Raw genomic sequence first — 72,089 nt, forward strand, 5'->3', positions numbered from 1 at the left:
TCTCGTTGAGGTGGAAGTTGGCGCTTTTGGAAGACAAAGGATGCATGAATGATATGGTCTGAGAAAGTTGGCATTTTGTTAGAGCAGTGGTGGTCAGTTGCGTTTGGAAATGCCATTACAATATGGTTTTTCAAAAATCTTGTGTGTTGGTTGACTGGCATAAAGAGTTGGAAATTGCTTTGAGGATATGCTTTAGGAGCGTCAATTGCAAAAAAGAAATCTTTAGGAGTGTTAGTCTTAAAATGGAAGATGTCTGACTTCTCTGTAGCTGTCTCTTATTTAATGAAACAGCTGTGTAAGGTGAGCTCACCAAAATTGTAGTATCACCCTTTACAATGTACGGATAGTTGCAAATCACCTGATATCCCGCCACCTTCAAATCATCGATAAGAATACTACCTGTTTTAAGTACTTGTAAGGCCACAAAGACCGGTTTCTTCTTCATCACTATCCTCTTAACTGTATCTTTTTTCCAGGCAACTATGGGAACTCTTTGTCACATTCATATAAAGTATCTGAATCTTGATCCATCCCTTCCACCAACGGAGCAAAAAGATTAACGAAGCTTCCTCTCCTTGCTTGCCCTTAGCTGCTTGCGATGATTCCCGCTTTTTAGACTCCTGAACAGGTTGATCAACTTCTAAGTAGACAACTCTTTCTTAACATTGTCTTTCAACAAGGAGAATGCATCCTTCCCTTTGTTCCCAAAAACTTTATCACTCTTAGGACTTTCTTTGGCATCCTTTTGCATCGAACCCTGCTCATGCAAGGCCTTTTGCATTTCAGCACTTTGTATTTCTTGTGCAATAACCTTCCTAGTGATGACAAAACTCTTCGAGACTTGTCATAAATCTTTTGCCCCTCCTGCATGCAAGCATCTTCAAGACCTGGTAAATGCTCAAATACATCGCATGTCACATAAGGCATTCCCTGGCAAAATGACAAGACGATGTGCATAAGTAGCAAGCATTTAGGGAAGTTTATGAACTTAACCTCAATGAAAGCACTCCACCCATTCGAAAGCATAAGCTCCAAAGCTTCGTGAGAGCAAATACACGAGGAGGAATGTAGAGCACCCTTCCAAGGAGGGGTGCAATTTTCTCCACCTCGAACAGTAATAGATATGTTATTCTCATTTTGATAGGGGAGAAATATATAAAGGCTTTAATAAAATGGGATGATAGTGGGAGAGGTGAAATTTGCGGGCAATGGAGGAGAAGCCATCTTGTGTTTGTGTGCCTGCATATCCACGCAATGCAGGCCTTCTTCTTCCTTGTTTCTCGTTTTAGCGTCCCTCCTCCTCCTCCATAGCCTCGCACCACCATTTTCTTCCACCTGCATTCCTTCCCTCCCTTCCCCTCCCTCCCAATTTGCCGCCTTCGCTTTTCCCTCATGCCCCTCTCCCCTCTTGCCTCCCCCTCCTCCTTTCAACTCCCGTCGTTTTCCAATTCAAATTCCCCGAGTTTTGCTCTTGGATCCTCAGTTCCCAGCTTTCTGTTTACATCGCCTGCGGTCGATCTGAGCGCAAGCCTGCAGATCGCGCCTTGAATTTTCAGTAGATCTGCTTTTTGGAGTCAGATCTTGGTGGTTTCGTTGTCTCATCTGAATCGCCTTTTTGAAGACAGTCCAACGGTACTGTGCAACGGTTTCAGTAATGGACTCCGATCAGGGGAAGCTTTTCATCGGTGGCATTTCGTGGGAGACAACCGAGGAGAAACTGAAGGACTATTTCAAAGCTTATGGCGAGGTGGTAGAGGCGGTGATCATGAAAGACAGGGCCACTGGCCGGGCTCGTGGCTTCGGATTTGTCGTCTTTGCCGACCCAGTGGTTGCTGACAGGGTTGTCCAAGAAAAACACAGCATCGACGGAAGAATGGTAAGTCCATTTCCTCGTCATCCTACAAGCGCGAATGCTACCATTTTGCACTAATCGTTCAGATTATATAGTTATGACTACAGCAGTGTCCTCAACCCTTCTAGGTGGAAGCTAAAAAGGCCGTTCCGAGGGATGAACAACAGAATGTACCCCGCAACAACAATGGGGGGCTAGTGCCAGGAAACCAGGCTAGGACGAAGAAGATTTTTGTGGGTGGGTTAGCATCGACCGTTACCGAAAGTGATTTCAGGAAATATTTTGCTCAGTTTGGTACAATTACCGACGTGGTTGTGATGTATGACCACAGTACCCAAAGGCCACGTGGCTTTGGCTTTATTACTTATGACTCTGAAGATGCAGTGGACAAAGTTCTGCAAATGTCATTTCACGAATTAAACGATAAAATGGTGGAGGTGAAACGTGCCATCCCCAAAGAACTGTCCTCGGGCCCTACACGAAACAATGGGAGTGGCATGGGTGCAGGAGCTGGCAGGGGGAGCACTTACGGAGGGGGGTATGGCCAGGGTTTCATTTCAAGCCCAGTAGGACCCTTCGTAACGCGCGTGGATAGCAGATATGGCCCCTCCCCAGGCGGTAGGGGTGGCTACCCACCTTATGGAGCAGCAGGGTATGGAAGCGGTGGGAGCTACAGTACAACAATGAACGGAGGATATGGCGCTAGTGCTTATGGAGGAAGTGGGAATTTTGGTGGGGGTGCCTATGGAGGCGCTCCTAGTGGAAGTGGTGCTTATGGGGGCAGTGGAGGTGGTTATGGGAGTAGCGCTGCAGGTAGTGCGTATGGTAGCACACCTGGGAGAAGTGTATGGGGCAGTGGAGGAGCTAGCTATGGTAGCGCAGGTAGCTCAGCAGGTTATGGGGGCAGTGGGGGATCAGGCATGAGTGGTTATGGTGGAGTCGGAACATGGGGTTCTACGCAAGCTCCTGGCAGTGGTGCCGGGTATGGTAGTAGCAGCTATGGCTATGGCAGTGGCGATGGTGCATATGGCTCCAATAGTGGATACGCTGGGCGAGGTAGTGGTTATGGGAGCTCTACAGGTGGCTATGGATCAGGGGGTTCAGGTTTAGGAAGTGGTTCTTATAGCAGTGGCTATGGAGCTATGTATAATAGTTCAGGATATGGCGATTCCACATGGAGATCCCCTGGACTGGATACTTTTAACTCAGCTAGTGCAGGATCTGGAGGACTAGGAACTGGAGCGTATGGTTTAGGTGGCAGTGGTAGCGGGGAAGCACCAACAGGCTCAGGAGGATATGGTGGAGGATATGTTATGGGACGCCAATCTCAACGAGGTAGATTTCCTGCTTGAAGCTCATGTTTGTTCCATTCAAGGACTGCATCTGTGTAAATCTGCAGGCTAGGAGTATCGACCAACAAGAATGGTCTGTCTGCTTGGTTTAACTTCTGGCTTCTGTTCCAAAACTAGCCAGCCTCGTGCAAATTTAATTGAGAACAGTGAAATCCATGTTTGGGTTTAGATAATTTTGATGGTGCTTGTGAGATTTTTTTTTGGTCTGAAGTGGGTGCATATTGTGCAATGCTCATGTAAATTTGGAGGGCTGGGTAATCAGCTAAGTTTTATTTTTAATTGCAGCTCCTGTCGATGCAGTTCTGCTCGCTGATCAGTTCTGAGGTTTGTGAAAGGTCTCCCTCATATGCACACACATACTGTGCAATGTTCGCATGCAAGGATATGGCATGAGTTAGTTAATAGCAGGCATGGCTCGGTGGATTTTTGGCATGGGCAATGGTTGTTGCAAAGTGCATCTTCTTGCATTCAAAAAGAAGAAATATTTTTATGAATGGATTGCATAGACACCTTGACCCATCTTTATCTGAACCGATGGATTGCGGCATTGTAAATCTGTCAGCTGGGCTATTATCACATTTGGAAAGTGGACATCTGCAAAGGTGCTTGCTGACATTGCATTTTTGCTGAAACGGGGTTGGGTTTAATCCCCCCGCCCCCCCCTCCCCCCCCCCCCGCTTGCGCACCTGCCTTCCCCCTTGCCACCCACGGCCCTCCTTTCTTCTTCATCCTTGGTGCCTTCTGTAGATGTTAAGAGTTTAAGAACTACACGAAGAAGTTATTTTAAGCATGAGAAAATGCAGTAACTTTATCCCATTGAAAAGGACTTGATGATGTCACCACACTATATCAAAATCACTTCAACTTCCCACAAGGAAGATTCTCGTGGGTCGAGAACTGCACAGAGGTTGTGCTGCTGAATTTTTAAGTGAATCTGAGCCTTTTATTAATGAAATTTTTTAATAAATACAATAGGTGAATGTTTGCACCATTTTTAATCTGTGAAAACTGAATTGTATCAGTTGGTTCAACTCCAGCTAGAATTTCATAAGGTACAGCCATCCTTAGTCTGTATATGCTAGCCAGTTATTATAAGGGCCTTGTCATTGATTATACTTGGTAAGGCACATGCTCAGTGGGCTGAATTTGGTTTACTCAACATGGTGCTCGTTTTTGTATTCGGCAGTTTTGCTAGGTGTTGGTTACTAGTCTGCGCTACAAGTCATCTAGGTACCATTGCAAAGAAATTGTTTTTCCGCCATATATATGATGATTTAGTGCAAGGAAATCTTGTGTTGCTCTAAAGTTTTGCCCACCTTGTACTGGGACTGTATGCCTAGATGGTAGACGTGTACAGTGGGAACAAAGAATGTCCACTAAAAGGTTCTCATTGCAGGTCTGCAAAAACTGGCTCAGAATTACAGCTTCGAATGACTGGCTAGAACGCCAGAGAGTGTCTTGGCTTCAGTTGAGGTGACGTAGGACTCTATCCATTCTGATTTTCCGAAGGCTTAATTGAGACTATAAAGTACTATTTGACCAAATGACCTTTCGTACGGTTCATTGCTGTCCAAGCACCTCAGTACCATCCATATCCAGAGTTTTAGCAACCTTCCTTCTCATGGGTGTTGGGTCCACTCACTACTTGTATGATGGTAAAGCTCTGAAATAGACCACTAGGTATTGTAATGGCTAGATTTAGCTGGTTAGCAATGATTTATTTGCTTTGTTAGTCACATCAATGCACTGGAATCATTCATTCTGTGCCTCTAGCTGCAAAATGTGTTACGTGTTTACGTCTGCTTGCAACTTGCAAAACAATTGTCTTCATGTTTTTTTACATTTTACCTGAGAGAGAGAGAGAGAGAGAGAGAGAGAGAGAGAGAGAGAGAAGCGTCTACAGAATCCAAGCTCTGTACATATCTTTCTCTGTGTGTGTGTGTGCGCGCGCGTGCGTGCTTTGATTTGTCTGCTGTCTCCTTGTGTATGGAAGTCTTCCCAAGAAGAGCAGAGAATTCGATCAAAGATGAACATCAATAGATGCTGCACCAATTGATCTGTTTTGCAGGCCCTTGATATGGCACATTTGACCTAGCAATAGCTAGGCTTTTGAGACACCGTCTAGGGCCCGTGTAGGTCTGACAGGGCCAAATCATGTTGGTCGGAAGGTGGTTGGCCAGCCCTTGTGCTGGTTGACTGTCTTCCTCACCGGGGGGGAGGGGGCGGGGGGGGAGCAGGGGGGAGGGGCAACTCTCCCCAATCCATTTATCAGCCTCCTCTGCTCATCAAATCAAATCCTTTTTAAGGAAGCCTAATCGTGCAGGGAATAGCAGTAGCATACCTGCATTTTGCATCGGCGCTTGGCTGAGATTTGGGCAGCATTTTGTACCTGCATAGCCCACCCAACAGGCAGATGAATATCCCTCCTAATTGATCTTAGCCAGCTGTCATAAAAGGGGCTTAGAAATGAGGCATTGAGTACACCTATTCTAATACTTTTTTTGCTCACTTTGATGCTTAGATAGAATTATGTTGTTAGCGAAACAAGATTCTTTAGTCACTATCCTTTGTTGGGGATCTACTTGACTTGATATTGGTCACTTAGGTGTGTCTTGGGGTACAATTGGCTAAGAACTCGATGATGTGGCAGCTGATTGGGATGCAGATGTGGTAGTGTTGATTGGTCAAGCTGGTCAATGATGAATTTGACTTTGACTTCCAAGGTTTCCGGATTGCTAACGTGGCACAGGTGATGTGGCAGATGACGTGGCAACGCTAATGTGGCAATTGACTTGTCAATGATGATGTGGCAATCGATGATGACGTGGCTCTTGCTGATTGGACTGCTGATGTGGTAGTGAGTGGTGATGTGGCCTGAGGAGCTGGCAGGATGATGTGGCCAGATGATGTGTCAAGATGGGGTGATGTGGCAGTGGAGATAAGATTTGCCACGTGGCCAATTACTCACCAAGCCCAAGGTGAGGTGACTTTGAGAATAGGCTCCTGCCACGTGTTGCATATTGGGGATAACAGAATCTATGAAGATTATGTCAGAATCACGTAGATTCCATCAGAATCTGGAGTGCCTCGTCGATGGTGAGGCTGGTTGGTCTGAAGTCCTGGCGGATCGTTGATGGCGCTGCTGGAAGCCGTTTGCTTGAACTCTTGGGCAGAGCTGTGGACGTCCCATGCTATGGTGGAGCTTTGGATCAAAGACTCAATTAGAGCCTTGTAAGGAGGTCGTCGTTACAGTTGAAGGTCATCGCCGGTTGCCTCAGAAGCTTTCGTTGATGTAGAAAGAGGCGCTGGAGAGGCAATGGCCTGAGAGCCTTGTATAGAAGCGTTGGCCTGTGACCCGTTGGAGTCGTTGGCGAGCCGGCTTGTCGTGTAGGTTGTGTGCACTCGTGAGCTTGGAGAGCGTGTCATTTTGAGAAGCCGCAGGTGAGGCTCATGATGGAGGTTATTGCATGCAAGGCTTTGTTGACCGCAGCGCTGGTGCTACTGGAGCTTGGTGATGGAGAGGCTTTGAATTGCGTATGTAGAAGGCGCTGCTAGAATATGGAGCGTGGAGCGCCACTGTGTTATGCATATGGAGGTGGGTTAGCCTTTTGAGAGGTGGGTTAGCCTTTTGAAACACAGTTCATTGCAGAGGACGAGTTATTTATTGCTGGCCAAGTCGTTGATGCACAGCTGCTCCTAGTCGGCTGAGCAAGCATGCTTGCCTTGTAGTTGTAGAACTACCTTTGCACCAAGATAGAAGCCTTTGTACCTTTGCACCAGAGAGCTTGGAGACGGAGAATGAGTCGCGGCCCTTGGAGACTTGGGAGCTTATTGCATGGCTTGTAGATGCTTCATCTCAATAGGACAGTAGTAGAGAAGCTCTCTCTCTACCGAAGGAGAAGGAGAATATATCTCTCAATGAAGAACTCTCCCTCTCAGCAGATCCAAAGGAGGTCTCTCACAAATCTCTCTTTGAAAGACTCTCACCTATCTCTCTCACTCTCACAGCAAGAAACACTGTTGCTATGCGCTTAGGTGACAACATGAGGGAAAAGACCCAAGGATGGAAGATCACATTAGCCTCCTCAAAAGTATCCTAGACCTTGAAGGCAAATCATTCAAGTGAAGTCAAGGAGACAACCCTACCCACCAAGGGTTTGAATATAGAGTAACTAGCTACTCTTTTATTAAAGCATTTAAGCTAACAATTAGAAGGAGGAATGGCTAAGGAAGCCCCTAGTTTTCCCCACCTATTCCCAAGGTGTGACAATGTATGGTGTGGGCTCTGTATTGGGAACCATACCACCAATGAGTGCCTTCATCTTCGGGCAAGACCAACACTCTATTGTGCCCATCGTGCATGATGGGAGAATCATGATACATCCTAGTGTCACTATCCTAGGGTCATCCCCCAACCAATGTACTAGCAAGGGGGATATTTTTTTTCGAGCTTTTTCATTTTTTTGCGAGATTTTCTAAGTTGTGAATGGAAAAGAACACTAAAAGCATACACCTTTGTGAGCTTAAGGGTTTTCTCACTATATTTATTTGGGCCTCAAAGTAAGAATTTTGTGTAGTGAAAAAAAAAGAAATGAAATTGGGGGACCCACAAAGCTCCTTCTACCAAATTCCCTTTGAAACAACTTCCTATAGCTCACTGAATTTTTTCTATCCATATGATTGATCCATTTTGTACACAAAATGATCAAGGAACGACTATTGGCATAGCCGTTGCCCAAGCTCTAGGGCTCCTTTTTTTGGTCTTTGTTTAGGACAATCTTCCTCTTCACGTGAAGCTAATAAGGATGCCCTCAGTTTAGTATTATTGATTATGCTCTTGTTGAAATTATTGATTATTAATAACTACTAAGTATATATATTCAAACTATTGATATAAAATCATGGTTGGAAAAACATTATGTTCATTTGTAGCATGATAAGTTCAAGCTCTTATGAAACAAAGAATTTTCAACAGTTTTTTTTAAAATATTTAGAATTTTGACACTATAACATAATAAATAGCTTTGTTCATATCACTCCGATCGTTTTGACTACAAACATGACCATGTTTGGAGTCATGTTGACCAAGTTATGGCCAAAATAAGACTGGTTGTCGAAGCCCCCCAAGCACTTGGCCATACCTTGGTCAATATGACTCCAAACATGGTCATGTTTGTAGTCAAAACGATTGGAGTGATATGAAAAAAATCTATTTCTTGTGTTAGAGTGTCAAAATTCTATATAATTAAATAGTTTTGGTTTAACTTTTCTATTGAACACGTACAATTGGTAGTTTTTAACTAGAACTAGGAGGCCTTATTGGCATAAAAATTAGCTTCTTGTCCATAGAGACCCCAAAGAGTATCTTCATAATTGTCTTGTGAAATGATTTAGAGAGCTTCAAAGATTAATGCATGTTTAGAATACTCTGAACATGCAACCACACAAGAATCTACCATTTGAAACCCTTACCCTCTTTTCTTGAGCTCTCACACTCCTCTCAATCCATGTCCTAGAACCTTGCCAACTTACCTTACTTCTCATGTGATCAAGGCTTGTGTTATAAGTGTTTCTCAAGATATGTGACTCTTATATCATGTGAAGTACCCCAAGAGTTGTGTTATATAATGTTCTAAAAAATGACAAAAAAAATCAAGTCCCCCAAGCTCAACAGCCCAAGGAAAGCTCGCAAAAAAATGAAAAATCTCGCAATCAAAGCTCACAAAAAATAAAGACCCTACTAGCAAGACCACCTCTTACCTTACCTGCACCACAAAATCCATTCAACTAGGAACAATGAGCAATACAAGGATCCACACCTACCATCCCAGCGAAAATTAGAGCTCAAAATCGCTCGTTACCCCCACCCATACTGGGACTTCAACCCCCACCACCCCCACCATGAATCACTCCCATGAACCAAGAGTCTTAGCAAAGGAATTGAAAGAACCAAATCATGCCCCTAGTGGCAGTACTCATTCTCAATCTAGTAATATACCGAGTCATTCCAACTATATAATCATGCCCCTAGTGGCAGTACTCATTTTGCAGGACAAACAATATATCACCATTTACTTTTTAGGAGAACAAGTCAGAGAGGTTCTCATGTGTTATGGACAGGTAGCAGGACAAAAGGTCGCTATCCTTTTTGATGGTGGCAGTTCAGAGGATCTGCTGGATGAATGCATTCCACCAAGCTCCATCTTCCAACAAAACAGTCAGCAGAGGTGCTCAAGCTTCATGTGTTTGGGCATGCTCAGCTAATCAGAGCAACTGATTAGCACCAGAGTAGTATAGGATGTGGAGCTCCGCATCAGTGGGCAATGAATATCATGTTAGGTGCACCATGGCTTGCTGACCTCACAGCAATAGTCAGTTAGCGAGACTACATCATTACAGTGCAGGATGTAGATGGAAAGTCCTAATGTTTCAAATGGTGTTCGAGCTGACCGGCAGAAAGATAGTAGCTGGTCTATTGATGACCCAGCATGAGTTTGTAAACTATCTCTCCATAGATCCATCTACCTCTGTTCTCTGTAGGCCTGTGCTAGGTCTTTTATGGCCATTCGAAGTCATGTGATTTCTCAACAGTGGCCAACTAGTCATTTTCTTTGGCCAACATAATCTACGGTATAAATTTCAGTGTTTTCCAATGAATTATCACATTAGGTTCTCAAAGCTAAAATCGATCAGCCTTCTAGCTTCCGCAGGCTGCTGTGCCTTGGTTAACTGCTGACTTGTTTGATTCTTTTTGCTTGTCTCATATAGGAAATACAATTGTCCCATTGAAGCTCGAGTTAGTGAAGTTAAAAACCTGCTATACAATTCAAATCTCTATGTGTTGACGAAACAATCCAGTCATAATCTACGATAAGGTCTCTCATGGAATTAGGACTCCAAAACTTAAGTCCATGGCTGCAGATCTGGAAGCTACTTTTGTGTTAATTAGAAGCCATTCAACTGGGTCATTGAGCAATATGTATACCCCTTCGTTGATTAGATCTTCTTCTGGATCAAGTAACACATTTGAAGTGAGATACAGTGATAGGTAGGATCCTGGCAATTTAACTTCTGCATTTAGATGACTTGTGTTCAAGGTTGGTGATTTATGCAAGGGTCGTTGTTGTTCTTACATTGCGTGTGAGAGGAGGATAGAGATTCCCCATGTCGTATCAGAGCCGTGGGACAGCAGTAGTTGAGAATGAGGTTGTTGTTGCCAAGAAGGAAGAGGATGCAAAAGGCCAGCTTCAAGTGGAACGTGAGGGACTTAAAGATTCTGATGGATATGAGGATCCAGAGATCTGCAGGTTGATATTTGGGTGAGAACTTCAGTAGGTACTTGGTTTGTTGTCATAACAAACAAAACGGTGGACCAGGTTTGTTTTCGTTCTATGCATTAATGTTGATTTTAGGTGCATGCTTTGATCACAATGTTTGTCCTGGTGGAGGGTGAAAGTTGATACGGACAGAGGGAGAATCCTCAAGGCGAGAACATTCGGTTGTGTGTGCATATCTTCTGAAGATACTGGTGTCATATGCTGACAGATGCAGATGATAGGGAGGAGTTTCCAATGTGAATCAAGGGCATGATGCTAAAAAGGGAACATGAGGGATTAGAGTTTTCCCTTGGCAGGCTTGGGATTTAGATGTGAGTGGAGTCTGTGAGAGCTTCGTTCCAAAGGTAGTTTGAAGCAGAACCATAGCTTTTGGGAGGAAGCCAATTGCTGAGTATCTGTGTGGAGCAGCCATATGGTTCTAACTGTACGAGTTGTAAGGATTGAGGTTGCAGATGATGCAGCTTGAGATGGAATGGATTGAACTAGACCCATGATGCTTGGTCTTGCAAGATCTGGTCTGTCCCAAGTTTTTGAGGGGATGACTGCATAGACCTATTGGTGCCGTGGCATCTTGAAGATTTTGGCTTGGATTGGCAGTACGACTGGCATGTGTTGTGGTTATTCCAATGTTCCACCTTGGTTTTGGTTGTTCATGTACGATGCGGAACAAAGACCTGGAGGTATAGGAAATGCGAGAACTAGGACTTGATGATGACAATGTTTCTCACTTGTTCTTGAGAAATAAAGGAAGAAAGAAAAATAAAGAAAGCTGAATAAAAGTCTTTGAAACACTTTCGCCCCCCTAGGTCCCCGGAAGAGAAGGAAATGAAAGGGGCTGCCAAGGAGTCTATGAGACTGAAAAAATCAGATACAATGAGCTGAATAAGTGGAGTCTTGAAGTGGGCATCTATATACAGAGCAATGTTGGAAAAGTCACCTCCCCATCCGTAAGCCCCCATACGAGGAGGGCATGGGGGAGGTGTACTTAGGGTTCAGGCTGCCACATGGGTCAACATATTGGCTGCCATGTGGGCAGCATACAAGAAAGAAACGGAAGGATATGGGGCTGCCAGTCATGTGGGGAGCACACCCAAGGAACATACCTGGCACCCAAGGAACATACCTGGCTGCTTGAAGCTGATTGGCACGCAGACGGAGCAGCAGTATAGCATGAGACTCTGCAGGAAAATGCCGTGATGACATGTGGCACAAGTACGGACCTGCTGCAGAGGTAGGATGGAACCTTGGCAGAGTTTCTAGGGGCTGGAGATGGCCAGAACAGAGGCAAGGGTGCATGCAGCAGGATTGCGCCTATGTTGGGCAGGTCTTGGGCCTGCAATAGCCCCTGATTTGGGGCGGATTATAGCTTGGGACACTGGCTGCTTGCAACGTGGCTAAGTGCTGACATAGAAGACTAGTTGGGCTGGTGAAAGCCGGTCGGTTGGGGCAGACTAGCCAGTCGGCCAGTAGGGGCTGACTGGGTCGGCCATTTTGAGGCTGTTGGGTCGGTCATTTTGGGGCCCTTTAGGGCCTATAAAAGGAGCCCCCCTCAAGGGGGCATTACTCATCCATTGTGGCAGCCTTCAAGGAGCAGACTGACTTAATCCTTTGTAGATTACATAGGGTGCAAATGCGACCCTCTCTAGGTCCACCACTCTCAGTGTCATGAAGCATAGAATTGCCCAGTTGATATCCTTAAAGAATAGGGGAGGCGGATTCTTGTATAGCTCAGTGTGTCGATGAAGCCCTCCTTTGATATCCATAAGCTGTGATCTCTGTAGAAGCTGAGCTTCACAGGAAGCTACATAGGGGCTAAGTAGGTCCTTAATGTGTGTAGCTGTACGAGATCCTCCAGGGTAAGTGAGTGGAATAGAAGGGGCCTCAAGGGTATCCTGAAAGGGGGGTATCTGCCCATATGGAGCCCCTGACTTGGAAATGATCTGCATGTACATGAGTACCAATGCCTCTGATAATTGATTGCCCTCAAGTGCTAAAGTCATGGATGAGGATAAAGCCAACCATGATAACATGTGTCGAGGTATGTGATCGCTTCGAATGTTGCCTCAAGCTGTTAGAAAAGTCACTACCCCACCTGTGAGCCCCCGTTTTGAGGGGGCAAGGGGGCAGGAAAGTGTAGGGGGAAAGGGGCTAAGGCTAAGTAGCTGAATGGAGGATTGCGGGAGCAAAAGGATTGCGCCAGCATGGTACGGAGGCACGTGGAACAGTACCAAGACCTGCCAGCAGCAGCAAAAGGCCACTAGAAGGGGCCTTATACAGGCTGGAACTGGCTCCCAGAGCTTGGTACCAGCAGATAGATGTTTTCTTCCAGAAGATCGGGCTTTAGCAGAGTCCATCAGAGGCAAATCTTTATCTCGACGCAAAGGGGGATTTGCGGCTGGTATTGATTCTATATGTGGATGACGTCATCATTACTGGGGATCATACGAAGAGGATTGCTCAGGTCAAGAGACTTCTTATGGAGGAGTTCGAGATGACCTAGGCATACTTCACTACTTTCTTGGGATTGAGGTGAAGCAGGGAAAGAGCAGTATCTTTATTTCACAGGAGAAATATTGCAGGAAACTGCGCAAACGCTTTGAGATGGAAAATTGCAAAGCAGTAGTGACTTCCAGGGAAACTGGTCTGAAGCTGAGTGTGCATGATCCATCTCAGCCGGTTGATCATCATTATATTGACGCTTGGTGGGGAGTTTGCTTTACCTCACCAATACCCGACTAATATTTCCTACGCAGTTGGATTGCTCTGTCGGTTCTCTGCCACACCCAAGAAGGCTCATTGGGACGCAGGTATGAGGGTGCTAAGGTACTTGAAGGGTCCCTGTGCCTACGGCATCAGTTATACCAAAGGCATTGAGTCGGCACCAGTTATACCAAAGGCATTGAGTTGGGAGGTTTATGTGATAGTGATTGGGCAGGTGACATTGATACCCGGAGATTGACCTTTGGATATTGTTTCTTACTCGCATCAGGAGCTGTGTCATGGCTGAGTAAGAAACAGCCTACTGTCGCCCTTTCATCTACAGAGATGGAGTATAGGGCTGCTTGTACAGCGGCATGTGAAGCGTTGTGGCTCAGGTGGATCTTGGAGGACATGAATGTGGCTCAAGAAGATGCGACTGTGGTTATGTGCGACAACCAGAGTTGCATAGCGATCGCCAACAACCCCGTGTTTCACGCACAGACGAAGCACATTGAGGTCCACTACCACTTTACAAGAACTCATCGACGAAGAAGTCATAGAGTTGATATAGTGCCCGAACAACGACGACATCTCAGATGTGTTCACGAAGGCGCTTCCTAGGGAATAGATGGAACACCTCTTTCGATGCATGGGGATCGGCCCACAATTGTGTCATTGAGAGGGGGTGTTAGAAAAGTCACTGCCCCACGTGTGAGCCCTTGTTCTGAGGGGACAAGGGGGCAGGAGACTGTAGGGGGAAGGGGCTAAAGCTAAGTAGCTGCATGGAGGACTGCGCCAGCATGGTACGGAGGCACGTGGAGCAGTACCAGGACCTGCCAACGGCAGCAAAAGGCCACCAGAGGGGGCCTATTTATAGGCCAGACCAGCCAGGGGCCTATTTATAGGCCAGACCAGCCAGGTCTGTTCGGCCCAGGTTCAGCCCCAAAGAGGGCCCTGACCAGGTCGGTTTTTAACAGACTGGACCAACTGGAAAAGTCGGGCTGACTGTCCTCTTATATAAACCCCCTCCCTCTCCACACTTTTCTCATCACCTGCACTTACAGCCTTGCACATAGGCAAGCGCACAGAGGGAGAGAAGTGGCTCAGCATTTGACAGCATCCTGTGGCTGTTTGTACCTGCTCACCCGTTGAGTTTTGGCTATCTCTTTCTCCGTCTCTCTGAGTGTTGTATGAGCTAGATCGGGAGTGAGGTGTGAGTGATTCTATCCTCTATTTCCAACACAAGCTGTACTGAAGGTGTCCCAAACTCAGCTAGAACGATCTGACGTGGGACCTATAGCTTACTATGACTCAGTTCCAGTCTACCTGTAATAGATTGGCCCCCAGCAAGGACTGCCATATATGTCCGTTGGGCAGACCAAGGAGTTGAAAAGAAGAGACTTGGTCCGGGGATCTTGGAAATGAGAGTGGCAGCGCTGCCTCTCAAGTCTAGGTGCGGCGTATCCCCTGCTCAATCAGGCCTATATTCTGATCACATCGTGAAAATTGAGCCAGAGAAAAGAACCCCCAAATATGTGTAGGATGGGATGACCTCCACCGGTAATTTGTCCAATATGAACTGCTCTCTGTGCATGGCTGCCCGAGATGGAGAGCTAGTGCATGGGAGCTGATGGAGCATCTCTTTGATAGAGTGGCTATTGGCCCACAATGGCTTGTTGAGAGGGTTGTTGGAATGTAGAGGTCAACTCCCCACGTGAGCCCCCACATGAGGATGACAAGTGAGAGGGAGAGCTGTAGGAGGAGGGATTGAGAGAGGCCGCCATGTGTGCAGCAAGCTGGCTGCCACTACATGGGAAACACATGACAACGTTTTTGGCCCTGCAAGGGTCCTAAGGAACGACTTGGTTAGTGAGTTGCTAATCAGGGCCATAGTTTTGAAGTTAGTTCATTTGGTCAATTTGACCTTGCAAATTATGGTTAGTATGAGGCTTAAATGTGGGTTAGTAGAAGTTTAAGGGCTTCTAAAGTGTTTAGGGTTTAAGGTTTTTGTTTGCTTGTGGAGGTCCTAAATGTTTTTTTGTCTTTTATCCTAAAGCTTTTGTCTTTTGTTAGGTATCTCTCTCTAAAGATGGAGGCTCTCTTTGTCTCTTGTATGACACCACATTTATATTACTTTTTGCCAAAATAGACACTCGTCCCCACTTTTATTTAATGGCCGATCCAACACACACTTTTTTTTTGTGAGAAGAAATCTTTTATTTCAGACTCGTTTGACCGATCCAACACACACACACACACACACGCACACACACACACACACACACACGTTTTCACCTCTTTTCTCTTCTCTCGTTTCACCTTTTCACCTCTTTTCCCTCCTTTCCCGATATTCCTTCACCTTCACTTGCTTTTTCTCTTTTCCTTTCCTTCCAATTTACACCTATTGTTTCCTTTCACAAGTTATTCAAAATATTTATCGAGCTACTTACACTTGGACTTTAATGACACTCCAAAAGGCAGGGCCATAGTGGGATCCCCACCTTGTTTAATTGATTTAAGGACAGCCGCATGGGCCACCCAGCCAGCAATATGGCTAGTTGTGTTTACAGACCTGGTTGGCATCTTCCAGTAGCTGGTCTGCAGTCTAAGGTTAGGTCAGCAGTATTAGGACTGAGTTGGCCCTGTTGTGGTCGGCTACCTACAGGCCAGTCGGCCTATTTTGTAGGGTATGTCCCCTATAAAAGGCGGCCATATGGAGGACTCCCAAGTTCATTCAGCCAGCAGTTTTTCAGTGTTCTAGTGCAGCACAGTGTGCAACCAGTAGGAGAGCAACTGTGGGCTCATAGACATGGAGCATATTGTGCAGTACGAGCTCATCTTTGAGTAGCTATTGAGCTGACGAAGAGGCATGCAGCAGGAAGGAGGTTTCTACAACAGTAGATGGAGCAGACAGTGCCTATAGTGGTGTGATACTTGGCCTTGCAGCAAGTAGTGGTTGGTAGGTTTTGTACTTGATTCATTCATCTAGATAATGTTTTTGGCTGTACTACTGTGTATGTATTCTTTCCACATCTGAAGCATTTCTTTATCAACTTTGTTGGAAAGAGCGGATAGAATCACTCACACCTCACTCCCGATCTAGCTCATACAACACTCAGAGAGACGGAGAAAGAGATAGCCAAAACTCAGATATATTCTTCCACAATCGTGGGCAGACAAAAGCTCACCGGGTGAGCATGTACAAACAGCCAAAGGTTGCTGTCAAGTGCTGAGCCACTTCTCTCCCTCTGCACGCTTGCCTGTGTGCAAGGCAGTCTGTGCAGGTGATGAGAAATGAGGGGGGGAGAGGGGGCTTTATATAGGCCAAGCTTGGGGCTGTAAAAACCGACCAGCAGGGGGTCGTCCCCCTGCTTGCAGCACCGACCTGTAGGCTAGCCTCCACCGACCTGGTTGGTTGGCTTGGCCCAGCCCTACAAAAGGGCCCATTGCCCAGCACATGGGTTGCTGCTGCTGTGCCGTTTCCTGCTCCATGAGCTGCATAGAAGGGCCGTGCCCCTCTCCTTTGCTGCGCGGGTTTCCAGCCTGGTAGGTCCTCTATCCCCTACCCCCCTACAGTCCCGTGCCCCTTGTCCCCTCAAAACGGGGGCTCACAGGTGGGGCAGTGACTTTTCGATCAAACTTGTGTGCACACAAGTGAAGCGAGATAAGGCAGTGTGTAGCTACTCTGCAATTCAACTTTTCCATTAGATGAATTGTATTCAAGGTTGGTGGTTGATGCAATCCCATTGTTGTTCTTACATGGTGCCTGAATTGAGAATTAGTAGAGACCCCATGTGGTATTAGAGCCAGTGGGTCAGTATTTTTGTGTTATCAATATAATATCAGAGAGATTGTTTTGAGCTAGTGATAATGATTGGCTTCTCTAACACCTTCACATTTGAATGCTTTTTTGGCTTATCCAATGTAGGGCTGATGCTCTCTCACCTGAAATAGTCGTTCCAATGTAGGGCTCATCCTCTCTCTCACCTGATATAGCCTTCCCATCTAATCTCCAATTGACATGTCTGTTTTATCCAACTCATCAATAGTTGGATCCTAACCTAGTATTCTCTATGATAAATCGGCTACAAGATTGTATACCTTTGCCTATACTTTCATGTAAAAGCAGTCTATATTCCATAGTGCATCCAATGTAGGGTTGATTCTCACACACAGTCTAGCGTTCCAATTGACATGTCTGTTTATTATCAACAGTTGGATGATCCTCATCTAGTAGTCTTTATGATATATCAGTTACGAGATTGTAGAACTTCGCCTATTAAAAAAAGATTAATTATAGATAAGAGCAGTCTATATTCCATAGGTATAAGTCTCAACCCAATGTCTGTATCCGTTAATCTTCGTACACCCATTTTTTCCAATAGTACCATGTAAATCTTTTCATTCCTGAGGTAAAAGTGGCCACATTTGCATTGACATCTAGTCAGTCATTTAATGGGAGATCCAGAATTTAAACCTGCATGTTTTTTTCGGAGCATTCCAATTTTCTTGATTATTTCCAATTGGGACATTGTTGGTCCCCTACCACAATCTGATGTGTTTTTTGTTTTCTCACTGAAATTTCACACGATGGTGTGACGCATAGAAAATTCCAAGGGCGTCTGCAGATATTGTGGTAACATTTTGATGGAGAGGAAGCTGAGCCAGAAGAATATGGTTGCTAGACAAGATTGCTTTCGGGTCCAAGATAGAGCATTATCCTACATTGAAGAGGGACTGGAATTGTGTATTGGAGCTTGCTTATGCAATTCAGCAAGTCTCAATTGACTAAAAAATTGGAAGATCAGCTCCAGCAAAGGGGAGAGCAGAATGGGCACTAGCTCATTGCAGTTGTTTGGGCTACTCGCTGTTACAGTTTGTTCTTTATATTAGGCATGACGTTCTCTATACTAGGCATGATGCTCAGCCAGTGTCTGGTTTTATTGTTACTGTTCTCGACAGGAGTGGCCGGTTGTAGTGGCTTTCACAACAGCTTGATACCAGGTGTTAATAAGGTTTCTGTTGGACATATTGTATAGAGATGATATAATATCAACATCCATTTTCCTTCTGAAAAGAAAAAAGTAAAAAAGATGGAGGAACTCATTGTTGGACGTGGTTGTCCTGATGTTCTGCTTTCTGACCAAGGCTCAACTTCAAGTCTAAGGTGTTCAGATTAATAGGCAGCTGTTTGGGAGTTTCATTGATCTCTATCATCCAAAGGCAAAATGGGTAGACAAAAGGTTCGAATCAGACCATCAAACTGTTGGGATATGAGGGTCAACAGCCCTCTTGTGGCCTCCAAATGAGGAGGACTAAAGGGCATTGACACTTGGGATTATTGTGGATAGGAGTAGAGTCTGCCATGTAGGTTGGGTGCCCCAGCAAAGGGGGTGATTGGAGGCTCTCTAAGCCCATGGAGGGCCAGGATAGATCTGTCCTAGGACAGGACTGCTACTAGGGGGACGGGTGTGTACAGGGAGCAGGTTAGCAACTACAGGTACGGCAGATAGTTGGGGTCTGCCTAGCATATGGGGTTGGCCTAGATCTAGAAAGGAGTTTGCCCAGATCCAGGTTGGTCGGTCAGTCGGTCTAGAAGACTGGTTGGCGAGCCTAGAGGCCAAGTGTAGTCGGCCTGGATTCATAAAGGAGTCACGACACATTAGGAAGGGGTCAGTCTAGAAGACTGGTTGGCCAGACTTTAGTCCAAGTCGGTCTGTTCATGAAGGCTGGAAGCCCTCCCCTACATAAAGGGTCCATTGGGCTTGTACCCATCAACACACCTTCCTACTACTACACATTTGTGTGGTTTGGGTATGGTGAGCCTCCTGCACCTTGGCAATCTTGCCCTTCATCGACTTCAGAATTTGCTCATAACTCTCAGAGGTCTGATCTGCTCCATAAACCTTCTCTGAACTTCTAATGAGGAGAGACTGCAATTTCTTACCAATGCTGCTTCTGCTACATTGGATGAATTCATATTTTTTTCTCAGAATCCCCTGGACTGATGGAAGAGGCTGCTTCAATTTGGTTTGTTTCTCATTGACATAACACTTCACTATGTTGAGTAAAAGATGATTATTGCTCGAAGAATTTAGTTGCATATCGAAGGTGGCGAATAGAGCTCTCCAAAAGTCATTGGTAAAGTCGGAATCTTGATTTGACACTATAACTTAGGAAATACCACACATAGGATACCAATATTTCTGATGAGAAAGTAAGCTGTCTTTTTCATTGATAGGGGGTCTTTCATGGAATTGACATGACAAACTTGCTGAGTTAGTCATGACGTTCATTCAAACACATGGTGTTCTTGGTCCTGAATATAGGTGGCAACCCAGTGATTGAAGTCCATACTGGCTGGTTGGGAATAGAGCAAACCTAGCAAGTTCCCTCGAAGTACCTTGACTTGATACATATGACAATGAGAAGCATACTGATGCAGCTCGAAAGATACGGCAAGAAAAACTTTCTGACTTCTCCAAAGTGCCCTTGAAGTATGGAAGCCTTTGCATTCTTTCTCAGCTCCGCCCAGCATTAGATTTGACAGTTGACAGATATGGAGGCCTTTAGGAGCTCATACGTTGCGACCCCCCCTGCGAACCTTCAGCCAGCGTGCGTCAATGCTTATCTCTCTCTTGCAGAAAGGACCGGTGGTTGCATCTCTTTTGGTGCAGCACCTGGCTGCTCCCATGACGAGTAGACAACCTTCTCCATCAGTTGGGATAGCCCCGCACAAACTCACTCTGGATAGCGACCTCTTGGGAACTGAGTATCACTCCGTACTTCGTCGTCCTTGCTGAACATTGGCAGCCAGCTGTAACCTCGACCGGCTTCTTTTTGCACGTACCTTCCTTGAGTTTTCTTCACACCGGCCAGCCTATCCCTTAAGAGTTTTTTGGGGGTTATTCTCACAAGGATGACCTCTCTCTTTGCCAAATTTGGAGGCTGTTTAGGGTTTAGGCCGTTCCAGAAAGAGCTTGTAGGCCTCGAACTCTTTGGTTTTGGCTGGCCCCGGGCTGTCCCTTCCCTTCCCTTCAATTCTTGTCTCCTGCCATTCTTTGTCATCTTCTCTTACTTGGGGGTGCAACATTTTTGCTTATTTCTGGTGATTGAGACTATTGGTGGCGACCCTTGGTTTGGCTAGAGGGGCTCCATGGCAGCACCCTCGACTCCCCTAGCCGTCAAAGTCCTCCTATCACTAGCTGACAAGCAACATGTGCAGCGAGCAATGGAATCACTGCAAGACAGGGCAGTTGTGGGCAGGATAGTCGGCCTCACTCCCTCGAGGAGACAGATTAGAGACTGGATCTAGGCGAGCTTAACACTAGATGGAGACCACATCCAGTAGATCACCATCTACAGACGTGGCATGTTCCTCCTTTAGCTAAGTTCCCAGGATACCACTCTGGCTCTCGTGGAGCGGAGCCCTATTCTCGTGGGTCCTTATCTGGTGTACCTTTTCCCTTGGTTCCACGGCTTTACAGTGGAGGACATGGACTTGACTCACCATGTTTGCCACTTCCTGGGGCTCCCGAGGGAATATAGGGCCATCATTCCCTCCATGGGATGGGCATTGAGTACAGTACTAGGGTGTCCTTCAGAGTCGACATCGTCTGTTGTGGCAGATGATGGAGTTCCTTGTCTCTACTTGACTGTAGAGAGCTTGGAATCCCTTCCAAAGGTGATTCTCTTGGAGACGCTTGAGGGAGGTACATCTCTTCAAAGACCAGAAGTCTCTGGACTACCAAGCCAGTGTGTGAGGTGCAAACATATGGGGCACTTAGCCCATAATTGTACGAGAGGCTTGAGCTGGAGGGCTCCTCCCCTCTCACATGATAGACATGGACAACGGAGAGATGCTCGAGAGGATAGGACTCAGCTGCCCCGCAGTAGTAGCAGTGGGAGTCCCAAACCCCATGGGTTTAACCCTTTGAGGAAAGGTGGGTTTAACCCTTTGAGGGTAGGTGGACCAGGGTTGGGACGAAAAAACCTAGTAAGTGAGCCATGAAGAACCAAAGACAACGCGCCAATCGTAAGAGGTGTGCACAAGTAGCCGCCTACTATCAGGGAGATCAAGGTGGTGGCCCCCAGTCAGGTTCCAGCAGGCCTCTCGGAGGCGAGGTTCCGTGTTTGTAGGTTTCCCCGCAGCAGCACAGCAGACTCCAGAGGATTTTGGAGCCTTTGACGACCTCTGTCCCTGAGATCCGCCCCTCCTTGACCCTAGAGGAGCCCCCCCAAAGGCCCCAGGCGCCTCAGCCATAGTTTGGTCCATACGCGTATGGTTGACTGGGCCATACGCGTAAGTGAGCCATGAAGAACCAAAGACAACGCGCCAATTGCAAGAGGTGTGCACAAGTAGCCGCCTACTATCAGGGAGATCAAGGTGGTGGCCCCCAGTCAGGTTCTAGCAGGCCTCTCGGAGGCGAGGTTCCGTGTTTGTAGGTTTCCCCGCAGCAGCACAACAGACTCCAGAGGCTTTTGGAGCCTTTGACGACCTCTGTCCCTCAGATCCGCCCCTCCTTGACCGTAGAGGAGCCCCCCCAAAGGCCCCCGGCGCCTCAGCCATAGTTCGGTCCATACGCGTATGGTTGACTGGGCCATACATGTATGAAATAATTATCCCGTACGTGTATGGTACAGCCAATCATACTTGTTTTTTTTTTTTTTTTTTGGGGAAAATGGGGTTCCCAGACCTATATGAAAATATTTTATAATCAGTTTTCTGACTTTTAAATTAATACAAGTTTGAAGTTTGAAGCTGCAAGTTTTGTAGCTCTTTGTCAATTAAATGCGTATAATGCATATTTTGTTGGTTCTTTTGGGGTAAAATTAGGGTCACGTATGATTCAGACCTAGCGGCTGATCCATACTGCAATCACCGTACCTGTATGTAGTATGCGTATGGTAACGTATGGAAAAAACTATGGACTCAACTGGAATGACCCTCTACTTTGACATCGACTGACATTCCTTCGCCTCGCCCCTTTTCCTGTCCGGACCCTCCCCCGCCTCTACCAAACCCGTCTCCTCCTCTCCCCCCTCTCCCCTCTGTCCCATCCCCCCTTGCAGTAGCATGCTCGCCCGGTGCTTCTTCCTCACATGCCCCTTTCAGATCCGGCAAGCAAGGGTGCTCTAGAGCAAGGGCAAGGCTGAGCCTGCTCCGTCTCCACGACAATAGGTTAGTTCCCCTGGCATGTAGGACACTGCTTCCTTGCAGATTTCGGGGGAAGGGGAAGCATCTGCTTAGCCTCTAGGTCATCGCTTGTGAGTCAAGCTTCCTTTGCGGAGAGAGTTCAGGAGGTTGGGACACTGGAACTATCTAGAAACCCTAGATTCGTATCCCATACCTCTGGAACAGACTATCCTGAACTTGCAGCCTCGAAAAGGGGATATTAGTGTGGTAGTATCCCGCACCCACTGGCGAGGGTCCTCTAGTTTGCCTCCAGGTGTGGAGAAGTGGACTCCGTCACTCTTTGATGCGATGATGGAGCATCTGGTGTATCAAATGATGGACGAGTGGATGGGCTGTAGGGGATGGATCTATGGCTCGCCCATGGTGCTTCAGCACACGTTCAACTTGGCTTCTCTCCTGTGAAGCCGGGATCAGGCCTGACAGTAGGAGTGATTCGGTTGCCACATGAGGTTGCACTCACTTAGACTCATTACTGGATGCTCAAGTAGCGTGTTGATTTGTTTGGAGTAGACGTTTCTTTCATGATGTACTGGGCACGGAAGGTAGGATTGAGCCAGTTGGCGACTCTGGTATGACGGCGCACGGACCCAAATTACTCTCCCTCCAAACCCCCTCGAAGTCATTGAGGTCTGGTTTATTGGAGTAGTTTCCCACATATAGGCGAGCCTTGTTCTGTACCACCCCATTCTCATGAGCTGGACTATAGTGAGTTGGAACGTGTATAGATTCTACGTAGGGGACAGGGTGCTACTCATAGGCGGCTCTATCGGTATCTTAGTAGGCACCACAATGTTGGATCACTCCCCAACGGTACTTCATTTGGAGCAGCCTTACTGTGGACTCCCCCACAAGGGGATCCACATACTGGACGATCTCCTACAGGAGGTGGAGGTACAATAGGCTATAGCGAGATTTGAAGGCAGCCCGAGGAGGGACCAAGAGAGGGTTGGGCGATGTGGGTGGCAGAGGTGATTTAGTGGAGCAGCCAAGAGCTCCAATCCTAGGCCCTTAGACTCTTCAGGAGCAGGAGAGAGCACTTCGTCATGACCGAGCATCCATAGAGAGATTCAGGGAGTAGGATCCATGGCTTAGTGGCTTAGAGATCACTTGGAGTGTGCACGGTTGGAGCTATAGGATATGGAGGTCTGTAGAGTTGAGTTCTTGTACCACTCTTCTCGGGCCAGATGGGTTTAGCGGTGACACAGGATGACTAGGCAGTTCTTTCAGACCACAGGACCACGGTCACAAGGATCCAGCTCCAACGACTTCAATACTTGTAGGGATAGATGCACACGGATCTGCAGGAGATCCTTAAGCTAACCACAGACTTCTACCTTTAGCTCTTTCAGTAGGAGGAGCAATCGCCTAAGACTCTCCTAGCTCATGAGGGAGTGTGGGAGCAGGTTCCTTCAGTAGTCACGCAGAGCTTGAGTAGATGATTAGAGGCACCTTTCATCAATGAGGAGATTTGGGAGGCCTTGCAGGCCCTACTGACCCAGAAGTGCCCCGGAGAGGACAGTCTGAGGTGCTTTTGGGAACACATCTTTATCTCACTTAGGTAGCCTGCCAGCACGTCTTCGATTCAAGCTCCCTTCCACGTTCTTTGAGCGGCACAAGCTTAACCAGACCATGCTTCCAAGCTGAGGGAAGATGTTGATGCTGCCAGGCGACATTAATGAACTTAGAGGTTGAATCTGCTTGATCCCGAAGGGAGGGGGTGGATCAGATTTGCTTGATCCTGAAGGAGACCGATCACCTTGCTCAACACGGCATACAAGATCTTGGCTAAGGTCTTGAGTCTATGTTTGAGACCCCACTTACCAGGCATCATCCACGAGAGTGTTGCCTATGGCAAGCAATGGAAGCTCAAAAATGGAGGTGAGAAGGAGAAAAACGAGATGTTGTAATAAATTGCTGCAAAACTGAGAGTGGAGGTTCAAGATAAATGCCCTAACTGGACTAAGTGTCGTGATTGACCTAGGTGGTACATGTACTAATTGTACCAATAGTCCTTACTGACTATAACTAGGCCTACAAGGCACATACCAAGGAATGAGTGGCACCTATGGTTAGCCCATAGAATGGCCTATGAACCCCCCTCCATGGTATGGGCTGAAGTATCTTGGACATGGCTCAGGATATCTGAATATCTAATGTCATGGTTGCACATGTTCATCCTGTAGGGATATAGCAACCTATGATTATACAGAAAGAAAGAAAAAAAGAAAGAAAGAAAGAAAGAAAGTCAGTCTATTAATGTCCACCGGAGACCAAAAGGTCTATGGGACAGCAAGAAACCCTCTAGTACATCTGCTTTAGGGAGGGCACATGGCAGCTCCCAAGGAGTGCAAAAAGCAACCCCTATTATTTAGAGTACGTACATGATATTTTGGAAGAGTAAACAGCCATACATCAGTTTAAGATTGAGAGTCTTTTGGTTTTGATTTAAACTCTCTGATTAGTGCTACTCCTTCATGGTAAACTGCCCATTTTCCATCCTTTTTGGCAGCCTTGACTTTAGCTAATTTAGTTGCCTTAATCTTGAGTTGAGTTTGTGTAAGCTCCTCTACTATCCATACTTTGGTGCCCTTCAGCTTGTGAGATTGTCAAAGAAGCTTGATCCGCATATCTTTTGACTTCAGTGTAAGGATTGCATGACCTCTATAGTGCAAAATACAAGCTGGCCTGGAGTCATCATCATCCTACTCATCATCATTCACCCATTCAATGTTGGGCAAGCTTGATTTGATCTTTGTCAAAATTTCACTATATGTGTCCTCTTTGTACCAATCTTATGGGAGTCTCCCTATTCTAATCTTCAGCGCATTATTACATCTAGCTTCGTGTTCTTTAATCTGTGCTTGAATACCTGACTTACTTGCTTTGTTGTCCACTTCCACAATCACTTCCTTCTTAGGAGTATGTACTTCAGTGTGAACAAGATCTTTGACTGTAGAGACTAACTGCGGGGTAGGGGGGGAATCCTTACAAGATTTTACAGCCTCATCAATTACTGCCTGCTTACCAAGCCCTTCCAAGATGTGAAGTCAGGCCTTTACTTCTGCCAGCTCCAATCGTAGCTCTCTCATTGCCTGCTGCAGATAAAAAATCTGATCTTGTTGCCCGAGGATGGGTCGTTTTGAGCCTTCTTGTTGGTAATTTCGTGCATCTGGAGAGGCTGTCATGGCTGCAACTGTAGAGTACTGAGTCCTAATGCATGTTGAAGGAGTTGAGGGAGTTGAGAGGGACTTGGAGGAGAGGGTAGGCGAGTCCATAATTAGCTGTATGTTGAACCCCCTGGCTTAACCTAACCCCTAGGTTGGGTTGGGGGTTTAGCCCAACTCGGGGTTAGGGAGGACTAGGACTATGTACGGATGGGAGGTATGGAGAGATGGAGAGGTGTTGATGGAGAGGGTACGGAGGTGGTACGGCCGACAAAGGACGGATGTACGGACGGAGGGGGTTGTACGGACGGAGAGCTATGCGAGAGGTTGTATGGAGGTACAGACGGAGAGAAAGAGAGGCTGAGCAGAGGGGCTAGCGGGAGAGGTTGAGAGAGAGAGAGAGAGAGAGAGAGAGAGAGAGAGAGAGAGAGAGATGTCTGTGAGGGAAAGAGTGAGGGAGTGGAACAAAGGAGACAGAGAGAGGGAGACACAAGAAGTGTGGGTGTGTAAAAGTGTTGAGCCACACCACAAACTCATAGGTTTTATTAGGATTAGGCTTTCACCCTATGACTGTCTTAAGACAGTCATAGGTGTCATAACATTCTAAAGGGTGGCAATGTGCCTTTACCCCAACAATGTCCTGGGGAGGCCTCGCAGGCCTAGGGGACCAAATACGCCAAGCAAAAATAACTCGTACAAGCCTTGAAGGGCTGAAGTAAAGGGTGCTCTAGTGCCCTTGCTGAGTACAACAGATCAAGTTACCAAAGGTAATTAGTTTAAAGCTTGTCGAAAGCCTCAAACTTAGGTCAAGGTAGAGCCTTCGTAAAAGGATCTACCAAGTTGTCTTGAGTGGGAACATAAGACAACTGAATATCACCTGCTCATAATCGCTATCTAACATAGTGATAATGAACCTCAATATGCTTTGTGCTAGCATGGAAAACAGGATTCAGTGCAACAGCCAAAGCACGCTGACTATCAGTGAAGATGATGGTAGGAGCAGTCTGACATGCATAAAGATTTGCAAGTAGCCTCCGAAGCCAAACACACTCCACTGTAGCTGTAAAGGCTGCTCTGTACTCAGCTTCACAACTAGAAGTAGCAACTGTACTCTGCTTTTTGCTGAACCAAGGAACGCATGAAGTACCAAGCATGAAACAGTTGCCACTATGTGACACACGAGTGTCCAAACAACCAGCCCAATCACTATTAGTGAAATGACAAGTGAAGTACCAGCCCCATAGAGAAGCCTAAATGCTGAGTGCCCTTGAGATATGTAAGTACACGCTTCACGGCATGCCAATGGTGCGTAGAGGGGCTGTGCATATATCTGCTCAACTGTGAGACAGCATACTGTAGATCAGGTCTCGTATGGCATAAGTAAATCAAACAACCAACTGCTGGCTGATAGAGAGTGACCACATGTACTGCTGCAATCCTCAGAAGAGAATTGAAAACTAGGCTCTAATGGTGTGGATCTTGGCTTGCAATCCTCAAACTGAAAACGCTGCAAAAGCTGTCCAATGTGCTTGGATTGTGACATCAAAATGCCCCCCTCACTGCTAGCAAATTGGATGCCTGGATAGTAGTGCAAAAGATCAAGATCAGACATAGCAAATGTCTGTTGCAAATCAAGCTTAAAATCTGCAATTTGCTGACCATGTGTCCCAGTCACAAGCATGCCATCCACATAAAGGACTAAAATCAGCAAATCTGTCCCACGCTTGCGGATGTAAAGGGTAGCCTGTGTAGGGCTGTTCTGAAAGCCAAGTGTGAGCAAATGAGTATGAATTGTGGAATACCAAGCCCAAGGTGCGTGCTTCAATCCATAGAAGGCTTTCTTTAAGCAGCATACCTGGAAGTGGGAGCAAAGGTATCCTCAAAGTCAATGCCGTGTTGCTGAGCATAGCCCTTAGCAACAAGACGGGCTTTGTAACGGTCCTGAACCATCAGCTTTCCGTTTAATTTTATAGATCCACTTAGTTCCTATGACATGCTTGCCAGGAGGCAAATCATGCAACTCCCAAGTGTTATTTTGATGGATAGAATCCAATTCAGCTTGCATAGCCTTCAACCAACAATCATTCTGAAAGGCATCTTGATGACATAAGGGCTCTTCATTGCATGCTGTAGCAACCAAAGCATAAGCAACAAAACTAGCATGCTCTTTCCGGACAGCTGCTCTAGTATAGGCTGGCAGAGGAGTATCTTCTTTGTTGTCTTTTAATGTGTCGAGGAGCCAACGGGGGACCCCTTGTTGGGCTCTTAGATTTCAGCTCTTTCTTGGTGAAGAGCCCTGTGCAAATGGTCCCGATCAATGAGAGGCATATCGGGCTGAAATTCGTGATACATTCCCTCCCTTGTAACCTATTCCATTTTGCCTGCAGGCACATAGATTATCCTCACAGCCAATTCTCGGTAGTAGCAAGCTCACAGAATCACACCATACGTGAAAGCTCTTGCTTGCAAAATCCACCAAGCCCCAATTCCCTAGATGTATGCCACATGTCTTCATTCTAGGGTACCTCTTAAATGCATCTTTTCTATCCCTCTCTTGGGATACCATTATTCACTTGCCCCTAGGCACATTACACATTTAATGCATTTAAGACCCATAGCCTTAGACCCATCTAGTTAGTGCCTTGTCACCCTCATCAATGACCTAAACATTAATCCTATTGACTATTTACATGAAGCCCAAATAAATACCATATAAACATTGATCCCTTATAATGTCCACTGACCCTTCCTAGGTCATGCTACCTCAACTTGAGCGTAAGATTCTTTTCCTCTTCAGACATCAGCGTCCTCGATGATTAAGTTTGGAAACACTCTCCGTAACCGGTATACGGATTCCCAGGTAGCTTCTGATAGAGGTAAACCATGCCATGCAACCAACACCGTGGGTATCTTTCGATTGCGTACTTGCATTGTTACTCGGTCTAGGATTCTTTTTGGTTTGCGTCCTGCATTATCCTCTATCTTTTGAAATAAAACAACACCCTCGATTAGTGAGTCACCTGTATGTAAAAATTTCTTTAAACGAGAAACATGAAACACTGGGTGCAGCGTACAACCCTGTGGTAATTCTAATTTATAGGCCACCTTGCCTATTCTTTTTAGAAATAACCACGGCCCACAATATGGGGGTGATAACTTAGCACACTCTCTTGCAGTCAAAGACTTAGAGTGCGAAGGAACTTTGAGAAAACTTTTTTTTTCTTCCTTAAATTCTCTAATGGATCTATTTTCATCCGCATACACCTTAGCTCTATCCATAGCTTGACGGATGTTAGCTCTCGCAAGTGCTAGCATCTCCTGCATGTGAACCACAAAGTTTGCGGCACTAGGCACTTTCAGAGGTACTCCAATTGTAGTTGGATTTGTTGGTCTATAACCATAGTTTAGCTTAAACGGTCTGAACCGTGTAGAGGAATGCTTTCTATCATTGTAGGCAAATTCTAACAATGGCAACCATTTGTCCCACGTATGTTGCCTCAATGAAACATATGCTCTAAGCATATCCTCTAAAATTTGGTTGATTCTTTCCGTCTGACCATCCGTTTCTGGATGATCCCCACTACTCATCCCCAACTTAGTCCTTAGTATCTCAAACACTGCAGCCCAAAAATGACTGGTAAATTTAACATCCTTGTCTGACACTATGGATTTAGGTAATCCGTGTAGACGAAATATATGTTTAATAAGCAAATCCGCCACCTGCGGGACACTAACAGACTCTTTAGTTGGAATGAAGTGAGCCATCTTGGTAAGACGATCAACTATCACAAGGATAGAATCATATCCACCTTGTGTCGTAGGCAGACCTACAATAAAGTTCACGGAAATGCTCTCTCGCCTACCTAGTGGTATTTCCTAAGGCTGTAAAAGTTCGGATGGCTTCACCTGTTGTACCTTACTTAACACGAAAAACAACGCGTCACATATTCATGAATATGTTTTTTCATTTTTGGCCAAAAGAAATCTCGCTTCACGAGATCATACGTCTTCTCGACTCCTGAATGTCCCGCACATGGGCTATCATGGCATTGTTGAATGACTCTCTGCCTGAGATCATTCCGATTAGGCGCTACTACCTTGCCATTTCTTTTCAGCATACCATCCCTTATGGTATATCTTGCATAAGTTTGGCCTTTTCTGGATGCCAGGTCACCTTTTTTCTCGGGTTTAAATACATGAGCCTTAGGCCAAAGGCTCTGGACGAACTCGTCCACCTTTTGAGTTTCTCTAATCTCAGTCATTAGAGCACTCTCTAATACTGTGAAACTCATATTATGCATAATGCGTGACAACGCATCATCAACTTTATTATCCTTCTCTCTTTGATATCGAATCATGAAGTTAGCTTGGCGGCCTCTCAAGTCAGGTTGTTTACAAAAATGTTTCAGAGTATCATGATCAACATCAATCCATACAAATAAGATATGCCTTCGATAATATTGGACAAATCCCAAGAATGATCGCAAAGCGGTCAAACTCTGAGGGATAGGCCAAGTCAGTATCGCAGTCACTTTCTTTGGATCCATTTCTACCCCCTCAGAAGTAATAATAAATCCTAAATATTCAAGTCTTACCATACACAGTACAGTTTTCTTTTTATTTACATGAAGACTGGCTTTCCTTAAAGTATTGAACACTATTCTTAAGTGTTCGTGATGCTCGGTATTACTTTTGCTAAAAACAAGAATATTGTTAATAAAATGTACTACAAACTTTTCGATATACGGGCGTAGTAAATCGTTCATAAGCATGACGAAGGTAGCAGGAGCATTGGTAAGTCTAAATGGCATTACCAAAAACTCATAATGTCTAAACCTGCTTCTAAAAGCGGTTTTATGCACATCCTCCGCTCTAATACGGACCTGATAGTAGCCACACTTAAGATTTATCTCACTAAAAATTATGGCCCCATGTAACGCATCTAGCAAATCATCGATCCGAGCCATCGGATACCTGTGCTTAACAGTGATATTATTCAATGCTCTGTAATCTATACAGAGGCGAAAAGTATCATCTTTCTTTTTCTTTAATATCACTGGCGAAGCAAAAGGTGAGAAACTGGGTTGAATCTTCCCCAGCTTGAGGTATTCTTCCAGTTGTCTTCGCACCTCCGCTTCTTCGATAAAACTTAACCTATAGGGAGGTCTATTTACAGGTTCTACCCCCGGGATTAGTTCAATCTTATGTTGAACATTCCGCTCTAGAGGTAACCCACAAGGTAACTCATCCCTAAAACAATCAGAGAACTCCGCTGCTATTTGATTAGTCAACTTTGCCATCTCTCCATTTTGAGCAACATCAGTGCCAGTCGAAGAACCATCAATCGGCTCTACCGATGCTGTACAAAGAAACAAAAACTCTTATTGAGCTTTTCGAATTTCTATTACGGAAACCAACGGTCCTTGAGGTATATCTTTTTCACCTCGTAAGACATATAACACATCATTCATCTTGAATTGATAAATATGCTTTTTCCAATCTATGGTTAGATTCTTCCTAGAATGCCAAACCTTACCTAGGGCTATATCTGCGTGAGTAAGCTTTGTCATTTCAAAATCAAGCTTCTCTGTATAGTCATGAATTCGAAGTTCTAACTAGATAACTCGTTAGTGCCATACTTTAGTTGAACTTCCGTCTGCCATTCTGACTGTGTATGCATAGTCAGACGGGCTAGTCTTTAATTTCAGCCTCTTTACAAGCTTGGAGTTAATTACATTGTACGTTGACGCTGAGTCAAACAACACAATGACGGCATGATAGGCTACTTGCCCCTTCATCTTAATTAACTCCATATCGTTAAAGGCTGTATACCCCGTTGCTGCGGGCTTTGATAGGATATTATCAGGTGCATTGTTTACTAACTTAGCAACAGACACACATAACAAAACATGTATTGACCTTTGAGAAGATCTCGTTAGCTGAATCTGCATCTATTCTGCTCTGGGACTTTCCTCCATTTCCACGTCGCATTTTAAGATTACCATCTTAGCCATCTGATGATCCTTGTTTCGTGGACAATCTTTCGACTGATGAGGCTGAAGGCATCCAAAACACAAGCCTTCTCTCCTCGCTTTTTCTCTTTGCTCTAGGTTCAAAGAAGACTTCAAGCAAGCCCGGGCTGCCATTGGTGTTACTTTCCTTTTCACTCCAATGGTGGTACTTGGTTTAGAAGGGGTCTCAACTGGCTTTGCTTGCTTGGCTTGACCACTACGCTGAGAGGCATTCCCTTTGCTAATCCACTTCTTCTTAAACCCAGTTTTCTTTGGGTACTCTTACGGAGTCCCAACCTGCACAAACCCACTTGGTTTGTTCCCTTTGGCATCCTCATAGTTCAGGGCTATGGCAATTACTTCATCTAGCGTGTTCATATACTTAGCCTGAATTTCCATCTTGATCCGATCATTCAGTCCAAAGATAAAATCTTTTACCTACACCGACTGAGGTAGAGGTTCATAAATTTTCATTACACTTTCTTTGAACTTATCAGTGTATTTAGCCACTGATAAATTTCTCTGACGAAGGTTTCGATACTGATCCCAAGCTCGGGATGCTTCGTTAGGAGGTAAGAAGTGTTTTCTAAATTCTTTTTTAAAGCCCTCCCAAGTAGTGGATGCCACTCCATCTTTCTGCTGTTTTATCCACCACCTATCCTCTGCCTCATTAAACATATGGGTGGCCTCGCGTATTTTCTTCATGTCATTCGTGATTTCACAAATGGCGAAGGCCTCGTCCCATTTGTGTTACCAGGTCTCTATGATATCGGAACTACGGTCAGACATCTGACCAGAATACTTTTCTGACCTATAATTGGCAATATTAGACACCTTATCCCTCCTAGGCTCGGCCGTATGAACATTGGTCTCATGAGCTTTACCCTTCTCTTCACGAGATGGTCTAGCAGACATACTATGAACCATTTTTCTAAGCTCGGATTGCCCTACATTTGCTTGCAAGTGTTGAGCTAAAATCTGTTGCAAGGCATCCTCCTATAATGCAATTCTACCAGACAGTGTATGACCTGTTGGGCGTGACACCTGCGGGGTTGGACGGACTTTCGATTCTACGGGATCCACCCTAGAAGCTTCTTCTTCAACTTCCATTTAGGTTGATTGGTGGGCTTTTTTTCTTTCTTTTTATTTATTTATAAATAAATAAAACGCCGCCTAAAACTGTATTTACAAATTGCTTCTCAATCTCACAACCGAGATGAATACCCTTTTCTCTATACTAGGGAAATATATGCAATCTCAAATAACTTAAATACCGACGGCAAATGAACTAGCATATACCACAACAAAATTTAAAAGGCATAGAAAGCTCCTTGGTCATATTTCTCGCTCTATACAAAATAGAAATGTGCAGCCTTTAATGTTCAGGCCCCTGATCGCATCTATCCAACACCACGCCACTTCGGTATAACCAAATCGACTCAAAAGCTCCTCCAAACTGGATTTCCGTCAAGTTCCGTCCAGTTCTATCAATATATGGACGGAAAAAAACGGGATTCTGTTAACAATCGATGGAATTCCAATATCAAACTCTCTTTTGGTGAATGAGACTACCAACAAACAAGGGCCGATTTGTTACTGAACAAATGAGCTGTGCGGTGGATCATAGCGTCCCATCAATCGCAACGAATTCACGAGCCACCCACAACCCAACGCTATAGCAGTTGTCACGAACTTTAACTCCTGCTCCCACGCTAGGCATGTTTGGCAAGTTCCAATTCAATTATGTGCCATCAAATTGGCTTCTGTTGACCAAGCAGGTCTTCGTGAGCATAGTCTTGACCCCTATTCAGCGACTAAACATACACTGCAAGTCCCAAAACGACACAACAGCCCTCTGCTTGAAGTCATAGACTCCTACGACCTCACCTGTGAAGTGAGCCACTACGTGATCTAAACCTGTCATACATGTAACGCATACCCAATGTTGACGAAACCATCTACACCCATACGACGTATAGCCATAGTCTTTTCTCAACATCAACTTCTGCTGCACCACTCTGATCATCAACGATCATAACAGCCTCAAATATATTTTGCACTTCTGAGGGAAGCGTCGCTCCACTCCCACAGCCAAGTATCCTTCTCTTCAACCACGGCTCTGATACCAAATGATACATTCCCTCCCTTGTAACGTATTCCATTTTGCCAAAGTCGACGATCAATCACGAGTGTAGGCACATAGATTATCCTCCCAGCCAATTCTCGGTAGTAGCAAGCTCACAGAATCACACCGTACGTGAAAGCTCCTACTTGCAAAATCCACCAAGCCCCAATTCCCTAGATGGATCTAGTATGCCACATGTCTTCATTCTAGGGTACCTCTTATCAGTGCCTTGTCACCCTCATCAAGGACCTTAACATTAATCCTATTGACTATTAACATGAAGCCCAAATAAATACCATATAAACCAATATCCTTTATAGGAAAATGTCCACTGACCCTTCTGAGGTAATGTTACCTCAACTTGAGCATAACAATCTGGCTGTGCATGTGGCTGCAAATGACCAACAGATGGAGGAGGTACAACCTCAGATGGAACATCATCATGAGCATCAGACAGAAACAAAGGCATCAAGCTGTCAAAAGATATCTGGGGCATCAACAATGGGCTGTTTTTGACAGTCCAACAAAGGCATAGTGCTTCGATTCATCAAACACGACATCTCGACTGACAAAACAATTGTTTGTGCGGGGCTGGTAGAGCTTATAGCCCTTGCTCTCTGAGCTACACCTAATAAAAATGCACTTGACAGCTCTATCATCCAACTTGGTCCGTGTCTTAGAAGGCACATGGACATATGCCAAGCATCCAAATGTCCTCATGTGAGAAATGCGGGGCTTATGACCTGTCCAAGCCTCATAAGGTGTGATAGTTTACAATGCCTTTGTGGGACATCTGTTCAAAATGTAGTTAGCACACATGACGGCATCCAACCACAACTTGTTAGGCAAATGTTTGCCTTTCAACATACACCTGGCCATCTCCATCACTTATCTATTCTTCCGCTCAGCCACGGGATTCTGTTGAGGAGTATAAGGCACCTTGCATCGATGATGTATGCTCACGTGAAGCCAAAAAAACAACAAACTCCTTTGACATATATCCACCCCCCTTGTTTGTATTAAGGTGAGCAATGTGCAGCCCACTCTCATTCTCAGCCAAGGCAATAAAATGCTTGAAGGATGAAGAAACTTCAGATTTGGTTTTTAAGGCAAAAATCCAAGTGTACTTGGTGAAGTCATCATTAAATGGGTCAAAATCTGAAGTCCTTTGACATATATCCACCCCCCTTGTTTGTATTAAGGTGAACAATGTGCAGCCCACTCTCATTCTCAGCCAAGGCAATAAAATGCTTGAAGGATGAAGAAACTTCAGATTTGGTTTTTAAGGCAAAAATCCAAGTGTACTTGGTGAAGTCATCATTAAATGGGACAAAATAGTAGAATCCCCCAAGAGTTGCAACCCGCATGGGTCCACAAACATAACTATGAACCATATAAAGCTTGCGTAAGGAACCAACTCTGCCATTCTTGGAAAACGCAGAAGTCCTTGCAATGGATTACTGGAACTAAGATAAGTATACAAGGCCTACCATTTGAATTGTGTTCTGTTTGAGATCTTGCCTATTGACTTCAAGTGAATGAATTCACTTGAAGCTAAGGAGAGTATCAACCGATTTAAAAATGTCCCCCTCATTGCTAGCAAATTGGATGCCCAGATAGTAGTGCAAAAGACCAAGATCAGACATAGCAAATGTCTTTTGCAAATCAAGCTTAAAATCTGCAATTTGCTTAGCATGTGTCCCAGTCACAAGCATGTAATCCACATAAAGGACTAAAATCAGCAAATCTGTCCCACTCTTGCAGATGTAAAGAGTGGCCTGTGTGAGGCTGTTCTGAAATTTAAGTGTGAGCAAATGAGTATGTATCCCAGAATACCAAGCCCGAGGTGCCTGCTTCAATCCATAGAGGGCTTTCTTTAAGCGGCATACCTTGCTTTCATAACCTTCAACCTCAAAGCCAGGAGGTTGGGAAACATAGACCTCTTCCTGCAAATGCCCATGAAGGAAAGCTTGTTGAAAGTTGTGGTGCCATGAGCACTTGTAGAGCAAAGGTATGAGCAAAGGGCAAGCTGCCACATGGCATGGAGGACATATCCCACATGTGAGCAAGCAAATGGATGTAAGTACCCTCACCTATAAAAGGGAGGTTCATTTGAAGTAACATCAATCAAGCACTTTGCACTATCTCAAGATTCTCTTTATGAGTCCAAGCTAATCTATCTTGGAACCTAATTGACTTGAGGTACATGTCATGAGCACTCTCTTCATCATGTTTCCACACAGGTTCCATCCACCTTAGAGTGCTCCATAGATCCTGAGGCACACATGTTTTGTCATGGTTCAGAGCATAGGTTTAGCTCTCCTAGTTTAGCTCATTAGTAGTTCACTAGGATTGCTTCCATTCCTAGATTAGTTGTAGGCATGCCTTAGGAGCTCATGTTTTTCTCCTAGGTTAGTTTTAGTTTTAGATTGAAAACAAAATTCCGTCCATATTTCCGTTGAGCTCTTTGAGAGAGAGAGATATAGATTGAGAGAGAAGCTCTTGATTGGACCTCATGCTTGAGTGGTAAGGTTTACACAAATCTACATGACTTCTCCTTGCAAGCAAAGACTCAGGCATTAAGCTGCTATCAACCTCTTCATCAACGAAAGGTTAACTCGCATGCAACAGATCTACAGGCCGCCATCAATGCCTTAGTAGCCTTCACAAGCTCCTGAATGCTCCTGCAGCGAGCCAACTCTCCTACTCAGCCCACGCTTCATATCCAGCAACGAATATAAGTGCTGCAACACCAAGCTCCAACGCAGTCCTGCAACACAGAGCTTGCACAAACAGCCCATCGACAAAGCCAAGCATTCGACGACTATTGCACACGATGCAATGCCAGCGGCCTTATCATCACGGACCTCTATGACTGTTCCAAAAGCCATTCGAGGCTCTAGCTCTCAGCAGCAACTAGAATGCTCACGGGCAACTGACGACCAGCTACGACCTCCATAGCTCCCAGCGACCCAGCGCAATGCTACGACATCAACAGCTGCAGATTGCGATTGCGATCGTTGCAGAGCGGCTTCGTTGCTTGCAGTGAGGCATACGCCCGAATCCCACGCCCCTGCATGGGTGACTCCACCGACTCTGCTATCATAGCACCTAGTTACCAGAGCTCTGAAGCTCGTGACGCATAGCAGCACTCCAACAGACCAGCCCAAGCTTCCTCAGTAAACAGCAGCGAAGCAAACGAGTGCAGCTCCAGCGCTCATAGCCACGGACAACACCTCAAGCAGACGCACAGCCAACAGCACAGGTCGTGCTCCAAGCTCTCGCAAGTCTCCGATTCCTCCTCCACGAGCCCGAATTTGCAGCAGCAGCGACTCTCTCTTTGTCGTCCTCGTCGAAAGTTCGTCGCAGAGAAGCTTCAAGCTTACTCTTCCTTCTCCAAGGCATTACCTTAGGCCACGTGGAAATGCCACGTGGCAGATAAGGTGGTAATTTCAACTGTGGTTAAGTTAACTGTTCAGGTTAGTGGAACCTTGGTACAGTTTAAGTAACTGTGGGTTTACTAAACTGGGGTAATAGGCCACCACAGTGCCACCTAAGCACACAGCCCCTTGCTAAGCACAGCATGGAATTTAGCATCTGAATCCCTGTGCCACATCATCAAGACCCCCTCTTCTTCATAGAAACTTCGACAAGCCATAACTTGCAATCCAGGAGGAATTTGCACACGCTCCAAAAAGGAAAAGTGATCGTCTTTTTGTGCTCTACACGTCTATCAAGTCAGAATCATTGTTAGCAATTAGACACTGCCATTGAAGCAAAATAAAGCTCATGGTAAGACCTTTGCAACAAATGAAAAAGCAACGCATGAATGCAATAAGCATGCCAAAAGCATAAGTGCATGAGATGACCATAGCACAGAGCATGGCATCCATACACAAAGCATGCCAAAAGCATAAGTGCATGAGATGACCATAGCACAGAGCATGGCATCCACACACAAAGCATCAAGGCACATGGAAGAACAAAGCATCATGCATGAAGCTACGTCAAGAAAAGAAGCAAACGACATCATCATCAAGCCATGAGCCAAAAGGTGACATCAATGGAATGTATTGAGAAACAAAAACCTTGCCTATATTTTGTAAATCAAGCCTGACCACCTGAGAGTAGCCATGTAGGCACCCAGGGGAGGATTTGATCTTGTAACTCACATCTGACCACCTTGCAGTAGCCAAAGGATTATGGCACCAAGGGGAGGTGTTGAAAGTTGTGGTGCCATGAGCACTTGTAGAGCAAAGGTATGAGCAAAGGGCAAGTTGCCACATGGCATGGAGGACATATCCCACATGTGAGCAAGCAAATGGATGTAAGTACCCTCACCTATAAAAGGGAGGTTCATTTGAAGTAATATCAATCAAGCACTTTGCACTATCTCAAGATTCTCTTTATGAGTCCAAGCTAATCTATCTTGGAACCTAATTGACTTGAGGTACATGTCATGAGCACTCTCTTCATCATGTTTCCACACAGGTTCCATCCACCTTAGAGTGCTCCATAGATCCTGAGGCACACATGTTTTGTCAAAGCTGTCTTGATATCAAGTTGATGTACCTCCCAATGAAAGTGGGCAGCAAAGGCAATAACAATGCGAATAGTAGTGATCCTGGAAGTCAGACCAAAGTATCCTCAAAGCCAATGCCGTGTTGTTGAGCATAGCCCTTAGCAACAAGACGGGCTTTGTAACGGTCCACTGAACCATCAGCTTTCCGTTTAATTTTATAGATCCACTTAGTTCCTATGACATGCTTGTCAGGAGGCAAATCACGCAACTCCCAAGTGTTATTTCTGATGGATAGAATCCAATTCAGCTTGCATAGCCTTCAACCAACAATCATTCTGAAAGGCATCTTGATGACATAAGGGCTCTTCATTGCATGCTGTAGCAACCAAAGCATAAGCAACAAAACTAGCATGCTCTTTCCGGACAGCTGCTCTAGTACGGGCTGGCAGAGGAGTATCTTCTTTGTTGTCTTTTAATGTGTCAGAGCCAACGCGGGACCTTTTTGGGCTCTTGTATTTCATCTCTTTCCTGGTCAATAGACGTGTGCACATTGTCTTGATCAATCGGAGGCATATCAAGCTAAATATCATGCCAGAATATCTGGCTGCACATGTGGCTGCAAATGATCAACAGATGGAGGAGGTACAACCTCAGATGGAACATCATCATGAGCATCAAGCCGTCAAAAGATATCTGGGGCATCAACAACGGGTTGTTTTTGACAGTCCAACAAAGGTATAGTGGAAGATTCATCAAACACGACATCTCGACTGACAAAACACTTCTCCGTGTGGGGCTGTCCGTGTCTGAGAAGGCACATGGACACATGCTAAGCATCCAAATATCCTTATGTGAGAAATGCGGGGCTTATGTCCAAGCCTCATAAGGTGTGATAGTTTGCAATGCCTTTGTGGGACATCTGTTCAAAATGTAGTTAGCACACAAGACGACATCCAACCAAAACTTGTTAGGCAAATGTTTGCCTTTCAACATGCACCTGGCCATCTCCATCACTGTTCTATTCTTCCGCTCAGCCACGATCCTGACATATATTCACCCCCCTTGTTTGTATTAAGGTGAGCAATGTGCAGCCCACTCTCATTCTCACCCAAGGCAATAAAATGCTTGAAGCATGAAGAAACTTCAGATTTGGATTTCAAGGCAAAAATCCAAGTGTACTTGGTGAAGTCATTAATAAATGGGACAAAATAATAGAATCCCCCAAGAGCTGCAACCCGCGTGGGTCCACAAACATCACTATGAACCATATAAAGCTTGCGTAAGGAACCAACTCTCCCATTCTTGGAAAACGTAGAACGTTGTATCTTACCAAGCAAGCAAGGTTCACAAACATGCGTTGAAGACATGCATTTTGGGAAGATGAACAACCATACCATCCTTATATAACTTTACCAAAGCCCCAAAGTTGAGGTGTCCAAACCTCTCATGCCACAAATGGGTATTTGCCATGGTAGAAGAATGAAGAGCAAAGGCATTTGCATCTGCAAGTGCAGTGTCATCCAAACATCTGTCATAAGCATCAAGTCTATAAAGACCTCTAGTCAATGTGCCAGTTAAGACCATGGTAAAGGCATATGTAGCATCATACACTGCACACGGAACACCATAAAAGAAAACCTGAAAGCCACATGTAGCTATGGCTGAAATAGAAATGAGGTTCTTGCGAATGCTTGGACTATAAAGCACATTCTCTAGAGTGACAATACCACCACAGACAGAAGTAAGAGCAACTTGCCCAATACCTTTCACGGTATATGATGCATTATTGGCACATGTGACACTGCCCCCCTGAGATGTATGCTCTAATGAGCTGAACAACTTCCTCTAGGAAGTGATGTGCTTGCTAGCATTACTATCAAAGAACTAGGCATCATGAACATCTGAAACTGCCATGTAGGCATCATGAACATCATGACATCATGATTATAGTGACATGTAACCAAGAAAGCCCAATGCAAAAATTAGCTGACTCATGTCGATCTTCTGCACTAGGAGAACGAGATACTGCAAGACCAGACTCTTTCTTCTTCTTTTCAGATGCAATCCGCTTCCTGCATTCATAAATATAAGGTTTCTTGCAATAGTTACATCTCATCTTCTTGCGATAGTTAAGGTGAGCAATGTGCAGCCCACTCTTAGTCTCAGCCAAGGCAATAAAATGCTTGAAGCATGAAGAAACTTCAGATTTGGATTTCAAGGCAAAAATCCAAGTGTACTTGGTGAAGTCATCAATAAATGGGACAAAATAATGGAATCCCCCAAGAGTTGCAACCTGCATGGTCCACAAACATCACTATGAACCATATAAAGCTTGCGTTAAGGAGCCAACTCTCCCATTCTTGAGAAACGCAAAACGGTGCATCTTACCAAGCAAGCAAGGTTCACAAACATGCGTTGAAGACATGCATTTTGGGAAGATGAACAACCATACCATCCTTATATAACTTCACCAAAGCTCCAAAGTTGAGGTGTGTCCAAACCTCTCATGCCACAAATGGGTATCTGCCATGGTAGAAGAATGAAGAGCAAAGGCATGTGCATCTACAAGTGCAGCGTCATCCAAACATCTGTCATAAGCATCAAGTCTATAAAGACCTCTAGTCAATGTGCCAGTTAAGTGTTAGAATTATAGATATAATTCAGCAGTGACCAATGTAATTTAATAAGCTAGTTAGGGGCACTTTTCCCTCTTTAAGAGGTTTTTCCCCTTAATCGCAGTTAGTCTACTAACTATGGTTAGTGACTACTAAGGTTTTGTCACTAGGACAAAACCTTATCTCACTCCTTCAGTTGTACTACTCTCTTACTCTCATCTATTTGCAACTAAGCTTTCAACTCTCTCTCTCTCTCCCGTTTCTTGCTCTCACTGTTGCTCTCTCACTTTCTCACATTTGGTATCAGAGCAGACTAAGCTCTTGGACCAGCTCCTCCTGCCCGCGGACTAGCTCCCATCTTCAGCTCCCAAGCTCTCGACGTCACGCAGCTCCAGCTCAAGCTTCGAGCTCCTATGCTCGTCGTTCGTACATGTGTATGAATTCCGTACGAACAGCCCCGTACAGATCTGTACTATCAGCTTGCATCAGTCGTACTATCCCGTACATCTGTGCAGTATCTGTACCATCTTGCGTCAAGTCTGTACAGCCAGTCTAAGCTACTTCGCGCGATCGTACATTTGCAGCGCCGTACAAATGTAGCACCTATTCCGTACAACTGCAACGTCGTACATCAGGTCGTCCGTACCTGCTTCCGTACAGCTCCATCGCACAAGTCGTCCGTACATGCTTCCGTACAGCTCATGCGTACAAGTTATCCGTACATTTCCGTACATCTGCGTATAGATCTTCCATACAGCACGTGTGGTGCCGTACACGTGCAGTTAATTTCAAGCATCTTCCGTACACTTCCGTACAGTTTGAAGGTGGGCTTGGAAATTCGCATTTATGCAAGACTTTTGAGCAGGGTTCTACTTGCAAGGTTCATTGGCAGGCGCATTCTTTACATATAGCCATTGTTTGGCTCAGCTTTATGGGAGCACAGTTGGATTTTTTGGGCAAACATTGCAGTAAATCTGCAAGTGTTGAAGAAATTGGGGCTTTTGCAGGAGAATAGCTATTTGGGTGAAATTTGGCTCAATTTCAACTCGAAATTTGGGGCTTTTGCAGATCTAATCTGAAATGTGGGGCTTTTGTTCAGAAATTGCAGATTTGGGGCTTTTAGTAAATTTGCCCCTTTCTGGTTGCAATTTCAAGCCACAAATGGGGCTTTTGTGTTGGGAGAGCAATTTGACAGATTTCAGTTCATACTGCCTTTTTTTGTGAGTGCTTTGAAGCGCTTTTGGCAGGTTTTGGGAGAGATTCAATGCTCTGGCAGATTACTGACAGAGGCATTACAGAGACTTGAGTTGCTTTTTTAGCCAGTGTTTGGCTGTGTTTTTTGGGAGTTGTGCATTTCATTCCCAGTAAGGGAATACAGTTTTGTATCTGCTAAAATCTCTTTCTGAGATATGGCCCAGCAAAATCAGAATGATTTCCCGTTCGGTGGTCTTTCACAGGAAGACAAGTTGGATGGTACCAACTACTCCCTATGGAGTTTTATGGTACGCAATATTCTGATTTCTCGCAATTTATGGGATTATGTGAATGGGGGTGAGATCCGACCAGCAGGTTTGGCACCTAATACCCCTCCCCAGCAAGGAGGTGGAAGAGGTCGTGCACAGGGTGGAGTTGCAGGACAGGTTGTTGGTGCAGCTGTAGCCACCACTCCAGAACAAAAGAGATGGGATTCACAGGATGCCTTAGCTTTGTCATGCATCTCTCTTTCAGTGAAAAGATTTATCATTCCGCATATCCGGTCGCGTAAGACCTCGAAGGCAGCGTGGGATATCTTAGAAAGCATGTATGCAGCCCGGAATGATGCAAGGGTATCTTTCTTGAAAAGAGAGTTAAGTAATACACATATGGAAGAGGGTGACTCCATGTTAGTCCACCTCACAAAGCTACAGGATCTCAGAGAGCAATTATTGAACGTTGATGAGATTATTCCTGATTCAGAGATGATTACCACCACTCTGAATTCTCTTCCTGAGACTTATCTTAGCTTTCATACCTCGCTGAACTTATCATTGAGGGGGGGGTGCAAATTCTCTCACTTTTCATGAGTTGATAGGACTTCTGCTTCAGAAAGAGCAGACCAGGAAAAACTTGGCTTCACGTGCAGGTGAACAAGCTATGCTCTCAAAGTTCAAGTCAAAAGGAAAGGGACAGGCAAAGACATCAGTAAATCAGCCTTCCAGTGGGTCAGGACAGCCTTCACAAAAGGCTAAGAATGATGCAAGTAAGCCAAAGAAGAAGGGTTTTTGTCATTACTGCAAAAAGCCAAGTCATCACATTGCAGAATGCAAGAAAAGGCTTGCAAAAGAGAAGAAAAACAGCTCCGGTATGGCTGTTACAGATTCAGCTCCTCATGCATCTGACAGTGGGGATGCTGCAGCCAACTTTGTTGGACAGGATTATGCCTTTTTATCTTGCATTTCAGATTCTAGGCTGGCTGCTCGAGATGCTCGGGATAGTACAGCCACTTGTAATGATGATACATATGCCTTTCTAACTTGCAGTTATGATCCTTCCATGGATGCATCAGCTTTCAGTGTCAATGAAACACTGAATACATGGTATTTTGACAGCGGTGCGTCCAAGCATATCACTTCTAGGAAGTGTCTCTTTACTTCCTTGCATCCACCTCCCATTGGTAAGAAAGTCACTTGTGCCAACAACTCGTCATATTCAGTACATGGTATAGGAGAAGTTGAGCTTACCGCCATTGATGGTTCAGTTTTCAGACTTTCAGATGTCTTGTATGTGCCTGGTATCACCAAGAATCTCCTTTCAGTGTCCACTCTTAACAAGGCTGGATTTCAGGTCATCTTTGAGGATGACAAATGTGCTGTCCGAGATAGAGAAAATGTTTATGCCTTGAGATTATCTGGTACTCTGCTGCGTGGGCTTTTTCAGCTTGATCTTTTTGAGAAAAGAGCAGCCCATGCTCTTGCAGTTTCTACTCCTACTGCTGCCATGCAGAATGCAGAATTATGGCATGCCAGATATGGCCACATGCATTACAATAGCTTGATGACACTTCAGAAGCACTCTATGGTTGATGCATTGCCACTTCTTGACATACCTCCTCCACAAATTCCCCTTCAAAAAGGATGGTTCAGTTAAAGCTGTCCGAAAATTACAGCTTATACACAGTGATGTTTGTGGTCCCATGAGGACTCCATCATTGGGTGGTCATCTCTACTTTGTTACTTTTATTAATGATTACTCCAATTTCACTTGGATCTTTGGGCTGAAGTGCAAATCAGAAGTGTTCATGGTGTTTAAACACTTTTCAGCCATGGTTGAAAATGAATCTGGACTCAAGATACGGACATTGCGCACAGATAGAGGTGGGGAATACTTATCTGCAGATTTTGATGCTTTTCTGAAAGGCAAGGATATTGTGCATCAACTCACAGTGAGGCTGACCCCTCAGCAAAATGGCAAAGCTGAGAGGAAAAATAGAACTCTTATGGAGATGGACAGATGTATGCTGAAAAGCAAACACATGCCTTACAAATTCTGGCTTGAAGGTCTAATGTGTGCCAACGACATCTTAAATTGGTCTCCCACTAAGGCTTTGAAAACAAAAACTTCCTACGAAGTCTAGAATGGGAGAAAGCCTTCAGTGGATCATTTCCGTGTCTTTGGATGCCTTGCATGCTCATGTGCCAGTTGAATTTCGGCATAAGTTGTCAGATAAGGCAATTAAGTGCATATATGTTGGGTACAGTGCAGAAAGCAAGGGGTACCGTCTCTACAATCTTGCTACACGCAAGATCATTGTCAGTAGAGATGTGATATTTGCAGAAAACTCAGCTCACACTCAGGCTGAATTTCATATGCCTTCTTCTTCAGAGGATGTTTTTGAGGGGTTACTACCCATTGCCTTGGGTTCCCCTGCTGATATTTCTGATGCAAATCAGAATTTACAGCCACCTCCCAATGCTCCAGTTCAGCCACAGGATGTCTTGCCACCTCCACAGGCAGTGGAACAGGTGGTTTATCAAGAAATTGCAGACATACATGCAGCAAAAACAGTCCCAAATTGGCTATTACAGACTCTCAGGGAGAGTAAGATTGATGCTCCATTACCTGGCAGGACTCGCAGTGTAGTGAGGCACATGGAAGGTGCTAATTTAGTGGAATCAGCATATGCAGGTACTCTTCTCGATGAGGAGGAGCCTGCAACATTCGAAGAAGCAAAGGACAATGTGCATTGGATGAATGCCATGCACGATGAATTGCAGTCCATTCAGAAAAATCAGACTTGGGATGTCGTAGACTTGCCACCAGGTAAACATGCCATTGGTACACGATGGGTTTTCAAGGTGAAACAGAAGCCAGATGGATCCATTGACAGATACAAGGCAAGGCTGGTTGCCAAAGGCTATGCTCAGAAAAAGGGCATAGATTATGAGGAGACTTTTGCTCCTACATCTTGGATGACCACCATCCGATCTGTTATTGCAATGGCTGCACATTTTGAGTGGAATGTTCATCAGTTGGACATTAAAACAGCCTTCCTAAATGAAGACTTGTTGGAAGAGGTTTATGTCAAACAACCTCTAGGCTTTGAAATTTCAGAAAATGCACTTCTGGTATGCAAGCTAAATAAAGCTTTGTATGGACTGAAACAGGCCCCTCGTGCATGGTATGCCAAGATTCATGCCTTTTTGACCAGCAAGGGGTTGCACAATAGTCCTACTGAGAGCACCCTCTACATCAAGAAGGATGGGGGGGAAATTTTAGTCATCATTCTTTATGTCGATGACTTACTGCTCACAGTCCAATGAAGATAATATTGCAGATTTCAAAGCTGATTTGTAGACCAACTTTGACATGTCAGATTTGGGGCTGCTTCACTTTTATTTGGGGATCCAGTTCTCTCAAGAGAGACGTGGCACTGTTATGTCTCAGTCCAAGTATGTGCATAAACTCTTGGACAGATTTAACATGCATGATTGTAAGCCCATAGCCACTTCCATGGAGTCGGGGCTGAAACGCGTAATGCATGATGCAGGAGAATCAGTTGATGCCACATTTTACAGTCAGGCTATTGGATGCCTCATTTATCTCTGCAACACTAGACCTGATATTCAGTTTGCAGTATCTCAGGTGAGCAGGTATATGCACAGTCCAAAAACTATACATTGGCAGGCAGTTGAGCGCATCTTCCGTTATTTGCAGGGCACGAAGTCTTTTGGCTTGTTATTTCCCGGGGGGGTGACTTGCAGATGCATGCCTACAATGATTCAGATTGGGCTGGTGATTATGACACTAGGCAGTCCACTAGTGGCAATTGTTTCTTTTTGGGTAAAGCTTGCATTTCCTGGCTAAGCAAGAAACAATCTATAGTGGCTACCTCATCATGTGAAGCTGAGTACAGGGCAGCTTTCACAGCACTAGTTGAATGTGTCTAGATGTGTCGTCTATTTGCTGATCTTCATCTGCCATTGGAGGGTCCTTCTCCAATTCTCACTGATAGTCAGAGTGCCATTGCAGTGGCAAAGAATCTAGTGTTTCATGCTCGCACGAAGCACATTGAGGTTCACTATTACTACGTCAGAGAGAAGTTGCATGCAGGAGAAATCAGTATGATCTTTGTGTCCACACATGACAATGTTGCAGATATTTTCACCAAAGCACTTCCACGTGAAATATTTGAGGCATTTTGCAGTGCCTTGAACTTATATCTGTTTGGTGATTAATCATCCTTGTACATGACATTGGCACTGCAGGGGGGTGTTAGAATTATAGATATAATTCAGCAGTGACCAATGTAATTTAATAAGCTAGTTAGGGGCACTTTTTCCTCTTAAAGAGGTTTTTTCCCCTAACCGTAGTTAGTCCACTATGGTTAGTGACTACTAAGGTTTTGTCACTAGGACAAAACCTTATCTCACTCCTTTAGTTGTACTACTCTCTTACTCTCATCTATTTGCAACTAAGCTTTTAGCTCTCTCTCTCTCCCGTTTCTTGCTCTCGTTGTTGCTCTCTCACTTTCTCACATTAAGACCATGGTAAAGGCATATGTAGCATCATACACTGCACACCGAACACCATAAAAAAGAACATGAAAGCCACATGTAGCTATGGCTGAAATAGAAATGAGGTTCTTGCGAATGCCTGGAACATAAAGCACATTCAAGTGACAAGACCACCAGAAATAGAAGTAAGAGCAACTTGCCCAATACCTTTCACGGTATATGATGCATTATTAGCATATGTGACACTCCCCCCCTTAGATGTATGCCCTAGTGAGCTGAATAACTTCCTATAGGAAGTGATGTGCTTGCTAGCACCACTATTAAAGAACCAAGCATCATGAACATCTGAAACTGCCATGCAGACATCATGAACATTATGACATCAGGATTATACTGACATGTAACCAAGAAAGCCCAATGCTGGTCTTGTGCAAAATTAGCTGACTCATGTCGATCTTTTGCACTAGGAGAACTAGATACTGCAAGACCAGACTCTTTCTTCTTCTTTTCAGATGCAATCCGCTTCTTGCATTCAGAAAAATCATGCCTAGGTTTCCTGCAATAGTTACATCTCTTCCTCTTTTTGTTGTCCCTTGAAGAAGAGGCACAATGAGAATGATCAGCATGTGAATGAGGGGGTTTACCAGCTGAAACCTTGCCTTTGCCTTGTTTTTATGCTGCACGACTTTCCTCCTCTTGAAGGAGAAGAGCAGGCAACCCATCAAGGGCATTAGAAACAAGCTGAGAATCAGGCATAATCTCCTCAATATTGGCAAAACGTGAGGTCTGGCCTCAAAACCTGAAACAATGTGCCATAGATTCTTGGAAACCAAAACATGCCCCATCATGTATGACCACATGGGTAATTGGTGCCATCAAGCTTGTCATCAGCCCCAAGCATCCCAAAAAGATAATCTTTGCTGCTGCTAGCCATGGTGCCAAAAATGCAAGGCAAAGGCACCAATTAAAGAGCTCCAAATGCGAGCACAAACGATCAGCCTTGTAGGAGAAGTGAAAGGTACAGAAATGGCAAATGAGAGGGCTGTGATGTTTCAGCAAGAGTAAATGCTCCCTGAAGGAGGATAACACCTTGAAATGATTGCATCAAAACAGCCAGAGGTAAAAAGCTCCCAGCCCGAGGTGTTAGAACAGCAATAGGGCTTCGGAAAACGCTTCCAAACAGAAGCAGCAGGCTGCAAACCCTAAAATGCTCAGAACAGCAGCAGCAGTGCCCTAATGTCAAAGTCGGCTGGTGTAGGTGCTCCAAACTGCAGCAGCAGGCCGAAATTACAAAGGCGGCTCCTTCAGGTGCTCCAAAAGCTGACGCAGTTCACACATGCAAAAAGGCGGCTGATTTGGGGCTGCTGCAGGCCTTGAAACAACTCGGGGGTAGCAGGAGCAGCTTTGAAATGCTGGAATAGGGACGAAAACAGCAACAGATGCAGAGAAGAGCAGATGCTGGAGCCTGGAGGAGCCCCTGGAGAAGATTTCCCGGCGATGCAAGGGATGCAAAACTGCCTCGGGTAGCTGCAGTAGGCACCAATACCTTGGGAAATGTGCCGACCAGCAAGAAAATGAGCCAAAATAAGGCTGGAACAAGTCACCAACAGCTTGGGGAAGCTGGAAATGGCTATGGCGTGGATTTGTGACTTGCTCTGATACCACTGTTGGCTATGGCAAGCAATAGAAGCTCAGAAATGAGTGGAGGCTCAAGAGGGAGCCAATATGACAAAACCCTAGGGCTAAGCCCTAACTGGACTAAGTGTCCTAACTGAACATGAACTAATTGTACCAGCAGTCCTAACTGACGGTAACTAGTCCTACAAGGCACATACCAAGGAACAAGTGGCACCTATGGATAGCCCATAGAATGGCCTACAGCCTGCACTGGTCAAGGGGTGATTTAATATAGTAGCTAGCATAGCCTTGGTCTATCGGAGAATAACCAACAGATCATGATGACTTGACATAGAATAGAGAGGTTGCTTGCAACAGCCAACTCCTGGAAGCTGAAGACTCCCCAGAACCCAGAACTTTAATTGAGATCACACTCACTCCACGGGCCCACAATAGCATAAACTCAAGCTAAGATATGAAGCAGTGCACTTCAGTAGTACAGCCAAAAAATGTATATAATATGCTCTAAATTAGCACCCTGGTACAAAATGAGGACTCTGTTCACCATGATGAAGCAACATGATACGGCCTTGATCTGAGCTCATGGAACCTCCTGGATACTGTCCACCACGTCCTGGAACCTTCTTGTAGTCTGCAGCCTGTGTGCCTTTGTGTAGGCTTCAGTGGGATGCAGTAGACTGTTCCGAACTGCCAATGACAAGTGCCCACACGGCTGTTCATTGGTGCCGGCAAGGCATCCCCAACCGTTCCGAAAATGGGCAACAAGGCCTGGAATCAGCCCAACCAGCCAGTCTGTTGGCTGACTGATCTACTTGGCTCCACCCGACTGGCCCATATGGGTCTTGACCTGCTTCAACAGTATGACTGACCACCCTGCTTGGCCGCCTGTCTTGTGGCCAATATAAGGCCCTTTTGCTGGCCCTCTTTGCTGTGCCTTGTTGCAGGGCTGTCCGGCCCTTAGGCTGGCCCAAGTCAGCCCTTGTGGCCACCCATATATCCGTCAGATAACAAGTACGCATGTAACAACAATTGTCATACCATGGCATAGAAAGGAGAGCTTTCTGCTACAGCCAACTCTGCGCAGCTGCAGACTTACTCAAGGTCACACAACTTTGACTGAGACTACTGTGTGCACCGCATAAACACAACATCTCATGTGTATGTAATAACTTATTACAACAGTTATGAGATGATGTGATGAATACTATGCACACACACAATCCCTCTCTCTCTCTCTCTCTCTATCTCTCTCTCTCTCTCTCTCCAGATAGCATTCAGGCTTTTGCACTCAGTAGATTGCAAGGGATAAGCTTCATGACCATTACAGCCCTTCCTATTGAGAACATGCACGATCAGATTGGAGAAGATCCAATCTTTTTTTGGAAGAATTGTTTATTTCTGATTTGTGTTCCTCCCCTCCCCTTCCAAGTTCCTATTCTGGAAATATGATAGATGTGCTTTTTGTTCTACTCACAACTGAATAAATGTCCAATGCTGCTGATCGAAAAAAGATCATTGAGCAGATTTGGATACATGGAACTTCTCTATAGAAGGGGTGAGGGCCCTTTTCACTGTTAGGGGTGAAAAGAGCTTACCCATTTTTTTTGGATATTTTCATTGAGTAAATGTTTGCAATGCTGATTTTGAAATGATCTTTTGGCAAATGTGGAGGAATTCCTAACTCAGGATGCCTTACGGTTTGTCTCTGTAAAAGGGATCAGGGCCTTTCTTTGACCCATTTTCTTGGTGTTTCAATCCCGTTGTTGAAATAGGTTTTGAGTTAGCTGTGCCAATTTTCTGATTGATCATTTTAAATGGATGCATGGTTTGTTTTCTGTGAAGTATGTTTTAATTCCTTTGCTAATACAGCCTGCTCTCTTCTCATTGCAATTGACTGTGTTGATTAGCTATTAACAAAAACGAAATGGTATAGTCTTCACAAGCAGTTGTAGCTTGAATGAAGAGAACTTCTTGATAGTCTTCTCCTTTAGTTCTAGCCTTTTTAAGGCTGTGTCTGCCCAACTCCGGAGTGCTGACAGAAACTCAGTACGAAGAACTTTGTATAAATGGATGCTCATTTTGTGTGGGTGTGTGGATTTGTGTGTATGAGAGCATATGTTTATACTATGGCCTACACCCACTGTTGGCACTGATGACGTCGATGGGATGTCACAGTAGCTAGTCCCTGCTATACGTGATGGAGTTTATCCTTGTGACTGTCATGAGATTGAACCGCACTTGGATTATGTTCTTAGGGGTATCTTCCTGGATTCATCTACATATATATGTTGATTAGCTAGTGACAGCTTGGAGTTTGGAAGTTTATGATTTTGCTCTAACATTGGGAGTTCTTGCTTTCTGGTTGCAGGCGTACGTGCCTAGGCAGTAATGTGCTTCACCCCATTCTTAACAAGGGGAAATTTGGAGCACTCTTGATTTTAAGTGAAAGTTTTGGTCATAACAGCAGTCACACACTTCAGGAAATTTTTTCCTAAGCCTCACATCAACAGGCCAGGAGATTTGGAAACTGTGATTAATTTCGGAGTTGAGTTAAGGATTGAGTTTGCAAGGCAAAGAGAGAAATTTGGGTATCCTATTGGATAATCTAAATGTAAAATCATACACATTTTCTATTGTAGCAGCTATACTGCAGTCAGAAAGCATATTACAAGATTTGGGACATGCACTTCAGTGATTTGAAACAGTGGTCAGTTTTTCAGCCTTTTAAACTCTTTAGAGAGTTATGACTTTTGTATTGGTTACATCACGTGTGGATCCTTTAAGGGTTGACTTGGAAATTGTATTAATTCTAAATAAGTCTTAGTTTTAAGCTATACACTTCGTCCGTTGTGATCAGCATATCTGTTATCTCAGTGTTTTTTCTGTCTGTTTCATGTACTGGAATGTGACAGGACGACTGGTTTGCCGTCCTTTTGCAGTCCCTCTTTTACTAAGTGAAGTGATAAAGAAAATAATATGTTCAGGAATTGTTCTTTCTGATGTATCTAGTGGGCGTTTGAAGCTTCATAGTCTGGTTATCTTTGATATGTACCCTATGAGTTTCCCTTCGCACCTTAATGTCACCAACAGGTGTTTCCTCAGGAAAATTGTTCCAAGAATTTTGCAGATCCAATAGATATTAGTTCTCATATTTAAGGTACCATGAAGTGTGACCATGTTACTTGTGCATTGTAACAATCTCTTCTGTTTAGCTTCAAAGGGAAAAAGCTGAACATGGACACAATATTTACACGACACATCGTATACAGAGGGGCCTCCAACAGATAACTAGTGCTTGTTATGTCCGTTAAGTGATCCAGACATTTTTCCTTCATTCAATTTGCATTGGTTAATGTACGAATAATTGTCTATGGCAACCCCAAACAAATCTCGAATGCAAATCAGTTGTAGGCGCCATAGAAACATTCAGAAAATTGTCACTCATATCCTGTTTACTATGTACTCTATACAGCAGAGTTGGACAAACCTTGTCTTCACAAAAATGCAGTTCATAATTAATAACTTCCTAATCGTAGAGCTTGGTTATCTACTGTAATCTTTTTGTCTGGTGAATTTGTTTTGATGAGTTTAGTAACGATGGGCCCAATCAGGGTTTTTGATAGAGTTGTAGCTTTGCATGTAGCTTGATGTATAAAGAAGTTATGATTTGCTGGGTTTGCCCAGTGCCTATCATCCTTTGTTGGGGGGTGGTGTCCTTTGCAGATAATTTTGGGAGCCCGGGGGGGCCAATGGGCGCGTATTTGCCATTGGATTTTACTCTTGTCGAGGGGGCATTTAATCTTTCTTCCCATTAGGGAGATCTTTCTTGTGGGATGGATGGGGTTCCCAATATGATAATGTATGACCTACTTCAAATACATGGATAGATCCATGTAGATGATAATAAGGTTCTTAATTTCGTTTATGAGCATAGAATTTCTTTAGATACCTACTTAAAGATATGAGAGGAGCTCATGCTTTTTATTAAACTTATCAGTGCCTTCAATCTTAGTGGCTTATTTTTTGTTGTTTTGGAATGCGTGACCTACTCTTGATATACATGTAACAAGATTCTTAATTTCCTTTATGAGAGCAGAGTTTCTTTAGATGCCTACATAAACAGATGAGAGGAACTCATTCTTATATTAAACTTATCAGTGCCTTCAATCTTAGGGACTCTTATTTTGTACTCAATGAACAGCACAATTAGTGTCAAAAACTCTCATTTTGTAAGCATGACTCCAAACAATTGGGAGTTGTGTTGTGAGGAGAGCATAAAAACAGAGACACAGGACTACGCTTCACAAAGTAAACAAGAAGTACAATAAGGTGGATCTTCTTTCTTCAGAATACTGATGGAAATGATGAGCAGACATGGCAGAGCATTGTCACGACCTAGAACAAAACTTATTGCGTAGTCAAGGGAATAATATAGGAGGATAGTGGAGGTACATGTGTCACCGCTCCATGTCAGCATGCTAGTGGCCTGCAAATTGGTTGGCGAGCTTGCATTCTTTGACAAGCTCATAAGAGAAGTGCATCCATGGATAAAAGAGATACAACAAAGCTAGAACTGGAGTATTGGAGTTATCTTTTAAGCATAAATTTTTATTAAGGGCAAGCTGATTTGAGCTGTGGAACAATGCTGGAGATGGCAGCCTATTGGGAGGAAGAGGAGCTTGGCCTCATGCTAAGAGAGGAGAAAGAAGCAGGGAGAGGCCATGAGGGGGCCTTTTCAACATAGGAAGTGTTTTAGGTGTTTTGTTTTCAAGTTACAATTGATTTTATTTCATTTTGCAATGACACTCACTGCCTAGAAATAAGTATCTCCAAAAATTTGTATAGAACACATATTAAGCATAGTTAATAACTATCTCTTCACTAAATTACATACCCAACAATGTGCAATAGCAACCAATAAAGCTCATGCCTAAAGATTTTGCATAGACTCCAGAATTATGAGAGAGCTTTTGAGTATCCATTCATGTTTTTATGTTTAATAATCTTAAATTTACTTCTTATGTTTAATGATTTTAAATTTGCATTTCGGGTTGGTTTAACATAAGTTGTACTTTTATAGATTGGAAAGATTGTGATCTTTTTAAACATGCTTTGTTTTGCACACATCCTCTCTTTTGCTTGCTTGATTGTTCTCTATGAAAACTCCAATCTCTTTGCTCTAGTTTGTGTATGCATCTAACTCTTTGCTTTATTTTTATTTTGATTTGACCAAGACCTGGCTTGATTGACAATCTCTTCAAACTCAATTGACGAGATCATAGATCGAGCTCGCTCTTGGTTTATGATCAACCAAGAGCCAACATATACTTGTTTTGAAAACTTGCTGATGATCTCATCGACCAAGCATATGATCCATTGGTGCATACAAATGTACATGGTTTTCGTACAATTTTTAAAAGCATACAAATAAAGTCTTGCAAATCTATATATCACCTGAAGTTTTGTTTCTTCATGTTATTTCAGGTCATTATGGTGTTTGTTTTCTTATACTTTGAAGTAGGATTTATGTTAAAAATGTGTTGAAGTATATTACAATTTGGCCAAAATCTCCAAATTTGTCCAAACTTTTTGAATACTTGGTTTTAGGCAATTTCTTCACTTTTTTTGGGAACATGTAAAAATTAAGTTGCCATATTTTTGAGTTTCTTAACAAAGGTTGAGTTCTTATGTTGTTTTCTCAATATCTATAGTTCATCGTGACTCTTGAGTTCTTATTCCTTCATTGTACTATAATATCATTGCTTTTACTAATGTTTATCTTTGTTTTGATTTGTAAATATTCTTATTTTAGCTGAACTCATGGCTTCTAAGAAAACATGTCATTGACATAATTATGTTTGACAAGATTTTGCGTGGGAGCCGTGCTCCCAAGGGGGAGTCATGTTCTTGTACAAAGACAAATACTTAAGCACCTCAAAATAATTTGGACGTGCATAATATCAAATATCTTGCATGCAACTTGTGAAGGACAACAAATTTTAATTCAAGGTGGCCACTCGAAAGTTGCAAAAGAATTAACAAAATGGAACTTGGAAGAAAAAGATTCAATAGCAACATCAAAATAGTAGTTAAAGATACTTCAAGTAGTTGTGTATAGTCTTGACTTCTTTCAAGCATTTCTTCTTTTAGTAAAAGTCTCAACTATTGAAGATGGTTTTTTCTCTTTATAGAATATTATTTATTTTCTTACAAAATCAAATTGTGGATGTGGAAGAGGACTTTGGAAGGGTAGAAATTTTATCTTTTAAGTGGTAGATCCTTGGGGTTGCACGTAGGAAAAATGTAACTATCATGTGTGTTCAATAGGATATTTTTAAATCATGTTTTTAATAGAAATACATGTACATAGGGGTATCATTAAAATCCTTTTGGAAAGTTACAGATTTGTATAGGAAGAGGGTGTCTTTTAATCATACACATAAGGGATTTAAAATAGGCCTTGAACGCACATGATATATAGGGTTTACATATAGTAACCCCCTCAAGGGTGTATCTTTATATGAAGATCTATAAGAGAACCCACATATATTTGCATCGAATCTCAAGGTGCTTCTTTGGAAAAGGAGTGGTTGTAGAAAGGTTCTGCAAAGAAGATCACCATAAAGCCATTTGGTAGTCATGATTGAGACATTGGAGGCACTTGCTAATATCATAAAGTGTGAGCACCTAATGAAAAGAAGTGGATATTGTTGGTCATTGATTTCCAAAGGAGGAGCTAAAAAATATCACACACATGTCAAGGCTAGTAAGTGGCCATTAGAACCATTGCATAAGAACAAAGGGGTGGCTGCATGGTAAAGAAGACAAAATACTAGAAAGGAATAAAAAATTATAGAGGGGCTAGTAGTTGCACGTAGTATGCCACAACACGTATTCTAGGGGATTATTGGAGATGATACTATTAACAATCATCAACATAGAGTATACGACAAGCAAGGTAGAGCAATAGGATTGTGTGAATCAATAGATAATTTCAATAGACGTTCACATATCCATAAACCTCTTATTGCTCCTACCATATATTGGAGATCATTCGAAGTGTGCATAAGCAATATAGATGGCATCTTCTAAATCTAGAGGGAAGATAAGAGGAAATCCTCATGCTGTTGTAGTGAATTATGTTGTGCTTATGATCTGACAAGCAATCATTTGATTGACTCAACACAAATGACCATAATTGCTTTATCGTACGTGGACTCTCACCAGGTGAAATCAAAAGGTGATTTCTCTTGGAATATTCACATGACACTAATTATTGCACTATTCTAAGTATAATGAATGTAGGCCAATATTTTAGCCTTTCACCACAAATGACAATTGAAAGGCAATGCCATGGATTGAAAGAGTGAGGTTCTTCCATAACGACATTTTTTTAACTTTGAAAGAAGATTGGAATGTTGCATGGAATGGTATGTTCTAGATTGCTTTAAGATTTGGAAAATAAGGAGTTTACTTAATGAAATATTGCAAAGAGAAGATCAATAGGTGAAGGGGATAAAAAGAGAGTCTATGAAACCAAACTTTGCTCTCATGAACACAAGTTACAAAGAGATTACAAAATTGAAGACATTATTAGAATGATACCATACTATGTTCTTATGTATACTTCCTTGCATACATAGAATCATGGAATGGTATGTTCTAGATTGCTTTTAGCTTTGGAAAATAAGGAATTTTCTTGATGATATATTACAAAGAGAAGATCAACAAGTGAAGGGGGCCAAAAAAGAGTTTATGAAACCAAACTCTGCTCTCATTAACACAAGTTACAAAGAGATTACAAAATTGAAGACATTATTAGAATGATATTATACCATGTTTTTACGTATGTTTCCTTGCATACATAGAATTTGTGGTCCTCCTTCTTAATATGGTTGACATCTTATCCATGAAAAACTCCTTGAGATAAGAAAAATGGAGAAATTTCTTCATTTTTTAATGTTTTTAAGAGCATGGTATGTCATATGTCTTACTGCTTTCTTGGTTTGAAGGTGTGGTAATTTGTCTATTGTTTTCGAAACAAACTCTCTTTAGAATAGATCAAGAAATTTGGTGGTGGCACCGTGGTGCCATCTATCTTTAACCCTCTATTTATAAGGGAAAAGTTCTAGGAAGAGCAAATGGAGATCTAGCAAGAAGTTGTTTTGATAATGAACTCTAGGATTATGAGCATGGAGAGCTAGAGTTGGTCGATATTAAATTCTCCAAAGTGATTGTAAATATTTGGCTAAAACAATACCTAAAAATGAATATACTCTAGGGAATGCAAATATCCTATGTAGTTTCAAAGTGCCTAGATCTACTTTGTTGCACTCCCCTACACAAAGTGAACAGTTGAAGAGTTTGGTTGGTCAATTCATCAAAATTACAATATCCATTCAAAAGGATTGTGATCTTTCACACTCAAGATTTGAATCGAGACAAGTTATGTTTGTGATAAATGGAATGTGTTGTGTGCAAGACATCTATTGGTGCATTTTTTTAAATCCAATTTTGGGGATGGGATTAGTGTGAAGCCTCCTCAAATGCTTCACATATCCCATCCCCAATATTGGGGATCAATGTGAAGCCTTTGAGGACTAATCCAATATTAGGGATGGAATAGCATCTGGGATTAGCATATTGGCAAATCCAATATTGGGATTTCTGTGAAGCCTTTGAGGACTAATCCTATTTTGGGGATGGGATTAGCATGAAACCTCCTCATATGCTTCACACTACTAATCCCATTTTGAGGTTGGGATTAGCATATTGGCAAATCCAATATTGGGATTTCTGTGAAGCCTTTGAGGACTAATCCCATTTTGGGGATGGGATTAGCATGAAACTTCCTCATATGCTTCACACTACTAATCCCATTTTGAGGTTGGGATTAGCATGAAACCTCCTCATATGCTTCACACTACTACCATCCTCAAGATTAGATTATCTTGCACATTCACACTAATATAATGTTGAGGTTTAGATTTATATGAAGCCTCCTAAGATTTGATTATGATTTTGATCCCCAAGATTGGGGTTTGCATGAGCCTATAGACAAATCTGATAGCCTAGATTGGATTTTCATGTACATGATGTAGACTAATTTGATCCCAGGGATTGGCTTTTCTTTAGCTTGCAGGCTAATACAACATTGAGGATTGAATTAGTATACATGGCCTAGGATCATGCTGCACCAATCTTGGGGATCAAATAAGCATGAAGTTTCCCCAAAGGCTTCATGCTAATCTGATGCCTGTGATTGAACTAGGTTTGAGGATTAGCTAATCCAATCCATGGGATTATATTAGCATGGTAGATTAGCAAATCCAATCCCAAGGACCTCATTATCATTAGGCTTTATGATAATGAGGTTGCATCCTAAGGAATTGTGTGAAGTTCCACAAAGATTTGATCTCAGGGATCAAATAGGCAAGGAAATCCACCCAAACCTAGTCTTGGGGATCATAATGGCACTATTACCTTGCAAATTTGATGCTTGATTTTAAATTGTCATTGATATACACACCTTGCCATTCCTAGTAGGAATCAAACTATCATCCATCTATCCTAAGTTGATCCCAAGGATTGAGCTTTTGTGAAAACTCGTATTGATTCAACCTATGGGATCAACCTCATCTTTCCTTCAATTTTCTCATTGTTATCATTTGAATCTTTAGCTTTACTTCCATTGTCATAAGGTTTTGTATAAAAAACAAGTCTCTTTACCTTGAGAAATCCATTTTCTATTGAATTTATAGTTTTGTTTACTTTCTTTAATGGATTTTAATTCAATTGCCAAATTATATCCTTTTCTTTGTGTGAACCATTGAAGATATAGTTTGTAAGCAAGAAGGGAGTGATTCAGAGAGTGACCCCCTACTGTTTTACCCAAAAGTGACACTTGTTGAGACTATGAAGAAAAGTAGGACAAAGCAAAAGTCTCCAGTGGCAAAGTCTAAGCTATTTGTTCTGGGTGTTGTCAAAGAGAGTTTATTAACCTAAATTGCCTTCATAATGGCTCTTGGTAGTAGGAGAATCATATCGGCCAAAATCTTTCTCTACAATACTATGAAACTTCATGGATCTATCAAAAGCTTCACTCTTCTATTTGAGAAAATAAACCTAGGTCATGTGAGTTTGTTCATAGATGAAAATGATGTAAACGTGAGCTCCTCTAAGTGATACACTCTAACATGGACCCCAAATGACCATACGTAGAAGAAAAGGTCTATTGCTCCCTCTATACCTCTTTGAAAATGGGAGCCTAGTTTGCTTTCCAAATTGGCATGCCTCACATACATGCTCAAAAGTAGTATGCCCAAATCTAGGAAGACCGCATACTATGTCTCTAGTTTGCATGTGTTTCAGTTGTTGTAGATTTGCATGGCCAATTCTTCTATGCCATAACTCCACATCCATGTCCATTTTCAAGATACATGCTATGTTGTGTAATAGGTGTTCCTACATCCAATGCAAAGAGCCTTCCTTGCTTTCTTCCATGGGCTATCAGTCTGCCCTAGTTTGTCACTCTCATACTCCTTAATAAATCATCCATGCTTATTAAACTATGCTTATTAAACTGTACTTGCATATCTTGCTCAGTCATCTATCCAATAGAAGTCCACCACGATGATTTCCCCTTACACGAAAATTTCCTCTATTGCTATTAGATTGACCTCGTTAGTCATACAACAATCTTTTGCATAATGTCCAAACTTATGACAATGGTGGATGCATTCCTTCATCCTTGAAATATCCCTCTGTTGGAATGATTTTCTCTTAAATTTTAATGTTGATGTTGCTCGGGATGTTGATGCTTAGTTTGATGCTGATGCTAATTTTTTTGCCACTTCTTTGAGATGTTCTTCCTCTGCCTCTACCTATGCCTTTGTTTGAGGCTAGGAATGCTTGCTCATTGGATTGACCTTTCCTTGATTGAATGGCCTAGGTCTTGAGTTTCTCACCAAGTAATATTGATTGTACTTCTTACAGTGTTGGAACTACCTTTGAATGCAAATACTCTAGAGTAGATTCTCTTATGCCTCGCCTAGTCCATTGAGAATGACTTGAACCATTTCTTTGGGCTTCATAGTCTCTCTTACTCTAGCAGGCTGATTGTTGTAATCCTTGATCCTAAGTACATAAGCATGACTGCTATTGCAAGCTGATTGTTATCCTTACTCTAGAGTAGATTCTCTTATGCCTCGCCTAGTCCATTGAGAATGACTTGAACCATCTCTCTGGGCTTCATAGTCTCTCTTACTCTAGTAAGCTGATTGTTGTAATCCTTTATCCTAAGTACATAAGCATGACTGCTATTGCAAGCTGATTGTTATCCTTGATCCTAAGTACATAAGCATGATTGCTATTGCAAAAACTCTATTTGATTTGGTTTCTAAGTGTCAGAATCTTAGAAGTATTCTTGGACTCATAAAGAGCTACAAACACATCTCATGCTTCTTTTGATGTCTTGACTATGTTGAGTTGTTTAAGCATCACATCTTGATTGTGTTGAGTCGTCCACACATCACATCTTGCACATTCCATCTGATCACGTGATATAAATACTTGTCCTTTTGTCCCATTCTACCTATGCTTGGACAATGAGATCTCCCAAGGATTCAACACCTGGTGGTGAGTGTAGGTTCTTTTGTTGTAGTGCAGCCAGATGCTATAGATATAGACCCATGTACTACATGGTCACCAAATGGTATACATGTAGACCCACCACATACTCCCATTTGTCTTGAAGTACAATATGGTCTTCATTTGATACTTCCATGTACCATAATTGGAGTTGTCTAACTTAGCAGGTGCCTCCAAATTGAGGTTGCTACTAGTAGACATGATGCAAAAAATGTTCTCAAAGTACATGCAAAAATATTGTCTGAATCAACTGCAATTTGAAATGCTGGTGGTGAAGAAAGAATTGCAATATAATCCAATCTGCTACAAGGCTTGTGTGCTAATAAATGCTGAGAATAGCCAATACAATGCTCAAATAATGTGCTCAAATGCCAAAAAATAGCCAATAAAGCCTGACAATGGAGGCAATGTGAAGTGCAAAATGAAATGAATATCCAATCTACCCATTGAACCAAATTCGAATGCCTCCAAAAAATTTGAAATGTGTAGACTACTCACTGAACAAAAGTTCAGGTTTCAGGATATGTTATGATGTGAAATTGCATGTGAGCACATAAGGACTGATTCCAAGTAGGAAGCTAAAAATTTTGGGCATGGCTTTGATTGGCTACTTGTAGAAATTCAAATGTGTCTTCTATGGCAAACTAATCTATGCTAATATATTGAAACCAATTGTTGAGTAATAAAAAGCAAGAAATAGTTTCTTTTACTTGTTTTTTTTAAGTGTTGGGCTTAGGTTGTTGACATTGTAGTGCCAAGGTGGTTGCTAGGGACATGGCTTAATGACATGGTAGGAGGGTGTGGCTACTGCTGACTTAGCTGATGATGTGGTCGTCTACTTGCTATGATGAACTCAACCTGCTCACAGAGGCGGCAGCCAGTGTCATGCAACGCAAGGGAAAGGTGACACCAGTCCAAAAAAGTAAGAGAGCTTTAGAGGAGGCACTGGAAAAATCTAAGATTTAGGAGATGACAACGGACTCCACCACAGATTCAAATGTGCCACCAAGGAGCAGAGGGCTTGAGCGTGATTCATGATATGATGGTAACCCTTGACATTGACACATAAGAAATGGTTGATAAGTGTGAATTTACTCGGATTTGCACATCTACCATGGAAGGAAAACTCGATGGCACTTGCCTAGTTCGATTTACTTAGGAACACAGGGGGTGAAATCACCAGGGGGGTGAGAGTTACACCTGAATTGATTGGGGAAGTGTTTGATCTGTCATTCTACAGTAGTGGAGAGATACCGATTGAGAAGTGCTCCAACGAGATTATGATGGCTGAATTTGGTCAACCATATTCATCCAAGAATTGTTACATGATCAGCAAGCTCAAGGAGCCAACTTGTAAATTGTAGCTTGGATGGTTTGTAGAGTGGGTGTGTCTTTTAGTTCGCAATGATTACATGGTGAAAGAGAATTATGCCTATCTCTTAGTTGTAGAAAGAGGTGAGGATGTCTCTTGGAAATGGTGGTGTACACAAAACTCATGCAGGAAAACACTAAGCACCCCTAAGTAGTTGTTGAGGATCATGCCGTATGTGGCAACTTTGCTTGAAAAAGTGTTAGGAAAGGAAGAATGGACTTAGGTAAAGCATGACAAAGCCCTACAATTGTTGGAATATGCTAATGATTCTTCAAAGAAAATGATGGATGATTTGATGGCAGCAAAGTACACATGGGAGGATTCAATTGCGGCAGTGAGATGAGGAAGTCAATTTCAAGTTCACTGTGGAGCACCCCCATTGTCTCAAAGGAGAAGATGAAAGTGGTCAAGGAAACATCTGTTCCACTTAAGAAGACAGTTTTTGTCAAGAAGGGAGCAATTATAGATTCAGTAAAATAGAGATTAGCTGTTGCTGCTATACCACTACCAACATCGTATGTGGCAATCTTATGCCAATTAGATACATCGACTAGAGTTGGAAAAAAGGGAGCAGATGCAACAGATGTAGGTGAGTTTTGAAATTTACAAACTAAAAGTAGAGTTGTCTAAAGAACAACATAATTTTCTGAAGTTCAAGGAGTAGAGAGACAAAGTTGAAAAGCAATTAATGGAGCAAATTGAAAAGCAAAGGAAAGGAATACCAATGGGGACAAAGTGGCTACCAGAAATGAAGATTTCATTTTTTAAGGTGCTCGAGATAGTTTCTACTAGGAATATAGAGTTGTAAACAAATAATTTGCTACTATGACACATGTCAGAGGACACATAGATTGATGGCATCTTCATAAGGAATGGGGCAGTTAGTAAATTTAAACTTGATCTTGTGACTTTCAGCCAAAATGCATGGGAAAATTCGCAAGAAAGGTTGTTGAGCAGCTGGGTTTGTCATCGAGGATTTTTACTAATAAAAAAGATTATGTTTCTCATTTAATGAATGTGCAGTTTGTTAAAAATAAAGAAGGAATCAAGCCTAAAGAGAGAATTGAATTGGATTGTATGGAAGTACTGATTGATGAGAAAGATTGTGCGATGAAAGCTGAAGAGGTACTAGCGGCAATGAGTGTAGAGGAGTTGAATTTCGAGAAGGCTGAAGCAGATTTTTGTATGGCAAGAAACACTGAGATGTTCATGGAGGAAACTCCTACTAAAGAGACTCCAACAGTGCATGTATTCACTATAGATACTCATATTTTAGTTATGGAGAAGATTCTTAACAACCCAGTAGAGCTATTGATGCAGGAAACTAATAATTCTTGCAACATTCTACAGAATCATTCTAAAGCATGACTGGTGGCTTTGAATTAATTCCATAAAGGGTTTGAGTCACAAATGTTTTGGCAAATCATTTGAACCATGGGTGTACCAGTGGGGACATATCCCACTAGAGGATAATAAAACATTAGGATATTACTTTTGATCAGATAAGATAGATAGGTTTGAATATGGATATAGAAGTTAGTAAAACTGAAAGGGCAGCACCCATGCATGTAGTTGCAACCGTTTTGATGCATATTCAGATGATGCTGGAAACATTATAGACATTCCAAAGTTTCAAATGTTCAAAACTATCTATTTATTTGTTCCAACATGGATATAGTTGAAATTGTTGTAGTATTCTCTATTTTGGGGAATGAAGTATAAGCTTCCGTATACTTAATACATGGAAATCTTATCTATTCCATTCTCAATTCTGATATGGGTCTCCAAACTTAAGAATATTGTCTTTCTAGTTCCAAATGTGAAATGCTAAGTCTGATTTACTGCTAGGTGGAATTGTAGGATATTTCCATGCCTATCTCACACTTGCAACAAAGATGCTTTTTGTTTTATAGTTTTTTGGGGTAAGTATGATCAAGGGCTTGCTCTATGGTGCATGTGTGCATCTAGGGGAGTCACATGTGTGTTTTTGTGTGTTGTAAAGGCACATCAAGTGCTATGATGTGTCTAGTGTGTGACCTAAGTGATGATGTAAGACAAAGGCAATCCCATTGATGTAGGGATTGATTCTCACTAATGTAGGGGTTGATTGCCACTTAGGTAAAGAAGGTATTACCTTCTCCCCCTTTCTATAAGAGAGAGTCCTCTCTCTTACAATCATAATAGAGATCTACCATCTTTCTTTCATTGTGCTCTCACACCTCTTACAAGATGCATCTATTCTATCCTACGGGATCCTATAATTTAGAGATCTACCATCTTTCTCACACCTCTTGCAAGATGCATCTATTCTATCCTATGGGATCCTACAATTGGTATCAGAGCTTTAGGTTCTAGATCTAGCCTAGCCTAGCATTAGATGCTATCTCTAGCATAAACTACTAGTTTCTCATCTTGTCCATTTTCCTCCTTCTTCCCCAAATCTTCGAGAGCTGAGTTCACCACCTACAAGCAATCATTCCTAGGGTCCTTCTGGCTGGAGAGACCCTTCATATGGGCGAACTTCCACATCAAAGGAATTAGAGAATGCTACCCACGAAACTATGCAACAGTCGTTTTCATCCTGATGCCTTTTCTTGCAATGCGACTTGCTGAGGTAGCCATTCCAAAATTCCTCTAAGCCAAGCTTGCAGAACAATATGAGCTAGCTCCTGTCCAGATTTGAAGGGAAATGGTCTACCAGGGAGGGAAAAACAACAAAAAAACCAATCGACTTTCAAGCTACTAGCTATGGTGACGTGACATGGCATTTTGCCTCTCCTCCTCAGTGGCTCTTCTCTGGTATAAGCCCTTTCTTCCTGCATAAAAATCCCCTTGAATAGAGCTATGAGCTGTGAGAATTGCACCCTCCAAGTTCTGGTCTTTGTTTTGGACAGTTTTGACAACGTTGTGAGTTTGATGCTACATTAGATGCTACTTTAGCATTTCTAATGTTTTAAAGTGTTGAATAGCTTTAGTACAACTATGGCTATAGCTTTGCTTTAAGTTGCTACACTTGCTTGGAATACTTTCATTTAGCCACCTCTATGAAGCATGCAAGTGAAAGCATCATTAATTTGTAGTATGGAATTTGGTTACAAGTCTTTGCTACACTAAATGCTTATACTTTGAAGGATTATTTTTTATTGCTCATATTTTTGTAAGGCACTAGACACTGCCCTTGGGTAAGACCTTGCCATGGAAGCTAAGACCTTTTTTGAGAAGTTGGATGGAACTAGTTTCCATACTTGGCAAACAAAAGCCAAGTTTATGCTCATGAAAAAGAAGATATGGAATGTTGTGAATGGAAAGAAGTCTACAAAAGAAAAAGCTAAAGACAAGAAGGACTACTTCAACAACAAAGCAATGATGCTTGAAGGAAGAACTCCATCAGCAAATGAAGAAAATGAAGACTATGATTTTTAGGCACTTTGTCTTTTTTGTTTATCATCACTTGGTCAAATTTTGAGGTTCTCTGCTTGGAGTAGTACTCCAAAAAGAATATGTTATGTAAATCACTTTTGGTCACCATATGATGTAGGCCATGTGATATGTGTTTTAACTATCCCATTTCTGTGAATCTCACACCCTTAGCATGAGATCCTAGCCATAGATTAATCCTTGACCACCATGAGATGGCATGAGAAACTATGAGACTAGATGTATCCTTGACACTACAAGAGGCAACCCCTTGAGGGGGGGTTTGTTGGGGTAAGTATGATCAAGGGCTTGCTCTATGGTGCATGTGTGCATCTAGGGGAGTCACATGTGTGTTTGTGTGTGTTGTAAAGGAACATCAAGTGCTATGATGTGTCTAGTGTGTGACCTAAGTGATGATGTAAGACAAAGGCAATCCCACTGATGTAGGGATTGATTCCCACTGATGTAGGGGCTGATTACCACTTATGTAGGGAAGGTATAACCTTCTCCCCCTTTCTATAAGAGAGAGTCCTCTCTCTTACAATCATAATAGAGATCTACCATCTTTCTTTCATTGTGCTCTCACACCTCTTGCAAGATGCATCTATTCTATCCTACAGGATCCTACATAGTTGATGGCTAGTTCAAACCTTGCATAGAAATTTTTACGTGGTACCTCAACATTTTTTTGCTATAAATAATTCTATTTCATTGCTATTGGCATTTATTTTAGCTTGGTATTGCATGCCAAGGCCGTTGTGCTACTGGTTCTTGTGGTTCCTAGTTTGGATTATTGTGTAAATGGATGTTGCTTTATTCCATTCGGAATCTACCAAGTCTATTTAGTAGTAGAGGACCAAACAAAAGGCTAGCATCCAAAAAAATTGCTTGTGGGTCCTTAGGCCAATAGAGGACATAATTGTCAACATGCAAAGGGAATTGCCACCACTGCCTTTGGTTTGCCAAGTCTAAGTACAAAACCAACCCCTCTATGGGATGACAAGAGAGCTTTGATTTTGGAAGTGGATAGTATTTTTCTTTGTAGCTTTAAATGGGACTCGATATTTCCTCTATACACTAAAGAAATGAAAAATTAAACTATGAAGAGGGATTCAAAAAGGTATTTTGTTTGTGTGATGGATTCCTCTTTCTTAAGTAGGCATTTATTGTAATTGATCCTCTCATTTCTAGGTGTTGAAAGTGTTGTTCAAATACAATTGTGTCATTGATTATTGTAGCATAGGTCCACGGGTCGTATTCCAGTGAGAGGTGTAGGCTAATGCATGGAAAGTAGTTCTAGTGTGCACTTAGGTGAAAAAGAAGGATTGATCACAAGGATTATTAGAGGCTTCATCTCCAAGAGAGTTCAAGGATTTAGAAGAAGGTTGTAGGGTTTATAAGGGCATAGGTTGAGAAATCTAACTAGGGGTTCCAGGGTTTTAAAAGATTTCATGAGAAAGAGTTCAAGGTTGAGGAGTGGAGAACTAGTATCCTTCACAATTTCATTGGGTAGAGGGTTGAGAAGGAGCAAGAAGGTTGAGAGGAGTAAGGAGGAGCAAGAGGGATGAGGAAGGAGGAGGAGGAGGAGGAAGAGAGAAGGGTGGAGGAGGAGGAGCAAGAGGAGATGGGAGGAGGGAGTGCAAGGGCAAGGATTGAAAGGGTAAGAGCATACTAGAACATGATAGTAAAAGAGAGCATGGATGCTAGGAGATTAAGCACATGAACACAAAAGTGAACTTAAACACTTAACCCTTGAGCTCCCATGAAGGTTCTCACCTCCATGGGCATTCAAGGTTTTAGAAGGAGGTTGTAGGGTTTAGAGGGGGGTAGGGTTGAGAAAGCTAACTAGGGGCTCCAAGGTTTAGAAAGAGTTTAGGGTTGAGAAATAGTTCAGGGTTGAGGAGTGGAGAGCTAGTCTCCTTCACGATTTCACAAGGTAAAGGGTTGAGAAGGAGTAACAAGGTTGAGAGGGAGAAAGGAGGAGGAGGGAGGAGGAGAAGGGAGGAGAAGGAGGAGGAGGAGGAGGCAGAAGAGATAGGAGGAGGATGGGAGGAGTGAGTGCAAGGTAAAAGATTTCAAGGGTAAGACTATGCTAGAACATGATAGTATAAGAGAGCATGGATGCTAAGAGATTGATCACATGAATGTAAAAGTGAACTTGAACACTCAATCCCAAAGAGTGGTTGTGAGATATTCATACATGTTGGTCTCTACTCAATTTGAAGGGACTTCTTGGTGGGACCTCTTTTGTAAGAGACCAAGAGTCTCTATACTTTTTGTAAGGAACCTCAAGAGTGGGGCCTCTATTGTATGAGATATCTTTGGTAAGAGTCTCTCCTCCTTTTGTAGGCAACCTCAAGAGTGGGGCCTCTATTGTAGGAGATCTCTTTGGTAAGACTTTCTACACCTTTTGTAGCAAACCTCATGTGTGGAACCTCTTTTGTAGGATATCTCTTTGGTAAGAATCTCTACACCTTTTATAAGGAACCTCAAGAGTGGGGCCTCTTTTTGTAGGATACCTCTCGAGTCTCTACACTTTTTGTAGGGAACGTCTTGGAGTCTCTACCCTTTTTGTAGGGGACCTCAAAAAGTGTAGGTAGTCTTTCCCTCTCTCTAGTTTTAAGATTTCTCTCTCTACATCTTGATTTTGCAAGTAGGACCATATATTTTCTAGAGAGGATTTTGGTTATCCTCACCCTTTTTGATTCAACAAACAATCTCTCAAGCTCAGGATATTAACGTGAAACTTTTTCGCTACTCCACACACACAATGTGATCGCATCTTCATTGCTCTGGATTGTGCTTTTGGCTCTTACTGCCATGTATTTAATAGCATTTGAGCATTTCATTGTGGTTTAATGGAGTTGTTACATGTTGACTAAGTTATATGTAATTTGGATGCCTACTTTGGCAAGTACAAAGGAAAATTTGATGGTGTATTCTATCACCTCATGTCAAGATGAGCAATGGTGATAAGGTTTTTAAAACATCAAAGTGAGTCATGTTCAAATGTCTAGAGGACTCTTGGTCAAAGTACAAAGACAATTTTACAAGTACACACAATCATATCATTGAGCCAACACATATAATAAGTGCTTTAGGAACCTAAGGCCTTGCTACATCTTGCTGTCAAAACTTGAAGACCAAAGCATTCATGAGGTGAGGGGGTAAGTACCCCATAACTACAATTTTTCCATGGCTATGCCAGTGGTTGATAGCATCTAATCATGTACAATACGCACGATAGAATCTTGTAAACATAGCAATGGATAAAGATAGCCTTGCTATTTATCATGATCATAACAAAAATAATATGAAAGTTGATTGATCTTTCCATACAAATGTTGTTAATACTAGCAATATATATTACATTTTATGTTGGGTACTTTGATTGTTTGTAAAGATTGAGTAGCATTGCTACATTTTGTAGCTTTACTTTTAATTTTGCAGAAATGTAATGAAAAAACTCATTGGGTGCGCGGGGGGGGGGGGGGCACTAAGAAATATGTAAGATAGCATGTGCAATCAACAAAAGAGGTTTATTTTTCTTACGGAGTTACAAAAAATATACATAAATTAGGGGTATATAAATACCCTATAAATACCTTTTGATTGATTGCATGTGCTAGATGGGGTTTTTACATAGTGAACACCTCAGGTGAAAAAACAATAACATATCACATTTAACACTACAAATATAGCAGATGTGGGAGAGCAATCTACATCCTAAGCCTCTACGATGGGAAACCCCAAAAGGACATGAGGTGGGAGCTTGTCAAAAACAAAAATACAATAGAGAAAATAGTTAATTGAAATGGAACCAAAACAAGTCTCGGTAGGTCTACCAAGACAAATCCATGGTATACATGCTTAGTAGCAAAAGGTGGGGATGCATTTTCCTCACTACTAAACTCCTAGACTCCAACCCTAGCTGATAGACTCTAGCAAAAAGTGGGGATGCATTTTCTTCATAATTGAACTCCATGATGGCCAAAACCATCAAGGATTAGTTTGGCATGTCACATAATTCTATTATCTCTTTTCTCTTAAATATCAGAATTAACATTGCTTCAGCGTTATATCTAGTATTGAAGAGAAAAGAAATAGCAAAATTGTGACATGTAAACATAATTCTATTATCGCTTTTCTCTTAAATATCAGAATTAACATTGCTTCAGTGTTATATCTGGTATTAAAGAGAAAAGAAATAGCAAAATTATGACATGTAAAATGATGCAATGGTTTCAACCATTGCAAGTGAAGTCAAGAAGATTAGTCCCTACTATATATCGGATAATAAGATGCATGATAAATTATTTGTCCAACCTTTCGTCCTTTTGCATGATGCATGATTGAAGGATGGGAGTCATAACCATAGCCATCATCATTGGGTCTAATCAGATGAGGCTGCCTCACAACTTAAGGCTAGTCGACCATAACCATAGTAATCATCATTGTGTTTGATCTAATGTGGCCACCTCACAACTTAAGGCTACTCGACCATTTCACTTTACGGCCAAATTTTAGCACATAACAACTATAAAGACATGGAAATTTCTTTACTTTATGCCATGGTAAAGGAGAGTATGATGGGCTAGGGATAGTTGTCAAGAGAACTCTCACACAAGAGCAACTAAAGGAGGATGTTTTTATGTTAATATGCAACTGATATGGTTGCCTTTCTAAGACACAAGACTTGTGAATCTAGCAAATCTATATTTTATGGGAAGTCAAGGTTGGAGATGTGCAAAAAACATAGAAATGGGAATATAAACCTATTTCGAACACACACTCCATGCTATGGATAGATATTCAGCATATGATTTCTCCTCCTTGTCTTGCTTTTGTAATTTGTGCATGCAAGAAAAATGGAGATGTAACAACCAATCGCATATAGAGAGTCAACAATATCACATGATAGTTCCACTATAGGGATCTGGTGCTAAGGATACTTTGAGGATGATGGAGATGAGGAAGAAGGAGGCTTTGCTTGTTTTGATGGGCCCACATATGAAAGACATCATGATGCTATCTCTAATGCTTTCTATAGGAGAAAACTTTGCTGTAAATTGAGGAGCACAACATGGAAGGTGTGGACTTTTACACTCTCCAATGTGGAATCCCAAGGAGATGAACTCAATGGCACAAAAGGATGCATGAGAAAACTCAATCATAGTCTTGGATTTTATATAGTCAGGGGCTTTTGGTATGAATTTTTGGAATATGATATACATAAGCTACTTTTAGACACCCATTGCTCTTTATTTTTACATCTATTAAGTTTGCAATGGAACTAGTCATAGGTGTGAGAAACAAATTTGAGATCTTGACAACAATTCATGAGCTCATTTTCAATAGTAGGCCATTTTAAAATAGAGAGATAAAGCTGATATGCACAAATATAGTGACCTGCTGGAGCATCATAGCATTGAATGAAACTCCTTCTACTCCTTGATAGTCTAATTCTCAGAAAAATCAATGACTAAAATAATGGTATCATTAGGAAAGTGGGATACACACAATTTAAATTGGTTTTCCTACCACTTGCAAATGAAGTTATGTTTGGCAAAGATGGCAAGGTGTTGTTTGAACATATTTAGTCTGCAAAGCATGTTATTTGCACAAGGTCTTTCCTTATTTTCTCCCTCATTTACAATCATTTGGATTCCATTGAAAACCTTGATAGCCACTTACAAATTCTTATCCTCCTCCTCTGATTACTCAATGCACCAATTTTTGCACACCACATTTTTGACATGTTCCGAATAGGCACACAAATTTGTTGTGCATACATCCATCCATCCACCTTTGCACAAAGTATAGACTCCCATATTTTTTTCACACTCTTGTATATATGCTGCTTAGGAGATGTGCAAGTGGTTGCCACCTCCTTGGTGACACATATTGAACATGTGCATGAATGTGAAGGGCCATGAAGCCCAAATTGGGGATGTGGCACATGATTTATTGAATCCTTCAAGAAAATCATTTGCATATGTGCAATGAAACAACATGCATATCAGCCCTTCTTCCTATGTGTGAAGTATGGCTTCATGCTTGGAATCTTCTTAAAGAGATTTAGACATGTGGATGGAGCTCTTTGAATCTATGGTACAGTTGCACTTGTTACACAAATGGAGTGAGTCATCTACAAATTTTCAAACCAATTGTATCAATGTTGTTGAAAGCATCATACATCATGCAAAATGGGAGAACTAAAAAATTTGTGGAGATTAATGCATGTGAAAGTTTTGTAAAATGGGAATGCCAACAATTTGTGGAAACTAACAATTGTTTAATTTCAATCTAAAGTGAAGAGTTCACATTGAAAGCAATAATATGAGTCTTTATGGAGCAATTTCGAGCTAGGATAAGGGCTTTAAAGCCAGCTAAAAAACTTTACAACTATCAAACCCCACTTTAAAGCTATTGGATTCCTCTTTTAAGCTATTATAGACCCTGCTTTAAAGCCATTAGACCACTTTTTATAGCTATTTGACCTTGCTCTCACCTCTTTTAGTATCTTAATGTCCCTTCATATAAAGCTATTGGATGCCTCTTTGGAGTGTTTTGACCCTGCTTTAAAGCTATTGGTCCCTTCTTTAAAGCTTCGATCCTTTATTTAAAGCTATTGGGCTATGCTTCAACTCTATTAGGCTATGCTTCAAAGCTATTAGATGACACTTTAAAGCTATTTGTCCCTTCTAAAGCTATTGGCCCTGATTTAAAGCTAGTAGACTATGCTTTAAAACTATTGGACTATGCTTTAAAGCTATCACATGGCACTTGTCCCTTCTTTAAAGGTCTTGGCCTTGATTTAAAGCTAGTAGACTATGCTTTAAAGCTATTGGACTATGCTTCAAAGCTATCACATGGCACTTTAAAGCTATTGGACTATGCTTCAAAGCTATCATAATATGCTTCAAAGCTATCGTACTAAGCCTTAAATTTGTCATAGAATCACTTAAAATCTTTAGAGAATACTTCAACTCTAGTGGGATAATACTAGTCTAGAATTCACTTTAAAGCTATCACGAGCAATTTGTCCTATGCACCCTCTATAAAGCTGTTAATATCAATTTAAAGCCAAATAGTAGTGCATTAAAGCATTACAAAATGCTTTCTCATGTAGTAGTGCATTAAAGC

The 72,089-nt window shown here is 42.8% G+C and overlaps 1 protein-coding gene across 5 annotated transcripts; it reads left to right on the top strand.

Annotated features, from left to right (window-relative positions):
- The first annotated feature begins 1,154 nt into the window (after positions 1-1,154).
- LOC147899020 (uncharacterized) lies at positions 1,155-51,339 on the top strand. 5 transcript variants are annotated; one of them, XM_087377917.1, is made up of 4 exons: positions 1,155-1,876; positions 1,981-3,187; positions 3,490-3,528; positions 50,874-51,339. In XM_087377917.1, the coding sequence occupies exons 1-3, from the start codon at positions 1,655-1,657 to the stop codon at positions 3,525-3,527; spliced, it is 1,467 nt and encodes a 488-aa protein (XP_087234043.1). In that variant the 5' UTR covers positions 1,155-1,654; the 3' UTR covers position 3,528; positions 50,874-51,339. The 5 variants fall into 5 exon arrangements, with proteins under 5 accessions (XP_087234043.1, XP_087234042.1, XP_087234044.1 ...); XM_087377916.1 differs by lacking the exon at positions 50,874-51,339 and adding an exon at positions 4,601-4,682; XM_087377915.1 differs by lacking the exon at positions 3,490-3,528 and adding an exon at positions 4,601-4,682 and having other exon boundaries at positions 1,156-1,876.
- The last annotated feature ends 20,750 nt before the right edge of the window (positions 51,340-72,089 follow it).

This window comes from Dipteris shenzhenensis, chromosome 8, assembly GCF_047967505.1.
Source record: "Dipteris shenzhenensis isolate YYH24624 ecotype China chromosome 8, Dip_SZ_1.0, whole genome shotgun sequence".
Classification (NCBI taxonomy): Eukaryota; Viridiplantae; Streptophyta; class Polypodiopsida; order Gleicheniales; family Dipteridaceae; genus Dipteris; species Dipteris shenzhenensis.

Bases quoted from the DNA above. Each gene is read 5' to 3' on its own strand.
- LOC147899020 (XM_087377917.1), top strand. From the start codon at position 1,655: ATGGACTCCGATCAGGGGAAGCTTTTCATCGGTGGCATTTCGTGGGAG. The intron at 1,877-1,980 runs GTAAGTCCATTT...CAACCCTTCTAG, and splicing joins ACAGCATCGACGGAAGAATG to GTGGAAGCTAAAAAGGCCGT. The intron at 3,188-3,489 runs GTAGATTTCCTG...TTTTAATTGCAG, and splicing joins GGGACGCCAATCTCAACGAG to CTCCTGTCGATGCAGTTCTG.